General features: G+C 39.2%; 1 protein-coding gene across 2 annotated transcripts; it reads left to right on the top strand.

Moving 5' to 3' along the window:
* Positions 1–9772: 9772 nt before the first annotated feature.
* MOGAT1 (monoacylglycerol O-acyltransferase 1) lies at positions 9773–54698 on the top strand. Of its 2 annotated transcripts, XM_021002862.2 has the most exons (7): positions 9773–10143; positions 26317–26495; positions 27977–28181; positions 30648–30822; positions 32175–32374; positions 45857–45925; positions 47702–54698. In XM_021002862.2, the coding sequence occupies exons 1-7, from the start codon at positions 10050–10052 to the stop codon at positions 47854–47856; spliced, it is 1077 nt and encodes a 358-aa protein (XP_020858521.1). In that variant the 5' UTR covers positions 9773–10049; the 3' UTR covers positions 47857–54698. The 2 variants fall into 2 exon arrangements, with proteins under 2 accessions (XP_020858521.1, XP_020858522.1); XM_021002863.2 differs by lacking the exon at positions 45857–45925 and having other exon boundaries at positions 9782–10143.
* Positions 54699–69780: the final 15082 nt, after the last annotated feature.

Genomic DNA, 69780 nt, shown 5'->3' with positions numbered 1-69780 from the left:
TATTTTCAAACGGTGAAGGAGATTTGCAAATTATCTATGATTTTGATCATGGGTAGTTCTCTCCACCTACAGATTGCAGCCCATCTATGACTTAGTATGTGAGTCCTAGAAAATTGCCTAAAGGGTAAATTATTTCTCCAGTGTCAGACAAGTAGAGAAAATTTGAACTCAGGTTTTTCTGTCTCCAAAGGAAATTAAAAGAAGAAAAGTCTCTGCCCTCAAGGAGCTTAAATTCTATTGGATGTAAATGATAATAATAATAATAGTAGGATGATAATACAATTACCTATTTTGCAGAGCTGTTGTACAGAAAGTACTTTATACACTTTAAAGTATCATACAAATATGAGCTGTTATAAGTGGATCAAATGAAGAAAACAGTGAAGATTGTGCCCTTCCTGCTTTCTTGGAAGTTTTTCTGTCTATCACGGCAAGATTTCTAGACTTCCTGGCCCTTGTGCCTTCTTCTTATCAATGTCCACAATCTGTTCCCAAGCTGTCTTTCCACCCTTATCTTCCAGTACACCTTAGCATGAAACCTTGACTCCATACATCCTGAATAGCCTGTCTTCTAACCACAGCATGGGAATCCTAGTTTGGCCCCTCTGTTGATGCTATAATTTCCCCCATTTGAAATGAGTTTCCCTGCCTATTCCAAACCCAGCCATCCTTCAAATTTGAGCCTAAATCTCATTTCTTTACCAACTACTCGGAACCACTTTACTCTCCCTTTGCCTCTGAATTCCTAGAGCACTTATAGCCACCACCTTCATTTTGGACTGAATCATTGTACATTGTCATAGAATGTTAGGGTTAAAAAGGAGCTGAGAGAAAATATAATCAGATCTCATCACTTTACAGATAAGATGAGGAAACTCCTCATAAGGCCCACAAAGATGAAGTTATTTGGGGCAGCTAGGTGATGCAGTGGATAGAGCACCAGGCCTGGAGTCAAGAGGATCTGAGTTCAAATTCAACCTCACACTTGGCACTTACTAACTGTGTGACCCTGGACAAGTCACTTAACCATAATTGGCTAACCCCTTTCCCCTCCCCCAAAAAGATGAAGTTATTTGTCCAAGTCACATAGTAAATGACAGTGAAAGAATGAATAAGTTGTGAAAGGATTCACATAGTGAAAAAAGAAGAAGAAGTTAACTGAATGATTGTGCCATTTTCCTGTACCACTTCTGGGTTCAGAGATGGTTGAAAAAGAGGTAAATTACATTTCCAAATTCCTGTGCCCATTAGATTGTGAGTTGTTTGATATAAGAAACTGATTTGGTTTTGGTTTTTGCCTTTCTTTGTATCCCCAGTGACTGGCAAATAATGATAGCAACAATAATAATGACAACTTGCTTTATGTATTGCTTTAAGGCTTGTGAAGTACTTTACAAACATTATCTCATTTTAACCATGTAACTCTGAAAGGTAGATGCTATTATTATCCCCTGTTTTATAGATGAGGAATTGAGGCAGGCAAGGGTTAAGGGATTTGCCAGGGTCCCTCTGCTAGTAAGCTGAGGCCAGATTTGAACTCAGGTCTGCTTTTTGACATGACCTAACTTCTTGAACTAACTCTAAAAATACAGCACTACATCTGGCATAATTTGAGATTAGAGGCAGAATGAATTTTAAATGGTGAGCTAAGATTCCACGCTATCTTCTACGTGATAGTACCCTAAACAATCTGAAAACATAAATTCAGAAGTTATTTGGGGTAAGTTCTGATCTGCCAGTGACTTGAAGATAAGTAATTCTATGAAAACAGGATGACAGAGGGACAATTCTTGTGGGTTGCATAGTGTTTTTATTCTCTATACACCAAAAGCTAGTCTGTGTCTGGTTCAAGTTTAAAGTCTGGTAAAAAAAAAAGAAAACCCCAACCTTGGAGGTTCTCTGATCCTGTTGTACAATATCCTGAAACTCACAGAAGAAAAACAAAGAGCCCACTTCTAATGGCCAAAAATTATCTGTGACCAACTAAACTCCCAAACCTACTGAACACTTGAAGAGGCGCCACAGAGTGGCCTCAGCTGATCTAGCTACAGGATTTCCTGATAATACATAAACCAATTTAGTTACTATATTCATGACTAGAAGATGGGGACAACATATGCCCCCACCTCATTGCCCTGTTTTGACCTTGTTCAGAAAAATCATGCTATCACTTGAGATGAGGCATCTGGCTCTATCCAGGCAATAGGCTTAGTGCTGGAGAGCCTGCAGCTTTTAGGGCTCTTATGGTTTTTATATAGATGAAGGGGGCTGAAGACTTTTACTAATGCACAATTCTTGGATTAGCAACTCCAGGTAACTTTGATTCTATGTCATGAGTAGGTCAGGTAAAGCTAAACATGGGATTGGTAGAATTCCTTTGGAGTCATGAGTGGCACTCATGGATATTCATTAGCTACTCTAGCTGAGAGGGCCTGGTACAATCAGCCTGCATAAATGTTGTTCTGGGTGTGAAATCCAGAGACATAGGTTCAAATCTTGACTTCTACAGAATGAATAATAACTCACATGTATGGGCAAATCTCTCTGAGCCTCAGTTTCCTCATCTATGAAATGAGGATAGTAATACTTTTACTATGTTTTATACAATACGTTGTAAAAGATGTTATAAAATATTTTGCTAATGTACAAAAAAAAAGCAGTGTAGAATCATGGATTTAGGGCCAGCCCAGTCCTGTCTTTGATGCATACCAGGTGATAATGGGTAACATACTTCATCTCTTAGGGAGGTGAATAATACTCTAAGACTAACTATAAACAGAGGCTTTGACATTCTGTGTTGATGGAGTTTCACACCCAGAGTTTTCTGTGCTAATGAAATCACAGGTCCAGACTTCCAGACCCAGAAAAATGTACCAACATCTCTGCCTTACTTGGGATCTCTATTCCTGGGAGCAGACTCTTAAAAGTTTTATCACAATATGATAAAACTTCATGACTGACTGAGTTACTCATCTAAACTGTAATTTTATGCCCTATCTCCACATATCAGTAAGAGAGATGAGTAGAAAGCAGAAGTCTAGGCAAAACACTATGAGAATTTGGGGAGGGAGAGCTCATTTGCACTCTGTAGGGAGGGGGTGGAGAGGTCAAAGAGCTTCAGAGTAGAAGAACCATGGGGGATGGGCCTTGAACAGAGGCTTCCATGAGTAGGGAAATCTATTCCAGAAATAAAGGACAACATATGAGCAGAGGCACAGGGACAGAAGAGGGTTAGGATGGAAATGGGGGTTGCTACCATTTAAGGTGTTTACAAAAGCATTTTATTCACAACATTGTCCTTCATGCTTGGAATAGATTTTCCTACACATAGCAGTCTGGTCAAGGCCCATCTCCCATGGTTCCTGAAGCCTTCTTTGATCTCTGCACCCCACTCCCTACCAAATAACAAATGAGCTCTCCCTTCCCATATTCTCATAGTGTTTTGCCTAAACTTCTTCTTTGTACCTGTCTCTCTTATTGATATGTGGAGATGGGGCATAAAATTATAGTTTAAATGAGTGACTCAGTCAGTCATGAGTTTTTATTTATTAATTATGTTATATTTATCATATTATATCACATTATATTATTGATTATATTGTGATATGACTTCAAGAGAGTTTGCCCCAAGATTAAAGACCCCAACTAAGGCAGAAATGTTGGTACATTTTTCTGGGTCTGGGAGTCTGAATCTCTGATTTCATTAGCACAGAAAACTGTGTGAAACTCCATCAATATAGAATGTCAACTCCTCTGTAACTTAATAGTTATTCTTAGAATATTACTACCTGGGGCCCTAAGAGGTGAAATATGTTACCCATGATCACATGGAAGACAGGACTGGACTGGCCCTGAATTCATGATTCCACACTGCCTTCTGTTTGGACATTAGTAAAACATGTTGTTACATCTTTGCTTTCTTTTTTTTGTAAAAAAGTTTTGTAAAAGGTCTCACTGTATACAAAGGTTTACCCAAAGAAGATACATGTGAGTATTTGATAAGACTGTGTACAAAGTCCATGCAACACAGATCCCGTAAATGTGGAGTATGTGATAACCTTCAAGACTGATACAAACTAGGCCATTCAGAGGTGGAGGCCTGTGTGCTTTTATGGGGGAACTGAATAAACACTAATGGGGTGGAATTGGAGATGCTGGCAAAGGTAATCATGTTTCATCCAAGACAGCACTTAAAATAGGGTGTTCTTGAGAGCAGCCTGTACCATATTTCTTCTTGTGTCCTGAGCACCCAACATGAATGCCTTGCACAAAGCTGCTTCATTAATTTCTTGACCTATATTAAAGTTGTTAAATATTTTAGATCTGAACCCCAGCAGAAATTAGTTAGAATCAGACCAGTTTGTCACCATTCAAACATCTTCTCTAGTATAATGTTCTCCACTCACAACAGCTGAATGAGTTGGGGAAGGACAAGGAAGGAAGACTGGAAAAACTGTGGCAAGGCAAGGCAAATGGAATGAATGAATGAAAAAGCATTTATTAAGTGCTTACTGTATGAAAAGCATTCTGCTAAGTGCTGGGGTTACAAATAGAAAAGTGCATATCAGAGGCAACATGGGGCAGGCCCTGAATCCATGACTCCATGCTGCCTTTTATTTGTACTTTATTGAGTAGAATATATGATAACATCTTTACTTTCTTATTCTATTCCTGAACTTTTAAAAAGGCATCACTATAAAAATCACTGGAGTGGAATAGGTGACAGGCAGAGGCAGGAAGCACATCTGGAGAGAATTGGAAGGCAAAGCATGGGGTCTGGAACTAGGGAAAGAGTCTAGAGTGAGTCTACCAAGAGCAGCCAGATAACAAAAATCTAAGCAAGATCAAGTCTCAAGTTTACAGGCTTTAGAGCTGGACACAAACCTTGGAGAGCACCTAGTTTAATCCTCACACAAATCTGAGGCAAAGCATACAGGAAGGCAGTGGTCAGAAGCCATAAAATAACAACAATAACAACATTTACATGGACACGGTTTTAAAAGTCCTTATAAGGAAGACAAGTTGGGGTAATGAGAAGAGCACTTGACATGGAATCAGAGGACCTGGATTTGAATTCTAGATTTACTATTTCCACTAGTGGGATCTTCACCTTTCTGGATCTCAGTTGCTTTGTCCGTAAAACCAGGAGTTAGGCAAGAGCCCTTCTAGTATGAAATCCTCAAGTTCTTCTCTGGTATGGCTGTCTCCAGACATTTGCCATCTAGCCAGGACTCACTCATCTTATACCAGGGAAGTTAATTTTTTAATCCTTTCATATAACTTTACATTCATACCTATTAAATTTCATCATATTCAATTCAGGCTAACATTCTAACCTGACTCTGTCAGGATCTAAAGGCAGTAATCAGAATAGCAGATAAAGTTTGGCTAGACAGACAGGAACCAGGAAAAGTTTTAGGATCAAGGAAAGAAGAGAATAATAATCTTTCCTACTGGGAGGTTCCAGGCTTTTATATTGTTCCAGTGGAGGCAGGAATCAATCCCAGCATGACTATCGAAGACTGAGCAGGTAATTGAGAATGCCACATACCTGGGGAAGGTACTCAGGGACAGGCATATAATGTACTCCAGAAGACAGATATTAACATGTGCTTGTCCTCTGTTTCCATTATACCAGGCCCCTCACCACCACCACTTTCATCACTTTCTTCACATCTGTTCTTCATTCTCCATTCACATCTTTTTTTTTCATTCTAGAGTAGAATTTCTTCAGAGTCTGTGAACTTAAAATTTTATTTTGATAATTATATTCAATATAATTGATTTCCTTTGTAATCCTACGTATTTTATTTTGTGTATTTAAAAACATTCTTCTGAGGAATCTATTGACTTCACCAGACTGCCACAGGGGTCCATGACCCATGACCCATGCCATAGGTCCATGACCCACCGTTCTAGAGGTTGCCAGAATATCAGTGACTCTTTAAATGCCAAGCTCTTACTACTATTAACCTGTGTGTGTATGTAATAATCTCATTTCTATTATTAAGGCTTGCAAAGTACTTTTCTCACAACTCTACGTAGGTAACATACTTAGCTGAGTACATGCTATTTCATTCACTCAAAATGCATTGACCCATCTGGGAGGAAAGAAGCTGTTGCACCCTACTCCACCAAGAGTGTGGCCTCACTCCTTGTGGAACATTGCCTTGCCACCCAGGATGAAAGCATAACCACTTGCCAGCTGGATATAGGGGGGATCTGGTAGCTCAGATGACCTGATAAGTTTGATCAAGGGTGTTGTGAGGCTCATATGTGATAATGGATGTAAAGCATTTTATAAACCTTAAAGTGCCATATAAATGCCAGTTATTGTTATTATTATTATTATCCTATAACCTCCAGTCTGGTGATTATTTTATTTTTGGTGAGGGCAATTGGGGTTAAGTGACTTGCCCAGGGTCACATAGCTAGTAAGTGTTAAGTGTTTGGTCTGAGGCCAGATTTGAACTCAGATCTGCCTGACTCCAGGGTGGGTGCTCTATCCACTGTACCACCTAGCTGCCCCAGTATAGTGCTGATTGAGCCTTCTACTGTACTACTGAACTCAAGCAATGTTTATAGAGCAATTACAAGAGAGAGCTAGTAAATTTAATCTGCATTATCAACACTGTTTTAGGTCCAGAAAATCAACAAGATAATTAAGCCCAGATTTTAGCGATTGCCAATTTCAATGTGAATGTTCACACTGAAAATTTAACAATGGAGTCTCAAAACAATGTATCTGCAACACAGTGGAGAATAATTACTGAGCTACATAGATTATCTCCAATATGAGCATTTTGCACCTGGGTGGTCAGGAAATGATTTGTATGCTATGAAAGAAAGTCTTAACTCTAGCAAAATATAAAAAGGATCACATTCATGATTTAATCTGAGAAAGAAATTTTGTGTTAGTGATATTAGACAGCTGACATAAAATTTTGTTTTTTTAATGTTGATGATTTCTAGGTGATTTTCAGAATTGGTATTTGTCCTGCATTACTTATGTTTACTATATGGTAAGATTATATGACTAATGTTATATATAGACTTTACATGGAATATTGACATTTATGTCAATTTAACTGCCTTCCTACATACCTATCAATGGGTAGGAAGGTGTCACAATGAATAGAGTGCCAGGCCTGAAGTCAAGAATACCTGAGTTCAAGGATTTCAGACCCTAAGTCACTTAACCCTGTTTGCCTCAGTTTCCCCATCTGTAAAATGAGTTGAAGAAGGAAATGGCAAACCACTTTAGTATCTTTGCCAAAAAAACTCCAAACAGGTTCATAAAGAGTTGGACACGACTGAAAAATGAATGAATAACAACATACACTTATCACATTGTGACTTGTATTCTAGGTATCTGGAACAGGATCTTGTCTCCCAACTAGAGTATAAACTACTTAAGAACAAGGATGGTGTCATTTCATCTTTCTATTCCCAGAACCTAGCACTAGCAAAGCCAATAGGGAATTAAAAAAAAAAAATTAATTTTAAAAATTTTTAAAAATTATTCTTTTTGATGGGGATGGTATGGCTCTCACACTTGGGTATGAGAACTCCCTCTGCTAGTTAATGTCACACTCCATTCATAACTTAGTATATAAGCCTTAGAGAATGGCCAAAGGTCTAAAGAGGTTGTGACCCTGCTCATGGATACCCTGGTAGCAAATATCACAGGCAGAATTTGAACCTAGGTGTTCCTGATTCCATGTCCAGCACCCTGTCAGCCACACCACACTTGACATTCTCTCCACTTTAGTATGGTGCCTCTCCCTCGAACATACTTGCCCCTCAACTCTGCAAATTATTCAATTAATTAAATTAGTTAATGTAACAGTAAAACCAGAACAAACCCATTCATTTACCATGAATCATATTGAAACAAAAGCCAAGAGTTCAGTGGTTGTGATGTAGATAGAATGTTAGTAGTAACAATAACCCAAATTTATAAGATAACCCTTGAGGTTACAATGTTCTTTAGTCTACAGTATCTTATATGGTTCTCACAACAACCCTGTGCAACAGGTAGAGTAAATATTAACTCATTTTATAGATGAGGAAGCTGAGGCTATGGAATTGAAGTGACTGGCCCAAAAGTCACAAAGCCTAGACAGGGCAGAGGGAGGACTCAGGACAAATGACTTCAACTCTGGAAGGCTAAGTTCCTTCCTCTGTAAAAAGGGAATGATAATGATTCCAAGTCTAGAGTTCTTGAAGGAAATTAGTGTCCTGACTCTTTATGGCCCCAGTTGGGGTTTTCTTGGCAGAGATACAGGGGTGCTTTGCCATTCCTTCTCCAGTTCATTTTTTAGATGAGGAAACTGTGGCAAACAGGGTTAAGTGATTTGCCCAGGGTCACACAGCTAACCTACTAAGTGTCTAAGGCTGGATTTGAACTCAAGAAGATTTATCTTCCTGACTCCAGGCCCAGCAGTGTTTCCACTTTTCACCACAATTAGCAGATAAAATAATACCTTATATTTACATAGTGGTAGAATCCCTCCCAACTCTAAAACTATGAGCCTTTGGGCTCATAAGTAAAGGGATTTAATCAAGTCCTCAGTTAGTAGCACATATAGAACTTCAATCATATGTTTTAGTCCCAGAATAAGTGAAGTGAGGTATGGTTCCAAGGATGACATTTTCCACTACAGGACAGTCAGGTGTTTGTTTGTTTGTTTGTTTGTTTGTTTGTTTGTTTTAACAGTATCAAGTATTAGAATCTTCTTTTTATTTTGTCTGTTGGATAGAGAAAGGTGGAAATTGACCACGATTTGCCACCTTAAAAAAAAACACAACAAAACTGGGAGTTGCCCCTAAGTCGCAATGTCTCTTAGGAATAGCCCTGAGCTGTTGTTTCAACCCTGATAAATCTTAGCACACTATTTGAATTGCCCACAAGATAACAGGTGTCTTTCAGAGGCACCCAAGAACCAGTCCTGTTCTTCAGAATTTGAAAATCAATTTAATCATACACCTGAATTTTCTTCCCTACCAAGTGGAGTTGGGAGGAGGGCGGTTGTTAGTGGAGGGGTATGAGGTGGGCTTCGTTTGTTTTTCCTTTCCTTTATTACATCACTATTAATGGCGGGGGGCCTCTACTGCCTTATCTTTACTTCAGGTCTTCTTAGAGGAAGCGTCCTAGGGTCGAGCTCGTTACTTTTTTTTTTCGCAAAATGTTAGGCTCCCCAAGCTGCGTAAACCACAGAACCCACCCGAGCATAGTCCTCATAAAGTAATTCCGCTATTGATTCTTATAACCACCGCTTCCCATTTATCTCTTCCATCAGTTGGCTTGGGGTTCTATGATTGGGAGCTGAAATGACACACACACACACACACACACACACACACACACACACACACACACGTACGGTTGGGAGGAGGGAACGGTTAATGAAGTAAATGACTGCTGTTTATGTCTAGGTGATAAGCCACATTTAGCCATAATAAACGATTCCGCTCGCTTAATCAATCTGGTTCGCCCCTGCCGGTCAGATTACCTCCCCACCCCCACCCCACCCCCGCTCTCGCTACAGTCCTGGCTGTCCTCGGTCTTCTGGGGAGGGATAGCGGGCAGACTAACTGGACAATGGACCTTCCCTTAGCAGCTGTCGCCTTGGCCCCATACGGGAACCTCTGGATGACCTCCCGGGAACGACTGGGCAGCCCCCAAAGCCAGGGTAGGGTCAAGGCTGCGGCCCCTCCCATCCCCCGGGCAGTGGCCAGCTCAAGGTGCCCTCAGGCTGCAGCCTCGGTAGTGGCCGTGGGCTCCCCGAGAGGCTCCCCAAATGCGTGGAGTGGGGGCAGCGCGGGCGCACCGGGGCTGGGGGCGGAGGCGGGGGCGGAGGCGCCGGGCTTCCGACTTCCTGAAGGTATAGAGAGGAGCACCCGCAGTCAGCACCCGAGATCGGGCCAGCTCCGCTGCCCTCCTACCTGCCCAGGCGGCAGTTGCGGTTCAGTGGCATCAAGTTTGCATCTACCCGACTGACTGACTCGACGCACCGAGTGACGGCCGCACGTGTCCCGCGCAGGTCATGAAGGTCCAGTTTGCCCCCATAAACATCCCCTTGGAGAGGAGGCTGCAGACCGCTGCCGTGCTCCAGTGGGTCTTCTCGTTCCTTCTACTGGGTAAGAGACCCAACTGGCTGGTGGGCTGGGGATGCCCCCTGCCTTGCTGCTCCCGCCCCGTCCTTTGCTGTCTCCTGCCCCAGGGAGCACCCACCCAGGGTCAGCAATCCCGAGTCCAGAAATTTGGCTCCTGCCCCTATCCCCTGCGGTCCCCCCACCCCATCCTCAAGCCAGATCGTTGTTAAGAGGAAATTTGGAGAGCTATGGTTCACCCACCCACCCCGCTATGGGCAGGGCTGTTGACCATCATTTAAATGGAAATATAGGCGCCCTTCTTTATTTGGGTCAGGCATTAAAATTGAAAAATACACCAGGGCTTCACAGCAGCCTTGCGGCCCTCCGCCAAGACAAATAATTGCCCTGGTTTTTTCCTCCATTTGTGATGCAGAAAGCGGGGAACGCCGGATCCACATGCTTCAGGGAATTGGATTTCTTGAAATCGTTGGACCCAGGAGCATTTTCCAGGCGTGTTTTAAGTTCAGCTCACTGCATACACATCTAATCAGACCCAACTGCAGAGGGCAAAGACAGACTTCGTGAAGGAAGCTTGCCTGATGGGCTAAGACATCTTCCCCAAAGGCACTTTCTTCTGCAAGCTTGTTTTGCCATTGATGAAAATGGGAAAACTAAATTCTGGAGGGTTGGGGGTTCTCTGGACCAGAGCTGTCTGCGGAAACCTTATAATTACTTTTTAAATTCTGAATTTTAAAAAAAAATGTGTATTTCCACATAGAGATCAGAACACAGAAAGAGGATTATGTTTGAAACTGAGTGTCCATTTCATGCAGCTTGCTTTTGTGGAAATCATTTTGTGCTCTGTTATCTCTGGTCTTATATGCCTCCTGGGGCCTGAAGTGCAAATGCAAGCAACAGTGTTGTTTGCCTGCTGTTTACAGAGTCCTGTCCTGGAAACTGGGGAGATACAAAGTTTAGATAAAACTAGGACCTTATCCTCAAAAAGCTTAAGGTGTAAGGGACAGAGGAAACACAAACACAGCCACAAAAGCCAAGATAACTGCTTTAGAGAACTCTAAAACCAAGTTGTTTGAAGGTCTAAAGAATATAAAGAATATAAAACAGAGCTGCTTGAGAGGAGGAGAAATCCAGGAAAGATTCCTGAAAGAAGCAGGTTTTTTGAGTTGGATTTTACAGGATGGGTAGAAATTAAAAAGGGTGGGTTCCCCATCCTCAAGCCCCTCCTGCTGTATTCCATCATTAGTCATTTTCCTAAAGGACTAGTGTGATTGTGTCACTTGTGATCAGACCACTGAGGAAGCTCCAGTGGTTCTCAGTTACATATAGGAAACTGGCCACGCATCACTTCCCGTGTACTGGCTGGGCCTCCTGCTTCAAATGTGCCCCTTCCTAAAACTACCTTTGATATATTATGGATATACCTACCTGGGCACATGCTGTATCCCTAACATGAGTACATACATACGCTTATTGAGGTCAGGGTCTCTTTCACCTGTGTCTTCCTATCCCCAGGCCTTAGCAGTGCCTAGAACTTTGTAGACACATTGATAAATGCTTGTTGATTGGTTAAAGATGGGGAGGGCAGACAAATTAGGCATAGGAATGGAAAGTATGGAAACCCAAGCTTGAAATGTGCTAGGGGCAGAGAACTATTTGATTTAGCCATGTTAACAGGATTTTTTTGGAACAAGTTTCTAACCTGAGAATGCTCTGAGCCTCACAAAGCAGGCCTAGAGACAGGAACTCCAATAACCAAGTAGTTTAATTAATCAGTTTCAGAGTGAGGAATGTTGTCTCAGCTAAAGCAAAAGCACAGGTTATATACTTAAATCACAAGTGGAGAAGGTGAATTACAAACAATTATTTTGAGGCTTCCCACAAGAAACCTACAAGTCCCACACTACAACAGTTCTAGAGTCAAGTCTTTGGGGATCATGACCACTAACCCTAAAGTACAGAACCAGAGTTCTGTGATGGAAGCAGGTTCTTCAATCTTTGATTCGATTCGCTTAAAGTCTAGTGATTGAGAACATTGTCAGAGTTTTGATTAATCAGTTTAGGCTCCCTAAAGTCAGTTCTGACTCCCAAGTCAGAAAGGCAGCTCTTGAGACAACTAAATTATTAGTATATTCATGACATATATAATATCAATTAATATGAAAATTATAAATTCCCTTCTCAGCTGGAATAGAGTGTAGGGGAGGAAAGACAAAGCTTGAAAGGTAGGGAGGCACCAAGTTGCAGAAAGTTCATAGATCTGGGAAGGGATCAGAAAATTCATCTAGTCTAGCCCCTTCATTTTATTGAAGAAGAACCTGAGGCCCAGGGTGGTTGAGGTGGCACAGTGGATCGAGGTCAGGGCCTGGAGTCAGGAAGCCCTGAGTTGAAATCTGTAAGTAATTTTTTGAGTTGAATTTTACTGGATGGGTAAAAGTTAAACAGGTGTTTGATCCCACACCCTCAAACCCCTCCCTACTCCATGAGGACAAGTCTGATTATGTCACTTGTGATCAGACCACTGAGGAAACTCCATTGGTTTCAGACATTCACCAGCTGTATGACTCTGGACAAGTCACTTAACTCTCTTTGCCTCAGTTTCCTCAATTGTAAAATGGGGATAATAATACCACCTCCCTCCCAGGATTGTTGAAGCCTAAGTGAGATAATAATTGTAACTTGCTTGGCATAGTGCCTGCTACATAGCAAGCACTATATACTTGTTAGCTGTCATTAGCTATTATTATTCTTCAATGTCACACAGGTAGTAAGAGACAGAGTTGAAATTTTAACTGGCCTCCTGTCCTCTGACTAGCAATCCATCGATCTTCCATTACAATATGATGCTACATAGGAATTTGTAATTTCGATGGTAGGCAGTAGAGGAGCCCCAAAAGATTTTTGAATGGAGGAGTGACACACAATAAAGATGGCCCTGGCAGCAAGCTAAGATGATGGGGATGAATTAGAAGGGGACAGTGGAAGTACTTCCCATTTACCTACCACTTTCTACTTTCCAAAAGGCTTATTCCTAAAGAAGGACTTTATCTCAAATTTCATTTAAGTTAATCAGTCAAAAACGTTTATTAAGCACTTCAACTTGGAATCAGATCAGACTTTGAGCCATGATTCTATTTTTTAAAAAATATTTCCCCCAATTACATGTAAAAACAATTTTTAACATTTGGGTTTTTTTTTTAAGTTTTGAGTTCCAAATTCTGTTCCTCCCTCCCACCTCTCCCCTCCCCCCTCCTCCCTGCCCCAGAGAGGATATGAAATCTGATATAGATTATAGCATTTTTCATTATGAGTCTTTTGGGATTGTCTTGGATTATTGAATTGCTGAGAATAGTTAACACAATTGATCATCTTCATGATATTGCTGATACTTTATACAGTGTTCTCCTGATTCTACTAACTTCCCTCTGCATCAGTTCATGTAAGTCTTTCCAAGTTTTTTTCTGAAATCTTCTTGTCTTGAATCATGATTTTAACACTGTCTATAGGGTCATGGGCAAGTCCCAGAATCTCAGAGTGTGAAGGGACCTCAGAGGCCATCTAATTCAAACCCAAATCAGAAGAATGAACAACATCTCTTATAAGATCAAATCTTCACTTGAATGTGTTCAGAAAGGGAAATCCCACTATCTCCTTGCAGCATCCCAATTCATTTTGGACAGCTCGATCTGTAAGAAACTTTTTCTCCCTTACATGAAACCTAAATTTGCTTCTTTGAAATCTGAACTCATTGCCCCTACTTCTGTCTTCTGGGACCAAGCAGAGGAAGCCTAATAAACACTCTTCCACGTGGAATAGGGAAATAGAGACCAGATCAGTGATTTAATTGATTATAAGGATCCTGCATAAATAAGCTCCCTCTACTAAGGCAGGATAGTACCTTCTCTGCTAGAGAAAACTAGACAGCACATGGATAGTGCACTGGGCCTGGAGTCAGAAAAACTTAAGTTCAAATCTGGCCTCATACACTAACTGTGTTGCCCGTGGTGAATCACTAAACTGCTTATTTGCCTCAGTTTCCTCAACTGTAAAATTGGAAGCATAATATCACCTACCTGGTAGGGTTGTTTTGAGGATCAAATGAGATATCTGTAAAGCTGCTCAGAACAGTGGCTTGCACATAGTAGTGCTTAATAAATATTTATTTGTTCCCATTGCCCACTCCAACCCCCAACCTGTATAGTCTCAGAGAATTGCCTACTGTTGAGCAGTTAAATGATTTGCCAGGCTTACACAGACATTAATGTGTCAGAGGCAGGATTTGCATCCAGACCTTCCTGACTTCCAGACTAGCTCTATACCCACACGAGGACCCTACAAAAAACCAATGAAAGCCATCCTGTCCTCTGCTGAGTCTTCTCCTGCACGTAAACACTTCCAGTTCCTTCAACTGCTCTTTACATGAAATAGACTAAAGCCCCTTCAACATCCTAGTTACCCTTCTCTGGCTGTTCTCTAGCATATTAAATCCCCTCTAAAGTCTTCTCTGTACTAAATACCACCAGTCCCTTCAATAACCAATCCTTATAATTCACTTAACCTCTCCAGGTTCTGATTTCCTCATCCCTAAAAATGGTGATGACAAAACCTCTATTACTTACACCACAGGAGGCAAGAAGCACTAAGTGACTTGCCAGAGTCACACAACTAGTAGGTATCTGAGGCTGGATTTGAACTCAAATTCTCCTGACTCCATGGCTGGTGCTTTATTCACTGTGCCACCTAGCTGCCTCCTCAAAGAGTTGTCTTAAAGAAAATTCTAGGAAAATAATTTCTGTTGAAATTACTGTTCTGCTCTACTGACACATTAAAATGATTTCATTTGTATTCTTTTTGGCAAGTGAAAATGGAATGAATAGCAGCTACAATGTATTTTGTATTATCTGCAAAGGTCTCTAGATTATATTAAAAAGATAAATTGAAATTCTAATCTTTTCACAATGTTTCAGGAGACTGAATTCAAGCTGAGGGGTAAACATTATTAGCTCTTGCCTGGGATCTCAAAGAACTTTTATAAACCATTTGTTCAGATCCTATATTCTTGGGGTAGATAACAAATAAAACTGAGATACTGGCAGTTTATAGCTTGGCTGTGGTAACTAGAAGATGCAGAATAATTTAGTAATATGAAATAAGATCCTAGACTCTGGAGTTGGACATTAGTGTGTTTTGGATTCTAGAGTTTATCCACATCTCTTTTAATCTTGGTTTTATTATTTTCTGTTTTCAGCGTAATGTTTGGGGTCATTGAGGGTTTGTTAACTAAAGCAAAGTATTCCTCTTATGGTACCCTTAACTAAATCAGATTGTTAATACAAGAAGAAGCTTTTAATACCGTTAACATTACTAAAGTCTCACTTTGAAGATAGGGACATGCCTCTAATATTTTAGTTTTAGCCTTTCAGAATTGCTAGAAGAAAAATTTATACAGAGCCTAAAGCCCCCAGCTAATTGTGATTTCTTTGGAATATATATAGAGAATAGCATTTATTAAGCACTTACTATGTACCAGGTAGTGTTAAGTGCTGGGAATAAATATACAAGTGAGCTAGATGGTTTTTGCCCTTAGGAACCTTGCATTCTGATGGGGAGAGACCACATCTAAAAGGGGACTGGAAAGTGAGGAGGGGGAAAAACTACATTCCTTTATATGAGCAAAGGAAGGGAATCAACTTTTGGGAACTATGGCTATGGAAGCAAAGGACCCCTAGCCACTCATGGAAGGGATGCACTTCTATGTTCTATGCACTTCTCCAGGAACGGTTGGAGAGAAGTTCCTAACAGGGCATAGCCTTGGCATATACAATTGTTGGGCAGTCAAGAAGAAGGCAGAATTCAAACAGGCCTTCAAAAACACTGAGTGCTCAGAGCTCTTCTAGGCTATGAGCCCACCATTTTATCTCTTTCTTTGCTGTAAGTCTTCAACTTAGTTTACTGAGAATATCCGCCCTTCCCCAAATGAGAATGTACCTCCAATTTTATAATGGTAATTAATCTGAAAAATAGTATTTGCTTTATAGACATTGACTTTACAGCCAAATTTCCTGGAAAGTAAAGTAAAAGATATCATGGATGTAGGGAGTAGAATGTGTAAGTGATTAAAGGGAAACCATTCCTCCCAGTGAAATTATAGGGAGAAAATTTTGAATGAGGAGATTCTGATATATTGGTGATTTTGTTAAGTTTCATGTCTATGAAGTACTTGCTCTTGAGGTTTCTAGATAATTAATATATAAAAATTAATCTGAGTTTATTTCCAGAATTTTATTTTTGCCAAAAATATGGGTGGAGACAATTTCCCTCCACTACTAGAAAGGAAAGTGGAAGTCTAGGGGAGTTTGGTACACTGGAAGGAGTAGAAATGCAAGAGAATTGGCATTTTGACCCAGGATGTTATCTTAGGCAAACACAGCAAACATGTTTTCTGACCTTTGTTTGCAAAGGGCCAAATATAATCCTTTGAGTGGAGACCATGAAGGTTAGTTTTGAAAAATGTGCTGATGCTGCAGTGGATTTTTATATCCCTTCACCTTTGGTCCACAATTTAGAAGAATCAAATTACTAGAGAATGCTGGATGAGATAAACGTAGGAAATAAATATAAATTGGCCCCCTAGCTTTGGGAATATTTTGTTTCATGCCAATTTAGGCCCAAGGAATTAAATAACAAATTTTGGTATGTCTAATTTGGAAACTGGGGATTTGTCTAATTTGGAAATTGAAGATAAAGTAGGTAACATGTCCTGAGAATGATATCTATTGAGTAGTAAATTGAAATCTAGTGAATGGTGGAATTCTGTAGTGGAAGACAAAGCTTTCAGAGTGGATCAGTCTTCAATTTCCCCATCTGTAAAGTGAAGATGATAGCTGGTCTTTATGTGCCTCACAAAGTGCTTTTAATCAATGAACTAACAGTTATTAAGCACCTGCTATAAGCCAAGTACTGTGCTAAGTTCTGGAAATACAAATAAAAAAAAGGAAAGAGGGAATAGAATAAGCATTTATTAAGCACCTACTGTGTGCCAGGAACTATGCTAAGCACTTTGCAAATATTTCACTTGATTTGATCCTCATGACAACCCTGTGAGGTAGGTGCCATTTTACAGTTGAGGAAATTGAGGCACAGGGAGGCTAAATGACTCATCTGGGGTCACACAGCTAGGAAATATCTGAGGCTGGGTTTGAAATCAAGTCTTCTTGACTTCAGGGCCAGCAGTTTATCCACTGTCATCTAGGTAAAGCAATCATTGCCTTCAAAGAATTTACATTCTACTAGAAGAATCTAGTCCATTCATGGATAAGTGAATTCAGGATCATGTAGAATAAAAGCAAAATCTATGTCTTCTCCCCTTCCCCCATGTACTAGCCTACTGAAAATGAAGAAAGAGATGCCACTTAAGCTGAGTATCCTTGTCATCAGTAGAAGTTCATTGAAAAGAACAGAAAAGAATGACGGGATTCCCCCTCCTTGAATGACTTATATTTGGGAGGTAGGTAGGGGATCAGAATATAATCTGTAAACATACAAATGTATATATGATTATTTGAGGCAAGAGTGAACACTACCAAATGGCAAGATTAGGAAAGGCTTCCTGTAGGAGGTGGCATATGAGCAGAGCCTTGAAGGAGGCCAGGGATTCTAAGAAGCAGAGATCAGGAGGGACCAAGGCATTCCAGGCCTGGGAGGGTAAGGTGGGAAAGGCTATACAAAAGCATAGGAAAAAAATAAATTTACATGATAACTTCATGATATATTTAGAAGGAATAACAAATTGTATATAATAGATTTACAGTTTCATGTGCAATAGTTTTTATTAAACTATGTTATTGAAATGTTTGTTTTATTCTATAAATTTAAAATTAAAGAAAAATAAAACATGGGAAGATGGAATACTGATATTAGGGAACATTAAGTTGGCTAATTGACTCATTAAATTTTTAACAATTCCAAAGCAAACAAAATAAGCAATTTCATATACATTGTAAAACAGTAGGAAGGGCTTGCATATGACACAGAATCTCTACCCTAAAGCATAGTTAAGTGAACTAGTTTAGCTGTAACATACAGACTTACTTTATGTTTCCTTACAAGCATATATGTTGTTTCCTCTCATAGAATATAAGCTCAGTGCGGGCAGGGATTTTTTTTGTCTTTTGTTTTTATCCCCAGCACCTAGCATAGTACCTGCCACACAATATATCCTTAACAAATGCTTGATTACTGAATGATTGGACATAGTGTAGATAAAGGTGGTGAGGGGGGAGCCTGGAAACTTAATCTGGAGCTAAATTGAGAAGGGATTTTAATGCCAAAATTTAGGAGGCATCGCAGGCTCTTAAGTCAAAAGGTTATTTCTGGTTCTGGAAAGAATGATTTCAAATATCTGGGAGAGGCCATCCATGCCAAAAATTTCAGGCTAGATGTGAGTGGCTTGAGGTGGTTAGTGATCTGAAGTGCTCAAGATGCTTGGAACCAAATAGCTGCAGAAGCTTGAGCCTTCTCCAAATGCATCTATCTAGAGTAAGCAGACCTTAGGCACCTGGAATTATACCAAGCAGAAGTAAACCAGATAAGGACAAAAGGAGGAGCTAGTAAAATTCCTTTGGCTTCAGGTCAATTGCTCATTGACAATCTATGCTGCCTGTTTCTTTTTATGCTACCCTTCCTCTGGGGCATAAGGGTCTCCTCTAATCTAATTACATCAGGAAGCTTTATGGTATTACAAGGATGGGTGTAGTAAGAACAATGTCATCTAGAATTGGGAGCTTCTGGAGAACCTTTCTCGAGCCAGGGAATCCTTCTATTCAGACGCTATGCAAAACACCCTCTCTGAAAACAATCAACATTTATTCAATATAGTTTTCAGGAGGAGAACACTAGCATCTGGGACTAGGGATTGGGAAAGGTATCTTGAACTTAGTTTTGGAGGAAATGAGGAATTCTATAAGGCAGAAGAAAGAAGGGAGTGCATTCCAGTTATTTGCTTTAGCTGGTGTAAAGGCACCAAGAAGGGAGATGGAAATGATGTTTAGCAGGATCACAGTGTGGCAGGGGCACACAATGAGGCTGGAACGATGGTTTGGAGTCAAGTTGTGAGGGCTTTAAAAAACTAAACAGAGGAGTTTATGCTAGAGGCAAGATGGAGCCACCTAAGTTTCAGTTAGGGAGTGACATAGTCAAATTTGTATTTTTTAAAATTGGATTTTGTTTTTTTACATGAGCTAAAAATCAACCTTCTCTCCCTCTTACCCTCACCCCCTCAACAGAGAAAAAAAAATCAAAACCTCTGTTACAAATATATAGAGCCAAGCCACCACCCCCCCAACTCTTACTGCTCAAATGTTTTTACCTGTTTATCAGGCAGGGTATACCATGTTTCATCAGGAGTCCTCTGGAATTGCTGTTGCTCATTCCACTTGTAAAAGTTCCTCAGTCTTTCAAAGTTATTTGTGTTTATGATATTGTTGTCATTGTATACATTGTTCTCCTGGCTTTTCTCACTTCACCTTTTCTCTTCATCTGTTCATGCAAGTCTTCCCAAGTTTCTCTGAAATCACCCCCTTCATTAATCATTTCATATAGTGTAATAGTATTCCATCACACACACACACACACACACACACACACACACACACACACACACACACATCCCATATCTTGTTCTGTCCTTCCAATTCTTTGCCATCACAAAAAGTGTAACAAACATTTTTATATATCTTGTTAGAATTTATTCTGTACAAGACTAATCCCTCTTTTTTCTTTCTTCCCTTCACCTGTTTTCCTATTGAGTGAAATGTATTTCTTTATCTAACTGTTTATATATGTATATGCCTGTGGGTATATATGTATATGTATGTGTGTCTATATATCCATGTATATATATGCATGTGTGTTCTTCCTCTTTTGGTCAGTTAAATGAGAATAAGGTTCAGGTGTCAGCCACTTCACCACCTCTTCATTCTGGTATATATAGACTTGAATATCCCAATTATGTGAGACCTAACATTACCTAACATTCCAATTCCCCAACCCTCACGTATTGCTCTTCCCCTGTCTTTCCATGATTCTTTTAAGATTGTCAAGACATCATCACTTCCTGGCCTTCTGTCTAGTGATACACCCTCAATAACCCCTGATGATGATGGATTTCAGAGGGAGCATATATATCATCTCCCATATTAGAATGTAGACTGTTTGTCCTTGTCCAGTTCCTTATTATTGCTTGTTCATATTTACTTTTTATGTTTCTCTTGACGCCCATGTTTGTGCTTCTGAGTTTCTACATCTCTGGACTTTTCATCAGGAAAGTTTTGAGGTCCTTTATTTTTATTATGGGTCCATTTTCCCCTGGTAAGACTATACTCCATTTTTCTGGATGATTTTTTCATGGTTGTAAGTCTATATCCTTTGTCTTCTAGAATATCATATTCCAAAGTCAACATTCCTTTATAGGAGTGACTTCTAAATCATGTGTGATTCTGACTATAGTTCCTTAATCCTTGAATTCTTTCTTTCTGGCTACTTGCATTATTTTTTATTTGGCCTAAACAATCTGGATTTTGGCTATAATATTTCTGGGATTTTTCCTTTTATCGATCCTTTCAGCAAATTTCTGGTTCTATGAGATCTGAGCTATTTTCTTTTATTTCAGGCTTCAGTGGGTTATTTTAGGCTCTCCCTCTGTCTCTTTGTCTCGAGCTCTCTTTGGTGATGGCTTTCAGGTAGTACAATGATTTTTAAATTATCTCTCCTTGATCTGCTTTTCATATCAGTTGGGGGTTTTTTTCTTATTTTTTTATATCATTTGTTTTTTGCTATATCTTACATTTTGTACTGTTTCCCCCCATTCTTTTGACTTCATTTTACTATTTCATTAGCCTCTAGTTGGTCCATTCTAATTTTCAGGGAGTTTGTTGTTTGGGAAATTTTTGTACCACGTAGGCCAAACTGTTAATTCTCTTTCCAATCCTTCCTTCCATAACCCTAATTTCTTTTCCAATTTGTTCTTCTAGTGCTCTCATTTAATTAACAAAAACATTTTAAAACTCTTTTTTCCCAAACTCATGCTGTGTCTCTTCTAGGAATTCTAGTTGAATTTGTTCCTAAGTTATACATTTCTGAGGCATTGCTTGTAGATGTTTTGGGGTCATTGTCTTCTGGGTTTGTGTCACCATGTCCCTGTCACCATAATGGCTTTATGGTGAGTTTTTGTTTCTTTGTTTGTTTTATTTGTTTGCTTATTCTTCTAGTCTATTTCCTGACTTTGGACTATATATTAAGGCTGAGCTTTCTGCATTTCTGGGGAGAATCTCTGGGCCGCCTCTGCTGCTGCTTTTTGAGGATATTGATTATTGTGTTATTTTAGAGACTCAGGGACTGCTCATCCTGGGGACCTACAAGTTTTCAGTGTTCCCAAAGCTGTCTGATCCAGAGCAAAGTTTGATCACTACCCAACTGAGCTCTGAAAGTTCCAGACCCAATTTTGGATCTGAGCAAAAAGGCTGTGGAGTTGCTTTTTTAAGGAATTCAGTAGATTGCCACAGATATCCAACTGGAAAGCTCCCTGGTTCAATGACAGAACTGTAGCTTTCCTTTGGTTTAGGATTCATGCCTTGGTTATACCTTTTCAGGCTTCTACTAGACTACTCGATGCAACTGAGACCTCATTCTCCTCCTAGGGTTTGAGTCACACAGCTGTTACTTGCTTCTTGCTTTGTACACAGCTAAGACCCACCACAGCTTCTCACCCTGGCAAGAATGCCTTCTTCAGTCCCCCTCTCATCTATGACCCAGAACTAGGTAGTGAGCAACAGAGCTGCCAGTTGGTACTTATTCCTTCACCCTTTATAAGTTTAATCCTCTCTTTGCTAGATGCAGAACCTCTTCTTGTCCTGGGATGCTCTGCGGCACATGGTCCTAGTCAGACCACATCCCCAGTGTTCACAGACCTCTCTGTCTTCCTATACTTCTCTGGACTAGAAAAATAACCCACTGTGATTTGTTAACATTGGATTTCTAGAGCAAGACTCTGTCCAGTGAGTTTCCTAGATCTTTGTGGGGGGTGGGTGGAGGGTGGCTATTCTAGTCTTCCTATTACTCTACTGTCATGCTCACTTGTCCCTTTCCTTGATTTATGAAAAAAAAAACTTAGTCATATGTCTTTTCCCCATTTGGCAATTGGGCACATTTTAGAGAAAGCTTGTCAAAATGACTAAAGCGGGGGGGGGGGAGAGAGAGAGAGAGAGAGAGAGAGAGAGAGAGAGAGAGAGAGAATACATAGATTGTAGAGTCATCTACAGAGAGATATAGTTATACCTAGGGGAACTGGTGAGGTTATCAAGACAGAGGGTGTAGAGGTAGTAGAGGGCCAATCTTGGAACCTTGGAGAACACTAGTAGTTAGGGACATGATCTGAGTGAGGAACCAATACAGGGGACTAAGAAGGGACAGTTAGGCAGAAGTGGGGCACAGGAAATAATCATGTCATGAAAGTTCAAAGGGAAGAGAGTATCCAGGAGGACAGAGTGATCAATAGCAGTAAGATTGAGAAGGATGAGGACTGAGTAAATATCATTAGATTTGGCATTTAAGAGATTTGAAGGAGATTCAGTAGAGTGGTTGAGTTAGAAGCCAGATTGCAAAGGGTTGAGGACTGAGCAGCAGGAGAGAAAGTAAAGATGAATATATACAGTTTTGTTAAGGAGATGGCTGAGAAATGGAGAAGAGATCTTGGACAATAGTGGTCAAATGCAAGGTGGCTTTAGAGAGAGGGCACTCACAGTTGATGGGATTCAGAAATGAATGTAGATCCCTGTAGAAACACCAACAAATATTTTCCATTCCGTGCTTATTTTATTGTACCCTTCCAGCTTCATCTACAAACTCTCTTAGTATGATCTTAGTTCATCTGGATCTTGGATCATACTTCCTGCAAGCTCATTTTCCTCTCAATTGCTTTTCGTGGTTTTCTAAGAAAATATTATCTATAGTTTTCCATATTCCTCTGTAAAATTTTGCATGTGAGTTTGTTCTTTAAACTGGTGCTACCTTTGGCCACTTTATCTCCCCACTTGCCGAGAAGACTGAGTGCTAATGGTGGTTTATGGGCTCTTTCAGACTCTTTGTTCTGGTGACTGTTTCTCAATGGTTAATCTTCCCTAAGAAATGGTGATTTTTCAAAGTCTTTACTTTTTTTTGTTTCCCATTGTTTTTCAGAGCCATCAGGTTTATTGAGAGCTGCTGTAATCACATGTCATATTGTCTCATACTTATCCTTTCTTTTCACTTGGCATTTTAATATTTTACTCTAGCTAGTTGATGGTCTGACTGCAAAGAGGCAGCTGATTGTGCAATGACTCTGTCACCAGGAGCCAATCATTTTCTCCCTAGAATTGTAACTCCTGTGTCAGAGGCTGTGGCAATAGGAAGGGTCCAGGTGTATTTGGGGGTATTCTCAGTTCTCTGGTTTGCAGTAACTCATACCTGACAGCTCCCTGTACCTTGGCACAGGTTTCTCTCAAAAGCATTATGGCACTAAGAAACATCATGGTGTGGTACAGTAGTGTCCAAATAGAAATGGAGCCCTCCAGTGGAATATTGACTTAGAAAACCACAAATTAATATTATCTGTGTCACATTGTATTTTTATTTATTTTGTTAAGCATTTCTGTATTACCCTTTAATCTGGTTCAGCCTGCACAGGTCCAGGGGTTTTGTGGCCCTGCCAGCAGGCAGGTGTAGTGGACAGAGCACTAGACTTGGAATCAGAAGCAGAGTTCTAATCTCACCATAGTCACTTAATAGCCATATCACTTTGGGCAAACCAACTAACCTCTCTATGCCTCAGTTCCCTCTACTATAAAATGAGGAAATTGGACTGGAAGGCCTGTAAGGTTGCTTTTGTTTCCACTTCTATGATCCTTCTTGTTATTTGTCCTATCATAAAGTCAAGGAAGGAGAAAATTGAAATAATGAAGCAAACAAAATAGAACCTAAAAGAGCATTTAGAAAACAGAATGACACCCATTCCCAAAGCTCTCCATTGGGATTCTTATCCTTTTCTGTGTCATGGACCCCTTTAGCTATCTGGTGAGACCTATGGACCTCTTCTCAGAAAGAAAATAATTTTTAAATGCATAAAATAAAATACAAAGGAAACCAATTATATTGAAATGAAGATATGATTTTTTTCCCATTCAGGTTCACAGACTCCCTGAACCTCAGTTTAAGAACACCTGATCTGAATAGATTCTAAGTCCCTTATAAGAAAGGATCCTCTCCTTTGTGTATGGATCTTCCAGTGTTTACAGTGGCCTTCATTGGAAAACACCAGACACTGCTCTCTATCAAGGCCAAAACTTTCCCCATTATTAGTCAGGCACAGTCTTTGCCGCCCCCAAACAAGGCCTCAAGAGTTAGGTCACAGAGGCAGCTCTACCAGGGTTTTAACTTGAATCCACCATTTGTGCTACTCCGACCAACCTCTTCCTCACCAAAGCTTGCTCAGAAAGCAGGACTCTGTTGGCCTCCAACTTCAGCTCCAAATTTAAATATGGTGACTACACATCTTGATGTCCTATTGTTCTCTGATGCTAGAAAGGAAGTTGAGTTGTTTGTCCTTCGTTTTTGAAGAGGACCAAGAACTTCAAGGGTGATGTCTAGATTTCCTACTGAATTGGATTTAAGTGAGGCAAAGTCGCACAAAGTCATCAGTCTAGTGGCAAGACAAAAGTCAGGATGGCTGGTAATGGCCCAGGAGGCAGTAGATGACCTTGGTGTTTTTAATGTCTGACCAAGCTTTAAGTACTACACATTGCCCCCTTCACCTGCACTCATGGCTTTTGGAGCAAATTGTTCTTATCTGCCCATTGTGTTAGGGAAAGTCTTCATATGCTTGGGGTAGACATCCCCCTAACTCACCAACAGGTTGAGGACTCTTGGCTGCCCTCAGCCTGGTTTAACCCATCTGCCAAGACAGTTTCCTAGCGTGTGGCCACTGAGCATGCTGCAGCTTCTTGGAGCCTCAGGTGAGAGTTGGGTGACTAATTGGGCACCAAAAGTGGATGAGTAGCCCTAAAAATGGCTCCGCAAGCCCTTACACCAGAAGCACTAGTCCTCCTGAACATTCTATACACCTCGACCAGAGAAGAATATCCCCTACTAGAGGAAATACTCATTCCTAACTTATTTCTCCCTAATTATCTCTTACAATATTAAAGAGTCCCTTACATACCTGGGTAGGATAAGTCAAGGTATCTAGGGGAGAAGCTGGAAAGTCTGAGCCATCTTTCCATTTATCTGCAAGTCCCTTTGGTCTGGGGCAGCTGGGTAGTACAGTAGATGAAGTACTGGATCTAGAATCAGAAAGATCTAAGTTCAAATATGGCTTCAGAGGTTTACTAGCTGTGTAACCCTGGACAAATCACTTACCCCTTGTTTACCTCTGTTCCTCATCTGTAAAATGAAGATAGAGAAGGAAATGGCAAACTGCTCTAGTATCTTTGCCAAGAAAACCTCATGCTGGGGTCATGAAGATTCAGACATGATTGAGCAACTGAATAACAACCACCTTCTGTCTTGCATCATTCGTAGTGAGAATGTCAAAAGGATATGGTTTGATTTCAGCAGTGGTGTGTCAGCTCATTGGTTATAGAATAAAGATCACTGTGTAAGTGGAAGGGGATTGAGCACTGTTGGTATTATCTATTTCATGACTCCATGGGATCAGCTTTCTCCTTGAGCACAGCCGGTAGATTCTCAGTCTACACTTGAAGCCATTCCATCTTGGTAATACTTGCTAGAGCTTCTACTGCCATAGCTTTAGAGAAGTTAGGTTCACCTCCACACCGAAATGATAGGGTAGGAATTGTGTGCAAGAATAGATTGCACTTTACTTATATGCACTTGGTCAAAATAGTCAGGAAAACATTTGAAGGGAGGAGGTGGTTTAGATCATTGAAGCAAATTATGCTTTCTCCCCTTCACTCCTCCCTGAAACAAAACCTAAAAAAAAAATCGGCCTATTTTCCCTTCAACTTCCATGCAACCCTTCAATGGAATAGGAAGGATCATGGCTAATTGAATTCAGTGGATCAAATCTCTAGTTCCTAATATGCATCATGGTAGGTGCCATCATAACTAGTACTGACTAATCCTAATTCCTGGTTCTCTTTTGCCTTGCAGGGCAGCTGTGTTGTGGACTTTTTGTGATACTGCTTTATAAAAACTACTGGTTCCTCTATGTCCCCTATTTGGCGTGGCTCTACTTTGACTGGAAAACCCCAGACTCAGGAGGCAGGAGGTTTGACTGGGTCAGAAATTGGACTGTTTGGAAGTACTTTAGGGAATATTTTCCAATGCAGGTGAGTAATGTATTTTATTTGTTAGAGGATTTGAGATGGGCAAAGAGTAGGAGAGCAGTTTTTCTACCTGTCTTTAGAACTTTTCCATTTTAAGACAAGGCAGTTTCTAATCTTTTCACCTGAATATTCCCAGGCAAGTCACTTAATCTCTATGGGCCTTTATTTCCTTATCTACAAAATAAGAAAGTTGAATTTGACCTTTTAAAGTCCCTGTCAGATAAAAGTTCCTATATTCTTACATTCCTGAAGCACATAATTTGGCAAACCTGTTACTAAATTGAATCTGCTGCTGCCAAAATTTAGAGGCCAAATATGAATAATGAAGAGGCAATGTAGTCAGTAGGGAGTCATGTCAAACTCAAATAGAGATAGAGACCACTAATCTGTACATAAGGATCCCCGAAGGCCTCATATTGGCTTAGATTTTACATGCAATATTACCTATGTTTTATTGTGTTTTTCCTTATTTTGCTAAATATTGGTGTTGTGGAGCACAACAAGGGGCATTGTGGTTGATACTTCTGCTGTAGAAGATAAAGGGCTGGGCATGTTACAGTGAAAAAACCACTGGATTGGGAGTCAGGAAGACCTGCTTCCCTCACTGCCCATGGGACCTTGAACAAGGCACTTACCCTCTCTAAATTTCAATTTCCTCATCTGTAAAATTAAGGGTTGGTTTTGGTCACCTCTGAGGTCCCTGCCTCATAGCTCCAAATCTGGGATCCCAAGCCTTGGGTTCAAGCTTCTGACACATACTTAATTCTCAGTGCCCCAGATCAGCTACAGATCTTTTAGAAAGTAGTTTCCATGCCTGTGAGTCCCTGAGCAGATAAAAATCGCAGGATTCCCCTTACCTCCAGAATAAGTATGTATTATGTATACATATTTATAAGGCAGCTAGATGGTGCAGTGGAGTCAAGAAGACTCATCTTCCTGAGTTCAAATCCAGCCTCAGACACTCATTAGCTGTGTGACTCTAAGTCATTTAACCCTGTTTGCCTCAGTTTCCTCATCTGTAAAATGACCTGGAGAAGGAAATGGCAAACCACTCCAGTATCTCTGCCAAGAAAACCCCAAATGGGGTCATGAAGAGTTAGACAGGATTGTAAAAACAACTCAACTAATACATATTTATATAAAGCTCTCTAATTTTTTACTTTTGAAGTCAATTTTATTTCATAGCAATTTAGAGCTGAAACGGACATCAGAGATCATCTAATCCAATCCCTCCATTTTACCGATGAAGAAAGTAAGGTCCAGAGAAAGGGAAATTACTGGCCAAAGCTCATACAGGCAGTTGAATAGCAGAGCCAAGATTCATTCTCAGATCCTCTGATTCCCAAGTCCCTTTTCCTTTTTCTCGTGTTAGCCTTCGTTCCTTTAAGAATTAAACACTTCTTCCTATTTGTGACTGGCAACTAATAAGGTGGTGGGGGCTCTGGGGGCTACAGTATCTTTGCTTCCATTTGAATGCTCTATAGCTCATCAAAACAGTGGATTTGGATCCAAGTCACAACTATATATTTGGATTTCATCCCCATGGAGTGCTTGTTGCTGGGGCATTTGGAAACTTTTGTACAAACCATTCGAATTTCAAGGAACTGTTTCCAGGCTTTACTGCATATCTTCACACCCTTCCCTATTGGTTTCGATGTCCTTTCTTCAGAGAGTACCTCATGAGCAGTGGTAAGTGAAGGCTGTAACACTTCTCCCTATATTGGTGACGGGCAACAGGTCCATCAATCAGCAAACATTTATTAAGTGTCTACTGTGGGCTAAGCACTGGGGGTTCACATACAGTAGTGAAACAGCCCCTGCCTTCAAACACCTTATGTGCTATACAGGGAAACCACAACTATAATTAAGTACATTTTTCAGTCTGTCCAGTTTATATTTTCTTGGGAGGCAACCTCTTCCAAAAACTTCCTTCAGTGATTGATAAAGTCTTTAATGATGTCCCTCATATGGGGATGCTTGAACCTAGAGCTCTGAATCACTGCAGATCCTACTCTAGCCAGGAACCATTTCTCCTTGTTCTGAAGCATTCCACTGGGTAATAGCTAAGGCTGATTCTATCCTTCAGTGAAGCCTGATTGTCTTAACTATCATTCTAATTTAACATCATATGCTTCATAAGAGGCTATGTTTCCTTAGTGGAGGATCCTGACTTCCCCTAGAGCCTGTCAGCATCATATCTGTTTCCTCTGATAGCTAGAAACAGCTTCCTTATTTCTTCTTATTTCAAAGACTTTCTGGGGCTACCCAAGTAGTCCCTTGAACAGAAGACCAATTTTTAAGTTATTTGCAGATTAGAGATGACTGATGGGTAACTGAGTAATCAAACCTTACCCAGCTTAGGTTATCCATTGCACTGAAATCATACAGGCATAAGCTCAGGAATAGTCTACCAGAATATTATCTTTATACTTTAACAATATTAAAATGCCTTCGACATATAATAATCACAACAGATTTAATTTATACCAAGAGAAGAAGGTCATTTCCTTCATAGTAACACATTCTACAAATCTTGCAATCCCCAAAAAAGAGGCCTGCTTAATAACAGAACCTAAATTTCCATCAACCTATACACTAAATTCAGAATAGATGTTTTTGTGCCATTTAAAATATGCTTTAGTTTACTTAAATCTTGTGTAAAATTGAATTAATTTTTCTTTAAAAATGCAAGCCATTGGGCAGATATAAAAGCACATGTGAAAGAGTACCATGACCTTTGCCAGGATTCCAACTTAGGTATGTCTAGGAGAAGAAATAAGGGCTCAGAAGGTAGTATCAGGGGTCAAGCTGTCACTGACATTGTGACTCAATCATTAAACCCAGTCCTTTGGCATGCAGTATAACTAGACCTCAGCAGCTTGTGGTGCAGCCCAATGCACACAATTTTTCACAGGGAAATAATACGTAAGGGAACAGTCATGCAGACAACCAGAAACATCTTACCCAAAGGATCTATGTCCATTGCTATCTACCTGAATGATTTTTGACACATTTCAAAGGTGGGGAACTGGTGGCCCTTTGATGGACTCCAAGTTTGGATTGAAAAGGCTGCACTTGAAGACCTAGAGGGCCACATGTAGCCTCAAGACCACATGTTCCCCACCCCTGTGGCTCAACCTGTGGTTAGCACTTACTGTGTGTACAAAGTGCAGTGCTAGATTATGGAGAAGTTTAGAAAACGATAAACAAGATACCTTAAGTTGCTTAAGTGATATTAAGTCTATATGACATTAAATAGTTGACAAGACCCCTGCTTCTGACTTGGGCGTGCCTTGGAGGAATGGGAATATTGTGCTACATTTGGTGTTTGAGGCTTGAGTTCATATCCTTTGTCAGGTTCTGTACGCCTTAGTTCTCTCATCTGTTAAATGATGGGGTCAGACTATATGACCTATAAGATCTCTTCCAATTCTAAGTCTACGGTCCTCTACAGCTAAGTTGAGCCTTGAGAGTTAGGTCACCAGCAGCCACTGAAGTACTGATGTCCTACAGACTAAGACCTTGAGACTCTTAGCACCAAGACCCACATGATGGAGAAGCCACTTGTGGACCTAGATCACTGTAACCATGTATTCCCCCCATGTCAGAGCTTCTGCCTTGCACTGGCCACAGAATCATGGGAAAGGTTATAAAGAGTAAACAGTAGCAATGTCCCCACTTTTTTATACTTCTTGATTTGCTGAAATCCATGTACCAGAGAATTCCTCATACCTTTGTCCATGTTTCTGTTACAGTCTGTTTCTTGTGGTAACAGCAGTATGTTGTATGGTCAGTGTTGTTACAGTGCATCACCAGTGGACTCACTACTCCATTTTTATTTGAGACAATACTTTATATATCTAAGTGAGGAACCATCAAAGTTCTGTAAATGCCTGCATTTATATCCTAAAAATGGTATTTACTGACCTTAGGATTTAGCTAATCTTCCAAAATTTGTTTTAATATTTTTATGTAATTAGTTACAGCAAGTTGTAGTCTATCAAAAAAATTTTTTTACAAATATTTTAAATGAAAAACAAAAAACAAAATAAGGCATTCCTGAAAAGGGGCAATGGAGGAAATTGGGTTTAAGGCATACTAGTACCACAACAGTACCTTAAAGTAAAATTATTTTATTTTATTTTATTTACCAAGGAGCAGTCTCGGTTTCCAAACAATGTGTATCTCATGTGCTAAGCAAGGAGGAAGGTGGAAACATTTCAGTCATTGTGCTTGGGGGAGCAGAAGAGTCACTGGTTGCACATCCTGGAAGTTTTACTCTGTTTATCAGCCAAAGAAAGGGGTTTATTAAAATGGCTTTGACACATGGGTAGGTAGCTTGTCCATTCTGTTGCCTCTGATGGGAGTGTTCTGCCACATGTCAATCTGACTAGAGAAGTCTTTATGAGAGGGGGTCCTTAAATCTCACTGATCCAGTCCAGTCTGTTTGTAATGGACAAGTACATGTTTGGTGAGTGGGAGCTTTGCACCTTTCTGTTGGGACACCATTTCCAAATATACTATGTTATTTGAAATCACACTTGTATAGGATGTCTGTATAGGTAGGTATACTAATGATCATAAAAGTTCTAAGAACAGAGGCAATATTGGTGTAGTGGACAGAACCCTAGTTTTGGGCAGCAAGACCTGGGTCTGAATCTTATGTCTGCTACATAATAGCTGTCTCTGAGGATTTTCCTCTGATTGATTCTTTTGTGGAGGCAAACTAGGCTATCTTTTGCTTCAGTTCTTTTTTTTTTCTTTTGCAAGGCAATTGGGGTGAAGTGACTTGCCCAGGGTCACACAGCTAGTAAGGGTTATGTGTCTGAAGCCAGATTTGAACTCAGGTCCTCCTGACTCCAGGGCCAGTGCTCCATCCACTGTACCACCTAGCTGCCCCCTTTTGCCTCAGTTCTTACCTAGCCTTTAATCATTGAATGGTTGTGGGCTCAGATAAACTAAGACTTGGGAAAGACCTCAGCTTTAAAAGATCAAGGTTTCCCACTGCATCCAGGGCCATCATCAGTCATCTTGACCTATGTCTTGCCACTGGACTTTGATGACTCTAGAGGAGAGAGCAAGGCTGATTACTTCGCCCAGCCCTGCCTCACATAAATCAAATTCATTTGCAAGTCAAGACATCACCCTCCTGATGTCATTGGTCCTCTTAGAGAACAAAGGACAAACAACAAAATAGCTACGTGATCATAGACATAGGATTTCACTTTTCTGAGGCTCAGTTTCCCTAGCTATACAATGAAGATAGTGATACTTCTAGAACCTATTTCACAGGATTTGTTTTGTTTTGTTTTGTTTTTAGAATCAGATTGGATAATATCAGTGAAGGGCTCTACAAATGTTAGCTATCCTCATTCTTCCATGAAAAATACATTAGAACTTTAATATCATCTAGCTCCCCCTAGAGTGGCATTTAAATATAAAGCTGGCCTGATTTCAAGGTAATCTAGTGAACAAAATCCCAAAAGAACTTTGGGAAATTTTACCTATAAGATAATACCATGCTAAGGACCAAAAAGACATCATTATCATGAGATTTAGGTATATTGATTTTTATTTCAAGGTAACTGGACGGGTTAACATTTTTATATTCCTTTCCTTTTTAAAAAGTTGTTTTTTAATTTTATTTCACCTCTCCTCTGAATTCTTGTGCTTGTTTTACAGGGCTTATTTGGTTCCTGTGTTTTCTTTTGGTGAGAATGAATTGTTTAAACAAGTCAACAATCCTGAAGGGTCATGGCTCAGAACTGTCCAGGAGAAACTGTATCAGAAAGTGGGCTTTACTTTGCCATTATTTCATGCCAGAGGAGTTTTTCAGTACAGTTTTGGCCTGATGCCCTACAGAAAACCTATTTTCACTGTTGGTAGGTATCTTGAAGATGATTATGGGGGTGTTAAAAATCAATAAAAGCATTGCATGGTTAATAGTGTTGATCATTTTTGATAAAAAGATACAAATATAAGAGAAGTCATTTTAAGATAATAGGGCAAATAAGGGATATTGGTAACAGAATTGGAGCAGGAATTTTAAACAGTTTCAATTTGTGATATGCATTATATTTCAGAAGTGACCCTACTTTCCATCTCAGTAGTATTTAATGACTTTTTGAATCTGAGAGCTTTCAGCCTCTTCTGTATTTATGGACTCCTTCCCTAATGCCTATAGACATAACAAGATCTCTCCCATTTATTAAAAAATAATAATAATTTAACTCTTCTTTTCTCTTAAGCTTCTGTCTAATGTCTGTTTTCCATTTCACCATCAGACTCCTTAGAGCAGCTCCATGTTATAGTGAGTAGATACTGGCCTTGGAGTCGGGAAGATCTAGGTTTGAATCCTTCCCTAGACACTTACTAGCTGTGTGACCTTCAACAAGTCAATTAATTTCTATGTGTCTTTGTGATCCTAGAAGAAGACAGCTGCACAGTTACGCTTGTTGCTTCCATGTCCTCACCTCTAGTCCTTTTCTCAGACCCGTACATTTTGATTTGTGAGCCCACCATTCAACTGTAATTGCTTTCCCCAAGGTTAGCAAGGATATCTTAATTGCTAAATCAATCACTATTCATCAGCCCTCATTACTCTTGAATCTTTACAGTGTTGGACATCATTGACCATCACCTCTTTCTGGATGCTTTCTCTTGTCTGGGCTTTTGTGACATTATTCTCTCTTGGTTTTCTTCCTTCCTGTCTTGACTATTCCTTCTCATTCTCTTTTGCTGGATCATCATCCATTTTGTTCTTCCAGGAGTGGGTATATGCCAGGACTCTCCCTGGGACCTGTCCTCTTTGCTATTGACATTTTGGATATTCTCATTTGTTGTTGTTGTTGTTGAGTTGTTTCAGTCATGCTTGACTCTTCATGACCGGATTTGGGGTTTTCTTGGCAAAGATCCTGGAGTAGTTTTGCCATTTCCTTCTCTAGCTCATTTTACAGATGAGGAAACTGAGGCAAACAGGGTTTTTTATTTACTTTTTTTATTTTTTCCATATGCTTTTGAGCTGAAAATTTTTCTCCCTTTTCCTCCCCCCCACCCTCCCCAAGACAGCACACAATCTGACATAGGCTTTACATTTACGTACCCATTAAACATATTTTCACATTAGTGAAGTTGTAAGTAAAAATTAAAACCAATACGAGGAACCATCAGAAAGATGAAACAAAACTCAACAGAAGGTAAAATAAGTGAGAGCGATTCGACTTCCATAGTTCTTTCTTTGGATGTGGACAGCATTATCCATCCCGAGGCCTCTGGAAATATCTTAGATCCTCACAATGCTGAGAAATGTTCAGTTTAACAATCTTAGTCATTGCATAGTGTGACTGTTATTGTGTACAAAGTCCTCTTGGTTCTGCTCACTTCACTCAGCATCAGACTATATAAGTCTTTCCAGGTTTTTCTGAAGTCAGCCTGTTCATCATTTCTTACAGCACAATAGTATTCCATTACATTCATATACCACAACTTGCTCAGCCATTCCCCAATTGATGGGCATCCTCTCAATTTCCAATTCTTTGCCACCACAAAAAGAGCTGCTATGAATATTTTTGTACATGTGGGTCCTTTTCCCATTTGTTTGATCTCTTTGGGATATAGCCCTAGAAGTGCTATTGCTGGATCAAAGGGTATGCACATTTTTGTATCCCTTTGGGCATAGTTCCAAATTGTTCTCCAAAATGGTTGGATCATTTCACAACTCCACCAACAATGTATTAGTGTTCCAATTTTCCAACATCTTCTCCAACATTTATCATTTTCCTGTTTTGTCATGTTGGCCAATCTGATAGGTGTGATGTGGTACCTCAGAGTTGTTTTGATTTGCATTTCTCTAATCAATAATGATTTAGAGCATTTTTTCATATGACTATAGATGGCTTTAATTTCTTCATCTGAGAACTGTCTGTTCATATCCTTTGACCATTTATCAATTGGGAATGGCTTGTGTTCTTATAAATTTGTCTTAATTCTCTATATATTTTAGAAATGAGGCCTTTATCAGAAAGACTGGTTGTAAAAATTCTTTCCCAATTTTCTACCTTCCTTCTAATCTTAGTTGCATTGGCTTTGTTTGTGCAAAAACTTTTCAATTTAATGTAATCAAAATTATCCATTTTGCTTTTCATAATGTTCTCTATCTCCTGTTTGGTCATGAATTCTTCTGTTCTCCATAGATCTGATAGGTAAACTATTCCTTGTTCTCCCAGTTTACTTATGGTATCAGCCTTTATATCTAAGTCCTGAACCCATTTTGACTTTATTTTGGTATATGGTGTGAGATTTGGGTCTATGCCTAGTTTCTGCCATACTCTTTTCCAGTTTTCCCAGCAGTTTTTTTCAAAGAGTGGGTTCTTATCCCAGAAGCTGGGGTCTTTGGGTTTATCAAATAATAGATTACTATAGTCATTGACTACTGTGTCTTGCATATTTAACCTATTCCACTGATCTACCTCCCTATTTCTTAGCCAGTACCAAGCAGTTTTGATGATTGCTGCTTTATAATACAATTTAAGATCTGGAATTGCTAGGCCACCTTCCCCTGCATTTCTTTTCATTAGTTCCTTTGATATTCTGGACCTTTTGTTTTTCCAAATGAATCTTGTTATTATTTTTTCTAACTCTATAAAATAATTTTTTGGTAGTTTGATTGGTATGGAACTGAATAAGTAAATTAGCTTAGGTAGGATTGTCATTTTTATTATATTAGCTCGGTGAGGCAAACAGGATTAAGTGACTTACCCAGGATCACACAGTTAGTAGATGTCTCAGGCGAGATTTGAACTTAGGAAGATGAGTCTTCTTAACTTCAGGCCCACACTTTATCTACTGCAGCGCCACCTAGCTACAGCCCCAGTATATTCAGTTACCTTTATGTGTATGGCCCCCATCTCTTTCCAATCCTGCATTACCAGCTGCCTGGTGGAAATCTTCACCTTGACATCCAATAGGCATGTCAAATACAATATGTCCAAATTGGAGTACACCCTTCCCCCCCCTCTTCTGAAGTCTGTCTATTATTCGGCTTGAATTCACTATGTCTTTTGAGAGCATCACCTTCCTCCTTATCACTGTGAGGTGATCTGATCAGTTGCTAAGTCTTATTAAGTCTACCTCCACAAAATCCCCTGCATTCCTGTTTCCACTCCTATAACCACCAACTAGTTCAAGCCCTTATCCTCTCTGGTCTAAACTACTGAATTAGCATCCTAATCTGTCTCTCTGCTTTGATTTTCTCTCCTCCAATGCATCTTTCATAGAGCCACCAAACTGATATTCCTAAAAGACAAGTCTGACCTGTGATTGTCAATGTCCTACTCTAAAATCATCAGTGATTCCCTATTACCTTTGGGAGAAAATAGATACTTTGGGCTTGACAGCTAGAGTTCTTCCCAGTTGGGCTCTAATCTATCTTTCTCAGCTGATTTCATATTACTGCTCTTCATGAATTCTTCTGTTCTCCATAGATCTGATAGGTAAACATTCCATCTTTCATCTCTGCCTTTTGCCTGAAATGCTTCCCCTCCTCACTTTCACCTTGTGGAATTCTTAGCTCCTTCCCAAGATTAGTTCAAGTGCTATCTTCTATGCAAAACAAGGTGATCCAGTGGATAGAGCCCTGAGCCTGGAGTCAGGAACACCTGAGTTCAAATCCAGCCTCAGATATTTACTAGCTGTGTGACTCTGAGTAAGTCACTTAACTGCTATCTGCCTCAGTTTCATCAACTGCAAAATGGTGATAATAATAGCATTCAACTCCCAAGGTGGTTGTGAGGGTCAAATGAGATAATAATTGTAAAGCACTTAGCACAGTGCCTGGCATATAGTAAATACTATGTAAATGTTAGCTATAAGGTATAGTGCTTCTCAGGTGCTAGCTCCCTTCTACTCCCCCAAAACATTACTTTGTATTTATTTATCTAATACTTGTTGTCATCCTCCCCACTCCCAATGAAATACTAGCTTCTTGAGGGTAGAGATGGTTTCATTTTTGTCTTTGAATCTCTGACATCTAGCATGATGCCTAGCACACGGAAAGCACTTAGTAGATGTTCATTGAATTAAATTCTAGTGTTCTCAATTAGGAATTATTTAATGAATACCCATAAGTTCTGGTCCTAATGTGAAAAAGATATGATATTTCACTAATATAAGGTGCTTGTTTATGCATAAGGCATAAACTTCTTCCATGTAGCAGACTACTTTACTGTGACTTAATAGATAAGTTTCAGATGTTAAGTGACTTGCCCAGGGTCATGCAGCTAGTGTTAGAAGCAGAATTTAAACCTAGGTATTCTGGACTCCAAGCCCAGCATTTTATCCTTTGCACCATGTTGTCTTTAACTTATATCTCTTCCTGTACAAGGAGGCTTTTTCCATGTTCTTGTGGATTCCTAGGTTCTTGCTAATCTAGTCATAGTAAAATATATTAAATGAAAAGTTTGATGTGACAAATGCCTACATCAGCATATGCTCATGTAGGCATTTGTCATGTACAGTAAAGATTGCATCTGGGTATCAGTTCTTTGTAATGTTCAAAAGCTGAGGAAGTATGGCTAGATAGTAAAAGATCTGAGGTTTAATGAAATGCAAGTCACTATGCATCAGCAGCATGATGCAACAGCTAAAAAAAAACAAGAAAGAAACAAGTAAATTTGAGTTCAGGCTTCACTGAGAGAGGCATAGTATTCCCAATGAGGGCATTGATCATGCTTCTGCAGTTTGCCCTGGTCAGACCTGGGAAGTACTTTTTAGGCAGGACATTGATCGCTTGAATCATATCAAGAGGAAGGAGAACAGGATGTTGACGTGATTGGAGACTGTGACATATAAAGATCAAAGGAACTGGGGATGTTTAGCCTGGAGAAGAAAAGTCTTGGAATTCAGAGTATTGAGGGTTGAGGGGAAATTGATAGCCACTCAGAAGGACTGTTATCTGGAAGAAAGAACAAAATTTGTTGTCAGCCCCAGAAGAGAAACCTAGGAGCAAGGATGGAAACTGCAGAAGGGTAGATGTTGGCTTGGTATGTCAGTCAGCCAACAAACATTTATTAGGTGTTTATGACAGGCCAGGTGGAGCAGCTAGGTGGCAGAGTGGCTGGAGCACTGGTCTTGGAGACAATTTTATGAGTTCAAATCCAGGCTCAAATGCTTACCCATGTGACTTAGCAAGTCACTTAACCACGTGAAATGTAAAATGAGCTGGAGAAGGAAATGGCAAACCACTCTAGTACTTTTCCAAGAAACCCCCAAATGGGGTCAAGGAAGAGCTGGATGTGGCTGAAAGATGACTTAACAACAAAAAATGTGCCAGGGATTGTGCTACAAACAAAAGGAAAGTGCCTGCCCTCAATGAGGTTGCATTCTAATGGGGAAAGGCAACATGTAAAACACAGTTGACAAATGGAGGGGGAAGAAATTTTGGAGGAGAAGGGGAAGGGAGAAACAACAGTTAAAGGATGAATCCCTAGCAGTATGAACCAACACCATGCAGGTGATATACCAAGAAAAACAAATCACAAAATAATATTGAAACCATTATTGAGAAATTAGTAGCTGTGTGACCCTGGGCAAGTCACTTAACCCCAATTGCCTAAAAAAAAAAGAGAGAGAGAGAGAAATTAGATTCCTTTCTTTGTCCATGGCTTAAGGATGTGTTTCTTTCACAATGCGAGTCCTGTCAGTCTGTGCCATTCTATCCCGGAATCCTTATCAAGAAAGCTTTTTGTCATATTTCTGATTGTTTCTGGACTGGTGTGTTGGTTCACTGTGACTGACTTGCTTTCTCCTGAGTCACGTATAGATATCTGACAAAAACCATGACAAAGGTACTGGGGGCCTTTTACATAAACAGGCGCCCAAATATTTAGTGAATATTCTTTTAAGTGGCTATCAGTCTGTAGCCCAGAGGTTTTCCACACTATTAAATATTGACTCACTTTCCCTCATAAACCTCCTTCTGAATGCAAACTCAGGATGGCTCCTTTGACGGGAGATACATTTACTAATGCTAAAAAGGCCTCTTCAGGGGCAGCTAGGTGGCAGACAAGTAACACTTACTAGCTGTGTGACCCTGAGCAAGTCACTTAACCCCTTTGCCTAGCCAAAAAATAAATAAACAAGCAAATAAATAAATAGATAGATAGATAAATGAATGAATGAATGAATGAATGAATAAATAAATAAATGAATAAATGAAAGTAAAAAGGCCTCTTTGTTTCAAATCCCATTAATAGAATTTCTTTAATCCTATTAAATTTAAAAGAGGTGCATTCAGGTCAGTATCTCTTCCCTTTTTCTTGCTTTACTGACCTCTCTCACGTAAGTCCAGTCATTTCCTCTCTGGCATCTTGATTAGAATCTCCCTTTTATATTATATTCTCCATTTTACTTGATCCCCAATAAGACAGGTCATCAATTCAAGTTGGAAGCAATCGCGGAGGCCACCTTGTTTAACCCCCTAAATTTGCATCTGTGAAAATTGTGAAGTGTCCGGCCCAAGGTCACGCAGGAAGGAGCCGAGCAAGGGACTGAACCCAGGCCCTTTCACTCCAAATCCAACACCGTTTCTACTGCTCTGGGCTGGGAGTTGTGCTTTTAGCTGACACGTCCCTGAAGGGTCTTCTGCATTTTTTCTTGCGTGTTTCATAGCACTAAATAATATGTTACTGCCACATATCACTTTAGCCAAATATTCAAAAATTGGGGATTTTGTAAGTTTCTTTTTATTGTTATTATTTTTATCTTTTGGAGGTAATTGGAGTTAAATGCCCAGGGTCACACAGCTAGTATCTGAGCTGAATCGGAACTCAGGTTCTCCTAACTCCAGTGCTGGTGCTCTATCTCCTAACTGCACCCAGTTTAAAAAAACAAACACACAAAACCTAACTCTTCCTAAAATGTCACAAAGCTCTCATTACAGTAAGAAGCAAAGAGAAGAATTGGAATTAATAATTCACAGCTGCATGGTACTTTAAGGTTTACAAAGTGTTTTTTCACAACCACCACCCAAGCATTATTATTACATTGGTACAGATCAGGAAACTGAGTTGTAGAGAAGGAAAGTGACTCATTCGAGGTTCCATAGAGCCAGAATTTCACTCCTTTCACTTCCAGGAGGCAGCGTGCCTTCCTGTTATAGCACATATTGGAGGGGTGCTGTTCTGTTTTTTCATGTGGTTTTTTCATGCCCCATTTGTTATCTACTGTCTCATTTGCCAGCAAGTCTCAAGGACATAAACATACATATCTCAACCTTTTAAACCTTAGAAATGGATTAATGTTTGGCATAAGCAGGAAGTCTGATGTTTGTGGGAGAGCAATGTCATGTTTTGAAAGAAGAGAAAAGAAACTTTTTATTTATCTTTGAAGTACAGGAAGAAATCACTTGGAATGCAGTGGTTTTAATTTTTATTATTTTTATTTATTTTAAAAGAACTTTGTATCCTTCATTTTTATATCCCGGCTATTTCTGGTTATTTCTGCTGCCTCTTGGATTTGAGCTCTCACATGCAACAAAAAATTTCTGAGCTAAAATAACCCATGCAGTGATTTATCTGACAATGCAGACAACATTCTGGTCCTATAAGCTTCCTAGCTCTGCATCCTGGGCCATTGCCCAGGATGTTTTGACTTTTGTCTTGCCCTGGGATTTTGATAAATTTGGAAGAGAAAATGAGGCTGACAACTTTGTGCAACTTTGCCTCCTTAAAACCAATTCATGAGCAAGGCAAGACATCACCCTTTAATATCATTGGTTCTTTTCCAAAATGAACAAAGGGAAGGGAACAAGCATTTATTAAGCACCTTGTACATTCTAAGCACTGGACTAAATGCTTTACAATTATTATCTCATTTCGTCCTCACAACAACCCTGGTGCTATTATGATATCCATTTTACCATCAAGGAAATTGAGGAAAGCAGAGGTTAAGTGACTTGTCAAGGGTCAACAGTTACAACCAGTGAGTATATGAAAACAAATTTGAATTTTGTTCTTCTCAACCCCAGACCCGGTAACGTTCAGCTCTTCGTTGGGCCAGGTACTTGGAGCAGCCTATTCTTCTCCTAAAATAAAATTTAAGAGTATTTACTTACTATGTCATTATTTTAGGCTTTAAGCTACCATGAAGTCAATTTTTTTTTGTCCCAACGTATTAAAGGAGTTTGGAATCTAACCTGGTAAAACTAATAAACTCAGGTACAAAGTGCCTTATTACCAAGCAAGACCTATTTGTTCTGGACTCCATTGGAATCCTTTCTAGCCAATGAAATAACTTTTACTGTCCCCATAGCTTTTAAAAAGAGCCAAACCAACCTTTCTGCTGCCTCTGTTTATCTCCTCAGAAAATGCCAGGCCATGATATGCAATATTTCACATTTTTAATATCTTTTGTTTTCCATTATCTCCATTTACCAATGCAACCTTCCTACCCCCTCTCCTACCTAGCAAAGAACACAAAAGAAAGAATGATAATGGGGGTGGGGTGGGGAGAGAAGAAAGCAATTCAGCAAAACCAACATGTTGAGTCTGGAATCATATACAATGTTCAATACATGGTTTTCCCTTCCTTCAATCCGTCCACTCTTTTCAAAGAAGGAAGAAGCGAAAAAAGTTTGTCCAGGTCACCCTTGATCACATAATAACAGAGCATTTGCTTTTGAGTTTGGGTTGTGGAGTTTCTTTCTATTTGTACCATTTTCATTGTGTTTATTGTTTTTCAAGTTTTGTATACTTTGTATCAATTCATAGATGTCTTCCCATGCTTCTCAGTATTCCATGTATTCATCTTTTTATTCTGTAGGAATATTGCCTTATATTAATGTTACCACAATTTTTTTTTGCCATTCCCCCTTGATAGGGGAATCTTTATTGCTACAAAACACGGGGTTTTACTTTTAAATAAATACTGAGTAAATTTCAGAGAGGCAATAAGGGGATAATTCAGTTGGCTCGTGGAGTAAATATAATTTTCAAACTTTAAAAGTAAATTTTAAAATGTGTTAATATTAGGTTTAAACAAAATAATGAGTTATAGGTGCTCAGGACCATCAATTTATGACTTGACAATAGTCCAGGTCATCCACAGGTAATATACACATATTCACTGTGAAGTCAAGAAAGCATTTATTATTCACCTTCCAATTTTTTTTTTTAAAGAAGGAACTGAAGCACACCCTTACAACTCCCAGCATTTTTAAAGGCTTCTGAATAGGGTTATACTTACATAAAAAATTGGAAAGAACTCAAGGAGAAAAGTAGTAGAGAATGCCAGATAGCTGTTTCATTGCCTTCATAAGATAAACAGACTAAGGTCTTTCAACAAGATACAACTTTGGCAGATTTTCCCACTTCGTAGCACCTTACTTGTGTATTTCTTGGTTGAAACAGGGTAGCATTTTTTTTAATTTAAAAAAATTTTACAACTGTAGCAAACTCAAGAATAACTGAGAAATTGCTTATCTCTTTCTCAATCCTTAACCACACCACTGCTTGAATAATTTTCTTAATACATTACTCTTATTTCTTCAAACCTTATGGTTTGGTTTTTTTTTTTTTGCTAAGTGAGAATATAATCTCATGATCCCAGCATTCAAGGAACTCTTCGATCTGACCCTAATCTACCTTCTCACTCTTATTTCTTGTTACTCCCTTTCATATACTCTGATTTCCAGCCAAACTAGAAATTATTATCATTTGTCTTGATTCTCTTATTTCTCACTCTCATATCTACTTTTTTCTGTCCCATTATTTCCATGTATAGAAATGAATTTACCCCATGGGCCCAAGGGTTTTCTTTAGGAGCCCCTCCTTTCATAGCCCATCTCAGGTGCCCCATTCTCCATGAGGGCTTTCCTTCCCATCTTCTGGCTAAAAAAGGATGTCTCCCTCAAGTTCTTAATAGCATTTTGCTTGGACTTCTTCCCTGTGTTTAACACTTCTCCCTTGTCTCATAGTTATTAGTGTTTCTGTTTCTTTTCATTGCACCCTTTCTCGATTATAAACTGTTTGAAAGCAGCCAGATCTGTTATATCTATCTATGTACACCCAGCACTTGGCCACAATTCCTTGTACATGTTAAATGTTAATGAATCTTCATTTAGGTCTTATCACTACTCATCTATATATACAATATATACACGTGTATCATACAACTATATTGTAATATCTTCCTAATTGACCTTCCTCAAGTCTATCCCACTAATCACTCTTGTTCTCTATCTAACTCACTGTATTTTTTTAAATTTAAAAATAATCTTCTATTTTGTGTGGAACAGTTACACTGGCTGCCTCATCTTGATATTTTTTGGGCACAGAGACCAATCCAAATGTATCTGACCTTCCTGTTTGGCCTGTGACTATTGCTTCCAAATATAGCATTGCATTTTTGAAAATGCAATTTGGGTTTTTCATCAGCCTTTGCAGTAATGATGACCTTTATAGTAGATGTGTCTCTTCTGGGTCTAAACCGAGGACTAGAGATGGTAGCCTAAAAGTAAGAACCCATTTGGGAAAATGATGATGAGCTTAAAACCCATAATGTCATGTTAAGTTGAGTTCCACGAGTTATTTCTCAGCATCTAAAAGTATGATCTTGTCAGATTTTTACCTTGAATTTCCAGTTTGCCCCTCAACATCATACCAGGATTTCTGGGATATTCAATGAACATCTCAGTTTCAAAAATACAGTGGAATCAGGAGACTTGGGTTCAAATCCCAGTTCCTATGCTGACTATATGATATTGGACCCTTATCTTTACTTCTCCATGTGTAAAATGGGATAGGTTACATGTTGTCAAAAGTGCATTGGACTAATTAGAGAGATGTGGATTCAGATTCTATCCTTGGAGCTCATTCCGTGAGACTGTGGACAAGTCATGTGACCCCTCTAAGTCTGTTTCCCTCTCTATAAAATGGAGGCAGTGCCTACCTCCACAGGGGTGTTGTGAGAATGAAATGAAATCAGTCTTTCAGAGTGTAGTTCTGGATTACTAATCCAGTATTCTTTCTTTCTCAGAAGTACCATATTTGATTTTGGTCCTATGCTTCTCTTTTTCTCTTATTCATTGTACCGGCTTCACTAATAATAACTTGTACAGCCCATTTATCTACTTAAAGGCAGAAATTGGGAGGACAGGTCAAGAAAAATTGAGTGCAGGCACTGGGAAATAGTGTGAGCAAAAATAGATATGGGAAAAGGAAATTAAAAAAGGAAGGGCAGTTAATAATAGACCAGTTTGGCTAGAAGGTGGAGAACATGAAAGAGAATAACATCAAATAAGGATGGAAAGGTAGGTTAGAGTCAGTTGGATAGCCTGAAAATGTATGTCAAGCACATTACATACTTAAAAATGGCACATAACTCAAATTCTCAAAATATACCAATAGATCAATGTGGGAATTCCCTGAATAGGGAAGAAGACAGCATCCGTACCTGTCCATTTTGCATGACTCCCATAAATTCAACATAGGGGATCCATCATCTAAGTCAGAGGTTCCCAAACTTTTTTGACCTACCACCCCCTTTTCAAAAAAAGATTACCCAGTGTACCCCTAGAAATCTACTTTCTTCAACCCTTTAACTTATACAACAATTTGCATCATTTCAAAAAAAAAAAAGAAATATATTTTTTTCAAAAGTGAGGCATCTTAAATTTAATAATTTATTGTAAATGTGTGGTTTTTTCCTGCATCAAAATTTTGATGATGCAATATTGCATCATATAACCATATAATATCATATTGAAAACAAGTCATTACACACACATATTCCTCCTGATGCATGCTAGACTTCCTGACAATGTGTGATACACTCGCCTACCAACACTTGCTTGTTAGCACCTCTCAGCGGACTTGACCACTGATCAATTATGACTTGCATTTTGTGTGCTTATTTGGAAAATAATGTAATCACTGTGACTTTAAGTCTGTTACACAACAGATGAAACATGTACAAAAGGTTTTTCAAATTTTTCTTATCTTCTCTTCTTTCCTTATGTTTCCACCACCCCCTTATTTTTATTCACCCCCCTCATTTGCACCTGAGGCTCCTACTGCCCCCCTGAATTGCTCCAGCACCCCCAGGGGGTGGTATCACCCACTTTGGGAATCTCTGTGGATGGGAGCCTTCCTTGCTTTCTTTTGACATCTTATGGATACATATAGAGCATGAGACCTGCCCATTGGTTAGCCCATTTTTTCCCCCAGTCATACATTCTTTTGATAGCATCCTTTGGATCCTTTCTGCCCACTTCCTTCTTTGTATTCGTAGCAACCTTCCCGCATGTTCCCATAATGGGCCTCTCCATTAGCATCCATGTCGTTTTCCATTTCAGTTCTGTATAGACTAAAGAGTTCTGTGAATCACAAAAAATGTCAGCTATTAATGGAAAGAGAAGCAAAGAAAACCGTATGAAGATAAAATTAGTGTATAGGTAGGAGCAGCTTAAGCTCTTGTGAAAAAACAGTCTACATAAATTATCATTAATAAAATCAGCAAAAGAAAATACAAGGATAAAAAAAGAATCATAGGGAAAAATTAACTGAAATGTCTAATGAAAAAAACACATTAGATTAGCAATCCAGAACTGAATTCTTAAAGTCCAATTTTAATTGGTTTGGGCCAAAGCATTTGCCTTAATGAATTTGTGATCTTGTTGATGAGGTCATCCCCTCTAAAGGTGTAGATCTCCTCCATGTCTTTCATCTTCTGACTAGCATTGTTGTCCTTCCATAAATCCTCTAATGTTCTAGGCATCTTAAGATTTTAAAAAAAAATGTTTCTTGGTACCAATGAAGCACATAAGTTGTTTATTTGTTCTTACTACATGATTGACTTGCCATCTTTACTGATCATACATTTCTTGGATAACTGTGTTCAACAAATATGTTGTAACATAAAAAGACAAAAATAATGCTAACTCACTGACTCTTTTGCAAGGATGTTAAATTGTGCAATAAAGGAAGAGGCAGCATTATATGGTGGGTAGGAGAGAGCTGGTCTTAGAATCAGGAAGTCCTACTTCTGGTACCTAGTACTGAGTTATTGACCTTAGACAAGTCACTTAATCTCTAAGTGCTCTAGGCAGCTTTCTGTGATTTTAAGTTATGGAATAGTTGCAGTTATCTGCCTTGGTGGTAGGATTTTCCTCACTAGGAATTCCTTATACCAGTGAAATCACAGATCTGGCGCTTAAAAAGGCAGGGAGTGGGATGGTCATTTCCATAAAGATTCCAATAGTTGAAGCTGGTCCATCATCCCAGAGATTTCTCCTTACTCACTAAGAAAAAAAAATGCAGTGAAATTCAAAGAATTAGAGAAGAAAGCCACCTTGCATTACTGCTCTACAGATGGAGAAGCTGAGGCCCAAGGAGGTGATGATTTGTCTCACCAGTTAATGGAAGAGTTTCGACTAGAATGCAAGTATTCTGATGCCCAGGCCAGCCTCCTCTCTGCTATCCCACACTATCTTTCTTTCGCTATATTTGATTCTCATCAGTAATAGAGAATGAAAACCTTAGCTATGATTGGTTTTTAATGGGATCTCTTTTGCCCCCTTGCTGCTTGTGTGTAGTTAGCATGGTTGAGCGTTATTTTTGCCTCTGAGCTATCAAAGAAAATGGAATTTAAGCAGCTGAAGTTCTATCTGTTCAAAATGCAAAATAAATTGAGAAGAATCAATTGTGCAATTAGAGCATGTAATCTCTGTCACATCCCCTAAATTGATGTCATTTTTAACTTCTTGTCCTATCTCCCTAGCTCAGATTATGCTGTAATAACAATTATGCTTTACTGATAATTATACTTAATAATAATCATTATTATCCTCATCCCCCCTCAGTTCATTTCTGTTGGGTTTTCCTATGGATTGCAAGCTCCTTGAGGGTAGGGATTATCTTTTGCCTCTTTTTACATTCCCAATGCTTAACACAGTGCTTGGCACATAATAAGTACTTAATAAATGTTTACTGATTGATTGATCTAGGCTATATATAGCATTAGGAATACTCAGAGACCTGGAGGAGGAGACCACTTCTTAGACACAGAATCCTACTCCATTATCTGTAGGCCAGCTTAGTTTTTTCTCGTGTTGTAGACCCCCTAGGCTATCAAGTGCAATCTATGGACCCCTTTTCAGATTGTTTTAAAATACCTGAAATAAAGTATGTAGGATTACATAGGAAACCAATTTTACTGAAATAAAATTATAAAAATACTTTAAGATCACAGAACCCAGGTTAAAAGCCCTTGCTTGAGACCTAACTTGATTTTATGTCCAGGCCGCTTAGAGTTGTGATTTTTATTCTGTGGAGCTGAGAAACAGGGTTGAATCAAGCCAGCAGGGGGCATCATGAGTAGTGGAGTAGCCTCACCATAAGCAGGATTTTGAAATGGTCTATTTCTTCTTAAGAGGGGAAAAACAAACAAATAAACAAAACGTCTCTGGTTTCTCCAAAGTAGGTAAAATCCAAGTAATTTGCTAGGTCCTTGAGGCAAGTGGAAAAACTATGATATTTTAAACACTTCTAGAAGTTGTGTTGATTTCTAACAGATGCTAAAAAATGATGTATATCCTTCATTGTAATATGCTGCTTGTGATCTTTGGTCCTGCCTTAGTGTCTATAATTCTGCCGTTAGAAAATACTTCTTCATTTCCCAGCAAAGTCCCTTTTAAGTCCTCAGTGGGCCTGGCTCTGTGCAGCTCTTAGTTGGAACTGAACTATATTTCAAAATATAAAACCACTGAGAATCAGTCTAGGGGGACAATAAGGAGTGAGGGGAATGAGGGAGTGGGTACCCCATAGTCTTCAGTGAGCTCATGCTCATTAATCAATAGTAAGGCCCTGTGGTCTGGCTGCCAGCTGTGCCAGACAGAGAATGTTGGTGACCTTGGGGGAAGACAGTGTTCACATAAACCCACAGCTGCATTTCAGACAGTAGCTCATTTGACAAAGAGTCAAAACCACCAGGATACTGATAGTACAATGTTGGCCAAGGAGGCAAGTGTTTCTGTTTCATATCTAACGGGACAGTACGCATTCAGGCAAGACGAGAGAAAAACTGAACTTGGAGCTAACAGACTGCAGGCAGAGAAATTGGCTGTCTGTATTCAGGTCTCCTTTTATGGATGATAAAATGTATATAGAGATATGGATATGTAACCTATGGCATTCTTGCATTCTATATTCTTGCAGTGGGCCACCCTATCCCTGTCCGACAGAATCCGCACCCGACATCAGAACAGATTGATGAATTGCATCAGACCTACCTGGAGGAACTAAGAAAATTATTTGAGAAGCACAAAAGAAAGTATGGGATCTCAGAACAGGAAACTCTCATTTTTAAATAAACATGACTGTATAATGTATCAAGGATGCCACAAGAACTTTCTGGCGTTGAAAGAACCATCTCTGAATCCATAACAACTAGTATCTGTTGAAGACCGTGTTGTGCATTTAATGAATGTTTAAGAGTTAGAAGAGGGCCTGAATTTTTTTCTTTCGAATACTGTGTCAAATTATCACACATTGCCTTCAGCCATAGTAATATTAATACACAATAATCCAGATAGAGTAGAGAGTTATTGGAAGCACCAAGGAAAAGATGGTCTATGCAAAAAAGTTACAAATTATCCAAAGATAATTTCCAAACTCCATTTTTTGAAGGCTGCGAGTTATAAGGGTGATGGGAAGAGGTTAGGTTTATTTTTGTCAATCAATATTTATTAAGTAACGGGCTCTGTGCCAAGCTCTGAGGAAACAAAGAAAGGTAAAACGTAGACAATCCCTGCCCTTCACTATATGCCAGGCTCTGTGCTAAGCTTTGGGGATATAAAGTAAGGTAAAAGGCAGATAATCCCTGCCCTCAAGGAGCTTACAATCTAATGGAGGAGACAACATGTAAACAATTATGTACAAACTATAGAGACATATGTATACATATACACATATGTAACATGCTATATGTATATATTACATGTATACATGTGTGTATACAGGATAAATTGGAAATAATCAACAAGGGGAAGGTGCTAGAATTAAGAGGAATCAGGAAAAGCTTCCTGTAGAAGGGGTACTGGAAAGCAGCCAGGAGGCAGAGATGATGAGGGAGAGCATTCCATGCTTCCATAATCCCCCAAATATTAAAATTGAAATAAATTTTAGACCTTTAGGGAAAACATAGGCCATTCACCTTAGGCAAGTTCCTTATGCTCACTGAGCCTCAGTTTCCCCATCTATAAAATGAAAGCATTAGGTAAGATGTCCTTTTGAAGTTGCTTCCCACTCCAAATCTATGTTCCTGTGGTCCTTCATTTCCAAAAAGCTTGAGAATGTCTTTACTGTAAGGCGCTGCCATTGTTAAGTAGTACAGCTGTGGTCCTGCACAGATAGACTGTGAAGTTGTTAATGTATAGCATCACTTGCCAAAAGGAATCCGAGGTACGGTGATACTCCTGAACAAATGGGCCATTAGCTGATGCTGTTACTTAATATGTAGATATTCTGATTCTCTAGGGCATAGTATCCGACTTATTTGTGGACTCTAGCATTTTTGTGCAGTTGCTGAATCTGTCATACGAAGGCCAAAGCTGACAATAGCAATCCTCAACCTCCCCACTCCTCCTTATTTGAATTCATGTTTGGGCATAGAGAAATACACTCATCTGTCATTGAGTCTGGCTAGAGAAGGCTCACACATTTTGGATGGATCAAAGTTCTGAGAGGTTTTCATGTGAGGTTAATACGTATTGAGAGTGATCCAAGTGATTCTTGCCTTGCAAAAGAACCCCTGCTTGGGGCAGCTAGGTGGTTCAAATAAGACCCCAACCCTTACTAGCTGTGTGACCCTAGGCAAGTCACTTAACCTTAATTACCTCCTCTTCCCCCCACAAAAAGAACTCCTACACGTAGGTGACCCTGTTCTAAAGGATTTGTTCAGTCATTTCAGTCATATCTAACTCTTCGTGACCCCATTTGGGGGTTTCTTGGCAAAGATACTGAAGTAGCTTACCATTTCCTTTTCAATTTCCAGAGGATGGCAGCACATTTTTCACGATGGACACAGGAATAAGCTACCCCAAGATCTAGATTCAGAATCTGAGGTTTGGAAGGGCCTTCAGCAGCCATTTAGTCCAACCCAAATACAAAAGGAATCTCCACTCTAAGTTAGCTAACAAGTGATCATCCAGCCCTTCTTTGAGAGCTTACATGTATAGGGTAAGGTGGTACACTTTTGCAATGGGACAATCATGACAAAGAAAGAACAAAGAAAGGGAATTGACCAAAGAAATAAAGCAATCTATTCTCTTATTTCTCAGCACAGCACTTTTCTGAGTGCCTGGCACTATCCTAGGTGCTGAGGATAAATACAAGTCAGCTAATTCTATACTCAAGGATATTTTAGTCTACTTGGGGCAATATGGAATACAACAGTCACAGATATATACAAAATATAAACCATGGGATGGCATGGGGTGGAGGGACAAATAACTGGGGGAATCTACAGAAGTTTCTTGAAAGAAGAGGCCCCACTTGATCCTTGAAGTGAGCTAGCAATTCCAAGAGGCAGAGGTGAGGAGGGAGAGCATTCCAGGTATACAGGACACCTGTACAAAGGCTCAACCGTAGGAAGTGGACTGTCTTGGGTGGAGGATGGCAACTAAGTCAGTTTGGCTGGAGTATGAAGTGGATGAAGAGGAATAGTAATATGTAACTATCCTGGGAAGGTAGACTAGACCTAGCTTTTAATGGACATTTGGTGTCAGGTAGGAGTTTGTATCTTTCCCACCTGAAAGTATTAGGAAGCTAGTGAAGTTTCTTAAACAGGGCAATTACAGAGAGACCTGTGCTTAAAGACTATCATTTTGGCCATGTGTGGAGGATGGACTAGAGAGAGAAAAGACTGGATGCTGGAAGAATAATTAGGAAGCCATTGACCAGAGGAGAGATGAGGGCCCGAACTATATCAAAGTTTAAGATCACACATCCTTACCCACTTCATTAGATCCTCAGAGCATCACTCAGTTGCAACAAAGTAGCGTATTTGATATTTATGATGACTTGCAAGGTTATAACTTAATTTTGGGGGGGTCTGTACCTATGATTTCACTGAGCAGGAAGGGCCCAAATTGGAATCTTTCTCTTCTGTTGCAGATCAACAGCTTGTCTACAACTGCATAGTTTGCACTGGGTGGTGATGGTGAGAAAGGAATGGGAGAGTAGGGCATGGAGTTTGGGCTGAGAAGTAAGTGTTATGTCTTGGTATGTGTCAGAGGTAGTTTCTGAACTCAGGTCTTTCTGATTCCAAGGCTGGCTGTCTATCCACTGCACCATAACAATATGGGACTCTTTCAAGGCTCTGTAATCAGAATGAGTACACTTTAAATCCATTGGTAGGCAAGTCAAATGCCAGCAGCTGTGGTAATGCCAGATTTTCTTTTCAAAAAAGGGATATATTAAAATTACAGAAGCTAAAAAGTTTGTTGGACCTTGGGATTGAGTTGGCTATCTGTCATGGAGAAAGTTTACTCTTGCACCATTTTCCCATGCCATGCCACCTGTACCCCAGCCTTTATCTTCATTTTCCCTTCCCCTCATTCCTCTAGAATTTTGGCCTCTAGAACCACCCTAGGCTCTGATAGGAGAGCCTTTGCCTTATTCTTTGCCTGGAATTTAGGCCACCATTTCCAAACCATGCTAACCTTTTCCAAGCTTCCTTTTATGTGCTGTCATCTCATTATTAGAATGTAAACTCTTGAGGGCAGGGACTGCTCTGTTTGTATTTGTATACCTGACCCTTAGCTTGGTGCTGGCACATAGTAAGCACTTAATAAATGCCATATCTGTTCACTGATCCATTTTTCTAACCTATTTTATCTAATTTATCTAAACCCTTCCCTCTAGGCATCACTTCAATGTTCATAGTCATCAAGAAAAGGTTAAATAATGATCTGTACTCTGTTTAAGAAAGCATGGAAGTTTATAATGCATTTTTGGAAAATACCATAAAAAAATTTAGATGCTTAAAGGGACAGGCTTTAGAAAAGTCATTTATGTAGATATCAGCATTTGATAATATCAAACAAATGAAGTGCTACTGTACTTTTACCCTATTGGGTTGTATCTCCTAGCAATCACAGCAAAAAAATAATGGATCAAACCTTCATCCTTTTTGGCAATATCCATATATAATTCCCCTTTGTGACTCAGTTTAGTTTGAATTCAGATTTTAGCCTAATGCTTTAATTATCTACAATTCACCCCCATCCTCAAGGAGCTTGAGGAAGTCCTCTCTATATTTCCCAAAGTACATTTCCTGTTTCCTCATTCCTTTCCATGCCAAAGCTCCGCTTAAAATTGCTCCCTTTCCACTGGATTTGACTTTACTTTCTAGATTTCCTTAAAAAAAAATCTGTGTTTTATTTAAATTAAAATTTAGGTTTTTTGAATGAACAAATTGATTTTCTCTCCCTTAAAACCCCCAAGCCCACCACCATGGGAGGGGTAACCTTTGTAATAAATATGTATACTCAAGCAAATCAAATTCCTTCCAAAAAAATGTGTTTCATTCTGCCAAAAAAAAAATCTGTATTTTTAAAGATCCACTTCTAAATGATTTGGAAACAATTAGATTTTTTTTAAAAAATCTTATCCTATTTCCTCCACTTGTTCCCCTGGGACACTTTTATAAGTATGGTAAGTAGATAACCAAGCTATCAATATTTTGCTGCTTAGATTTTCTAGAATCTCAATAATCCAATGTTTATTGAAAATTTAATGTGACTAATAATTGGAATCAACCTTATTTGTAGGGAAATAGTCCCAAGAAGTTTGCATGAATTTTATTCTTATGTTGGCTTGTGTCGTGTGATTTTAAAACTTATTTTTATATCTCAGTGTTTGCCATAATACATAACTTCAATTGACATAGCCTCTTCTGGGATTAGGGGATAATAGGCTATGTTACATGCTTTTATTTAAATTATACAAAATCACTATTTTTCCCTAGGTTGGAGATACATATCCATAAATACCTTATAATGCTGAAGAGTTTTCAAAGTACTTTCACGTACAATATTTTATATGATCCTCATAACAAGCTTATGAGGATAGACAGGATAGATGATCATAAACTCATTTTATAGATGAAGAAATGGAGGCATGGGAAAGATCAAATGACTTGGCTAAAGTTATATATCTAATAAATCTTCTGAATCCAGCCTTCTTTTTAGGATCCTTCTTGTTCTCATTTTTCCCTTTATAAACTTTTCATTTTCTGTCATAATCCACAGGGCCAGGAGAGGATCTGAAGGTCATATAATAGAAATACATATCAATAAATGACACTAGAATAAATTTCTTCTTTATATTTCCTGTCGAGTACATTTACTTTTTGGAGTCTTGTACCATTTTGAGAAATGTTGGGTTTTTTCCCCTCTCTTTTCCTAGGTCATGGTAAAGTTCCTGAATCCAGCACCTAGGTTCATTCTACATATCTCTTTTAATCACTCCATTGAGATAAAAGGAAGGACGATATGCAGATAATATCCAGGGAATGAAGCATGAACAAGCCTTTGGTTGATTGTTGATTGTGTTTCCTTCTTCCACTCCCTAATTGATCCTTTAATTTGAGATACGGAATGAGAAGCAGAAGGAAAAAACAAGGTTAATTCTATTGGCCTTGCCGAATGTCCCATTAACCCTTGTGTTCAGCATGGACCCAACTTAACACAGAACTGTCTCTGTTCTAGGGCATGACTTGGGATCTGATTCATTCCAGAAAACTCTGGAAGCATTGTTTGTGTTCCTGGGCACAAGTCCAAGTACTGTTTTGTTATTGTTCAGTTGTGTCCAACTTTTCATAGCCTCATGGACTTGTCCATGGGGCTTTCTTGGCAAAGACACTGGCGTGGTTTGCCATTCTGCAAGATGTCCCCATTTTACAGATGAGACACTGAGGGAAATAGGGGGTAAGTGGCTTGCCCCAGAGTCACACAGCTAGTAAGCGTCTGAGGCTAGATTTGAACTCAGATCTTTCTGACTCCAGGCTAGCACTCTACTGTGTCACCTAGCTGTCTCATCATGTACCACTGAATGGATTTAGAAGTTGCTTGTGCTCCCTGGGGCCAATGTAAAAACTTACCTACTCCTGTTGCATTCTAGTACAAAGCTCCTAGCTTCTCAATAGTCTGTTTCTATGTTCATGGCATGTTGTTTGGACTGTAACCAGAGCAGAGAAGATACAGGAGCCTCTTTGCCTTGCTCATGCCTTTGTTTTTTAGGTTTCTGTTTTTGAATAGGCCTTTCCCCTTTATCCATAATGGTCACATAACCAGAGTAAAGAAGCCATATTTATTTGATAATGTCTTTTCCCTATCCCATCCTTGCTTATTTTCTTTCTCCAGTATATGTTGTTGTTGTTCAGTCATTTCAGTCATGTCTGACTCTTTGTGACTCCATTTGGGGTTTTCTTGGCAAAGATACTGGAGTGGTTTGCCATTTCCTTCTCCAGATCATTTTACAGATGAGGAAACTGAGGCAAACAGGGATAAGTGTCTTGTACAGGGTTACACAGCTAGTAAGTATCTGAGGCTGCCCATATTTGAACTCAGGTGTTACTGACTCCAGGCCGTGCTCTATTCACTGTGCCACCCAGCTGCCCAATTTCTCCAGTAACCAAAATCTAAAGGGATCATTGTCTTGCCAACTCTGCATGAAAGAAGACTTACTACGAACTTTTTTTCCAGGCTTACTGTGGCCTAGGGCAGTGTGCTAATTGGTTCTAAGGAAATCATAGAAGAAATAGTCTTCTTCCTTAAGTAAAAGAAAGAGAAACACACCTGAGAGGTTTCATCTTGTTTTGAAGAGCACTGGATTTGGAATTGGAGGAGCTGGGTTCAAATCCTACCACTGCTATTTATTACCATGGGAAAGTCATTTCCCCTCTCTGGGCCTCATTTCTAAAATAAGGAATTGAACTAAGATTCCTTTCAGAGTCATGATCCAATTTCCTTTTTCTTTAAATTGTGGAATGGTGTACTTATTTGTCTTTGTTAAAAATAATTTGGGGATGGGAAATAGCAAATTTTTGTGTTATATGATCATATGTGATGTTTTTGTTCTATTTTCTAGTTCTGTGGCCCAGATTGGAAAGCTTTGAATAGTAAACATGTTTTTATGCCTAAATTATAAACATGTGTCATTTTTATCTTGATTAAATTGAAAAGAAAGGCTAAATTCATTGACATACTTTGTGGGTTTAATTACAATCAGTGAAATGGTTCCTAAGTGCCATGATGAGTAGCTTACCCAATAAGACAACATGATGGCTGGCCAGCCTTGGAGTTAGGAAGATCTTGGTTCATGTCCTGCTTTTGACAAATATTAACTGTGTGGCCATGACCTTCTTAGTGCCCCAAACAGTTGTCTAAGACTGGAAGGTACAGGCAAGTTGATGATATGCATTGGGAAGGAGAAAGGAAGCATTTATATTATGCTTACTATGTGCCAGGCACTGTATTATTAATGAAAAAATTGTCCTCACAAAGGATTTCCTCCATTAATTAAATTATGGGCCTGGACTTTCTCATGCCAAAGGTTAGAAATATTGAGTATTTCCAGTTCTATTTAGGGAATGTAATATAATGTGTAAAGCAAATGTGGGACTAATGAATAACTACAATAATGAACTCTGTTTAAAAAAAGATTAATTAGGGATTTTAAGGAGAACCAGAAAAATGCAGGGAAGCAAACAAGAAGAGAGTATCATTAAGGAGAGGCCGGTCAACAAGATGTAGGACAAATTGAGGCTGGAGAAGGCCTTTGCCTAGCATCACACAGCTAGCGAGTTTATGACATGGACCTTGAACCATAATCTTCTTGATATCAGAGCAATCTATTGACAAGATAAATTAATGAAGTTCTAGTTATCAAAGATTAGAAGTGCAGTCACATATGATTTAAATAATCTGGCTCTGTAACATTTGTTGACTATATGCAAACATTGGTGGTAGCTCGCAAAAGAAATATATGTCAATCAGCTACACCTAATTTCTCAGACCGCTTAGTTTTTCATATTTTATTCTGGCCTCTGAAAAACAAAGCAGAGCCCATCAGATAGGTTAAGGAAAAACCAAGCCCTGTTTTATATGTTAGAGCTGGGAACTTTTTTCAAATGTACCAATGGACTCCAAATATCTTTAGAATGCACTACTCACTGTTGTTGGGTCTGTCCTTTGTTCTCAAAGACAATGACATCACAAGGGTAGTCCTGACTTGCCTGTGAATTGGATATAACTGAGGCAGAGCTGCACAAAGTCATCAGCCTCACTCTCTGCTCCAGAGTCATTGAAATCTGGTGGCAAGATAAAAATCAAGATGGTACAGTGCACCATTCACTAAGCTAGATAAAAATGCACAAAAGGGTTGGCTAGAGTTCTCTTGGTGTCAAGAAGGGGATGCACTCATGGATCTAGAAATCTCTTTAGCTGTTTTTATCTACTTATCCTCTCTTTCCCGTGGGGTAGGGGAAATAGTGTGGCCAGGCTATATATTGCCACTAAAGGAGCCAAAATATGCTGTGCACTGTTTGTCTTGGTATCTAACTGGTGTCCCCTATTACACTCTCAGGATGGTTAAACACCAAGTCAAAACCTCCATCTGACTTGGCCAGAGCAGCACTTTCAAAATTACCCATTTCCCTCCTCTGACTATTCCAACCCACAATGATGGATGCTAGAGTTTGATGTCTTCTGCTCAGAATGAAAATAGTCTAGTGTTACCCTCTTCAACTGCCGAATAGTTTGCCATGACCCTGGATTGATGTGACTGTAATTTGATTGACAAGTTAACTTTCCCATCCCTAGTACTGGGGGGTGGACATGCAGATACCTGGGCAGCCAGCAACTTCACCAGGAAACCAAGAGTGGCATTTTGGAGAACTCTTGAGAGAGAGTACCAGCCAAGAGAGGGAGGAGAGGGGGAGGGGAATAAACATTTATATAACACCTACTATGTGACTAGCCCTTGTTAAATGCTTTTTACAAATATTATCTCATTTGATCCTCACAAAAACCCTGTGAAGTAGGTGCTATTATTATCTCTATTTTACAGTTGAAGACTGAGGCAATCAGAGGTTAGGGGAGTGTCCCTGAGTCACACAGCTAGTTTCTGAGGCCATATTTGAACTCAAATCTTCCTGACTCCAGGCTCAGTGCTCTAACTATCCACTACACTACCAATTTGCTACCGGGTACTGGAACTGTTTCAACTGTTGAGTGCAGAGTTGGTGAAGCCTCATTAGCCTCCTCCCTTTCCCCCTCCCTCTCCCTTCCCAGGAGAGGTATGACTGTTCCCTGAATCTCCATTTCTTGAGTTAGTTTCCCTGTTTGTTTTGTCTTTAAAAATGATAGATGTAGTTAACCACTACAATATAAGCCTACATGTAAGTCTACATGTGTCATTGTGTAAATGCAGCAGAAAGAAACAATAGAGGAGAATGCTAGGAATTGGGGGAGAGAGAGGTTTTCCAACTAGGGTACATGCTTTGTCAGATAAATTCTTGCCTCAGGGCTAGAGCTATCAAAAGAGAATTATTGATTGGTAGGTTTTTCTATAACTTCCCAGAAGAAAAATAGAAATTTAGATTCAGATCTTTCTGGTCAAACAAGTCAACATCCTTGGCTGGGGGAGGCTGTGATGAGATAGGCTTGGGATGGGAGGTGGAGTCTTGACTACTTCCTCTTCCCATTGTTTTTCAGTGGACATTTTAAAAGGAAAATCATTCCTTTCTGTCTTGGGGTCGGGGGGAGGGGAGATATGAGGAGAAAATTTGGAGCTCAAAATTTTATGGAAATGAATGTTTTAAAAAATTAACAATAAATAAATAAATATTTAAATAATCATTCCTTTCAGTGGAAGTAGTTGGGGAAATGATTGTAGAGAAAGTCATGCTTGAAAGGTGAAGCCAAGGGAATGGCTGGGAAAGAGTAACTCAAAGGACACAAGGCTTGGGGGCAAGTGAGAAGGACTGATAACTCCCTAGTGACCTTGCTCACCAGCTCAACATGGTACTGTACCACCACCACCACCACCATTGATAATATAACCACAAAAGAAATTGTAACTATTAAGCACTGCATATGTGTTATTATTACAACTTAATATACTTAATAAATACTTGGTTTCATTTGCTAGCCCTATATCTTCCATGTCACCCTTCTTTGCAGAATCCTAGAGGTCTTCTCCAACTCCTGGGGCATCTAAGTGGAGCCTCTACTTTATCAAAGCCCTGTTTGTCCCAGGCTGTTTACAGCTCTGGTGATGGGAGCATATATAATGAAAGCAGTCAGCGTTTTCCAAGATAATAGTCGTATTGGATATTATATAGAGAAATAGATTACGTAAACTTCTGTTGTTGTTGAGTCATTTTCAGTTCTGTCCAACTCTTGGTACCCCATTTGGGGTTTTCTTAGCAAAGATACTGGAGTAGTTTGCCATTTCCTTCTCCAGCTCATTTTACAGATGAGGAAACTGAGGCAAACAGGGTTATATGACTTGCCCAGAGTCACACAGCTACTAAGTGTCTGAGACCAGATCTGAACTCAGGGCCTCCTGATTCTAGAGCCACTGAGCTATCCACTGAACTACCTAGCTGCCCTTTTATGTTGACTATCCCTACTTTTAAATACCATAGGTTTCTGGAAATCCATTCCTAAAGTTGATCACTATATGGGGTACTTCATGAGCTAGCTCCTGACTACATATCTGTTGTCACCTTCGCTTGTTTAGACATTGGAGAAAGCTGACAAATGAGTAGGTAAAAATGACAGAGAAGAGTGTGTGGGTCCTTACTAGGCCATGCAGCATTTGGTCCTGTTGACTATCTCTGGCTCCTGGATATTCTTGCCTCATTGGGTTTCATGACCCTGTTCTCTCCTGGCTCTCCTATTAAATGATTGAACACTTTTTTTCTGTCTTCGTTGCTAAGTTGTCATCCATACCCTACCTCTTCGCCATGGCAATGATTTAGAATTTTGGCAAGAATTGAAATCAAGATCTCTTTTTTGGGCATTTTGAAAATTGGGGTATTTCCTTTTTCACAGTCTTATAGTCCTTTGTCCATCCTCTATGATCATTCTGAGAGCTCTGACATAGGGTCAGGATTCACTTCTGTTAGTTCAAGTACTCCAGGAAAGAGCCATTCAATTCAATTCAATAAGCATTTATTAGGTCACTTGAGCCTGTTGATATGACTCTTCAAGGGTAGCTAGGTGTTCTCTTACCATCTCCCTATTTGTGTTGGGCATTAACATCCTATTAGTCATTTTTCCTTCTACCCTTTCCAGTCCAAAGATCACTTTGCTTTACTGAGAAAACAATCAAATAAGAGTAAATAAGGGTAGAGCAGCTTTATGTACTCACTGTCATCTGCTCTCACCAGCTGCTTTTTGAACAGGTTTGTTTGGAGCTGCGGTAATCCCCCAGTGTTTTCTCATCTTCATCCTTTCTTCTAATTTACCATTAATTTTGACCTTTGCATTAACCATTGATCATCTGACTACATATGGACACCTCGTTCTGAAATAATTGTCCTGTCCATGACCAGTCAGTCAGTTTGTCAGTATTTATTAAGCACTTACTATGGGCCAGACACTGTACTAAGTGCTGGGGATACAAAGAAAGGCACCAAGCAGCCCTTGCCCTTATGGAGCTCGCAATCTAATGGAGGAAGAGAACACAGAAAATAGAAGCTGGAAAGAAGGGGAGGTGTAGGGGAGTGAGGGGCTGGTTTCCCTTCTTAAATGGAGAATTTGGAAGGAGCTCTCCACTGTCTACCCTCTACATTTAGAGGAAGGGAGGGGTCCCAGGGGCAAAGGTTGTGAATTTCAAGGTTGATGTGATCTTAAAGGATGATGAGATTCCATAGACCATGAAGAAATCTAGGATTTTGGCCTGTGGGAAGTGACAAGATGGTGGCACTGGGTGCCCTCCTTAAATGGAGGATCTGGGAAAAGCTCTCCAATCATTTCCTGTCTAGCAAAATATTGTTGTAACTTATGTCAGAAGCTGGCACAAAAGCAGTTTTGCAGGCATTAGGTTTAGGCCAGTAATTTACAGCAGACTAATTACAATGAACAATCTTGGTTCCAAAGAACAGAGAATGAAACACAATCTCTTCCCTCATTAGAGAAGGGTAGTGTAGTAAGGGAACGGAATATTGCAGACACTATTAACTTTGTTGCTTTTTTTTTCATTGTTTTGTTTTTTTCTGACCATTTTATCTCTGTTACAAGGGAGGATTCAGGTGGTGGGTAGTATGTCAGGAACTGACTGTGATGCAAAACGAAACAGAAACAGAAGATGTCAATTTTAAAAATCACTGTTTTACCACTACCACTACCACCACTACCTTCCACATATATACACATGCACACATATATGAAAGGGAAATTTTTCAGGGATATCATTTGGCAACAAAAGCAACTCTAAAATGACATGCTTGAGAGACAGAGAATAGACATACTTTTAACAAAAATGGACAAGCTGAACAGGAGCTATAATAACAGTCTATAATGACAAAATGAGCCGACGATCTGTTCCCAATTATAAGAAATTATTTTTTAAAATATTTAATTTTCAAATAAAAAATTTAAATTTGTATCAACTTCAAAAAATATATGATCTAGAAACATTTATTAAATACCTACTCTATGCTGAAAACTGTGTTAGATATTGGGAGTATAAAGACAAAAATTAAATAGTCCCTGGTCTCAGGGAACTTAATTTCTTCGGTGAAATATAAAACTATGACATGGTTCTGTGAGAGAGTATCAGGAATACTTAAAATTCAGATGAGCTGAGGCTAATGAGGAATGCTAAAGATAACAAACAGGCTTTGTTTTTTAAAAAAAGCTATATCAGAGGAGAAGTACCGAAGAAGGGATATATACATCTGCTTCTCAGAGTAGATGGGATGCTGGTAACTAAAATAGAAATCATCTTCATGATTCAGATGAGGAAATCAAGGCTCATTATAGATTTGAAAAAGGAAGTAGTCTGGTGATTTGACAAGATGAGAAAACAACTAGACAGCTTAACTGCTATCCTGGCAATGAAGAAATGTTAAAAGAATGAGACAAAGGGCTTGGGGACCTTGGATAGATCCTCAATGGACAAGAATTACAAGGGGATGAGCAAAAGTTGGCATTATGGTTTTACCAAAAGATGGAAATATGAAGAACAGAGGCACAATGATTTCTCTCTGATTCCCAATTTACTTCTTTGAGAAAACAGGAAGAGCAGCTTAAAGACATTTGCAGCTTTCATCAATCAGCCTAGTACATCAGCTTGTCAATTCAATGGACAGAAATTGCTGATGGGCCAAATTCTACAACCTCCATATACATATCCTAGGCGTCTTTGGACCCTATATTGAAGTACTCCTGAAAATCAGAGCAAGTAAGAATCTTCTCAAGAGAGATGCAATCCTAATCTTAAATGGGGCTAAATGGGATGGTGTCCTCATATCTTTTCTTTTTAATTTTTATCTAAACCATGTGTAGCTATTGTAAACATGTCCTCCTGCTGAAACAAATAGAAAGACAAGCCATTCTGCCCCATCCAGATAACAGGGTCTTATGATTTCTGACTAGATTCCTTTTTTTCCCTTTATTTCTTTTTGTTGTTTTATTGGTACTCCTTTGGTTTATTACCACCTTGGTATTCAGGAAACATTTATAAGGCGAAACTAGTAGTTACTGTGAATAGATGCCGTCAAATAAAACTGGTGAGTAAAGCCTGACCAAAGGCTTATCAGTTAGTCCATAAACATATACCAAGTACCTACTATTGCCAGGCTCTGTGCTATGCATTGGGAATACAAAGGTATCCCTGGCCTCAAGGTGCTCACAATTTAATGGAGGAGACAATATGTACAGGGTAAATTGGTGATAATCAATAGAGGGAAGGTACTAGTATTAACAGGTAAGGCTTTTTGTAGAAGGTGGGATTTTACCAGGACTTAAACGAAACCAGGAGTCAGAGATGATGAGCGAGAGTATTCCATGTATCATAGATTCAGAGTTAGAAGGCACATTAGAAACCATTGAGTCTAACTCAGTTATTTTACAGATGGGGAAACTGAGGCTGAGAGGCTAAATGACTGGCTCAGGATCACACAGCCAGTAAGTGTCTCAGGCAAGATTTGAATTCCTCAGTTCCTTCCTGATTTCAAGCTTACCACCCTAGCCATTGAACTACCTTACCTAACCACCCTTAGTAACTTCAAATGGGAGCTGGACAAGTTCTTGGTTAGGCAAGCTGAAATGGTTAATTCTAATAAATCTGAATCTCAAGTGGAGAAATACTAACAATAGCTAGTAGCATTGATATGGATAGCATCTTAAGGTTTAAAAAATGTTTTGCACATGTTATTTTACTTGAGCCTCAAAACTCCCCTGGGAAAGAGGTGCTATATTACAGGTAGGGAAACTGAGGCAAAGAGATGCTCAGGGTTATACAGCTAGTAAGCATCTTAAGCAGGATTTGAACTTAGGTTTTCCTCACTCCACACTCAGCATTCTAGCCACTGTACCACTTAGCTACCTCTAGGGTCACATCACTTGGTCAGAGCAGGATATAAGTGGGAATAGAGGCAAGAAGTCATTACTAGAGAAGGCAAACTGGGCTAAGTGGGAGGAGTTTGTATGTAGGAACTGACGCCAGAGGAATGGTGAAAAAGACAAGTGTCTTGTTGACAAGCTTGGTTTGGACCAGTCAATTATGGACAAGAACAAAGTAAGAGTCTAGCCAAGGTCAGAGGCAGTAGCTGGGATCCTTCCCCCAAGGGGTGAGTTGCATGGTCAGAGGATTTGCTCTCAAGTGCTACTTTTAGCACGGAAAACCATGAGTAGTTGCACCTTACTTTTTCAGCCCCCTACCAAAATAGCCCCTCTGGTTTGCTAAAGGTTCAGTAAAGGAGGTTTTTTTCACTGTATATCTGTATACTTCCTAAAACTCTGATTGAAAATATTATCCACTGTTACTCACTGTCCCTTATTGACAAATCCACATGGTTAACTTTAGTTCCAAGAAAAATGTTTGTTTCTCCAGACAAAGGTATGCTCTTCTTTTGTTAGAAAAAGAAAACTTTAGAACACAACAGGTTTTCTTTTCTCCTTAACTACAAGAAATTGTCGTTGTTGTTGTTGTTCAGTCATGTCCAACTCTTTGTGACCCCATTTGGGGTTTTCTTGGCAGAGATACTGGAGCAGTTTGTCATTTCCTTCTCCAGCTCATTTTACAGATGAGGAAACTGAGGCAAGGCCAGATTTGAACTCAGGAAGATGAGTCTTCCTGACTCCAGGCCCTGCGCTCTGAGCACTATGTCACATAGTGCCCAACTACAAGGAAACAGCTCCAATTTAAGCACCCAATTGTAATCATCAGCTTATCGCAGATGTCTGGTACAAATTCACTCACTGTTTCCATTAGATAGCCTCCGTTTAGATCCCCAGAGGAAAACTCCTAGGAATATTGTAGCCAAATTCCAGAGTTCCCAGGTCAAGGAGAAAATATTACAAGCAGCCAGAAAGAAACAATTCAAGTATTGTGGAAGCACAATCAGGATAACACAAGATTTAGCAACTTCTACTTTAAGGGACTGCAGGGCATGGAATATAATATTCTGGAGGGCAAAGGAGATAGGATTACAACCAAGAATCACCTACCCAGCAAAACTGAGTATAATCCTTCAGGGGAAAAAATGGTCATTCAATGAAATTGGGGACTTTCAAGCATTCCTGAGGAAAAGACCAGAGCTGAATAGAAAATCTGATTTTCAAATACAGGACTCAAGTGAAACATGGAAGAGGTAAACAGGAAAGAGAAATCATAAGAGACTTATCAAGATTGAACTCTTTACATTCCTGCATGGAAAGATGATATCTGTAACTCATGAGTCCTTTGTCAGTATTAGGGTAGTGGGAGGGAAAAAAGTTACATGTATGTATACATAGATAGAGGGCACAGGGTGAGTTGAAGATGAAGGGGTGATATCTGGAAAATAAAATTAAGGGGTGAGAGAGGATTATACCCGGGAGAAGGAGAAAGGGAGAAGTAGAATGGGGTAAATTATCTCACATGAAACAGACAAGAAAAGGCTTTTGCAGTGGAGAGGAAATGGGGGAAGGTGAGAGGGAATGAGTGAATCTTATTCTCACAGGATTTGGCCTAAGGAGGGAATAACATACACAATGGGGTATGGAAATCTATCTTACCCTACAGGAAAATAAGGGGAGAAGGTGACAAGAGAGCAGGGGGTTGATAGAGGGGAGGGCAGATTGGGGGAGGGGATAATCAAAAATAAAAACTTCCGAAGAAGGACAGGGTCAAAAGAGAGAATAGAATAAATGGGGAATAGGATAGGATGAAGGGAAATATGCTTAGTTTTTCACAACAGGACTACTATGGAAGTGTTTTGCATGACTATACATCTATAACCTATATCAAGATGCTTGCCTTTTCAATGAGGGTGGGTGGGGAGGGAGGAAGGGAGAAAATCTGTAACCTAAAGTTTTAAAAACATATGTTAAAAATAAAAAAATTTAAAATTAAAAAAGGATAGCATCTGTTTATACTATATTTGACTTAAAAGCTGCCTCAGACCTTTTTGGAAAAGTTAATAGGATCATAAATCTAGAACACGGGACCTCAGAGCACACGTAGTCCTACCTTCTTAATTTACAGTTGAAAAAACTGAGGAGCATGGAGGTTAAGTAATTTGCCCAAGAAGGCAGGAGTATAAATATGAAATAGGCAAATAAAGAACAGGTTTCCAAACACTATGATTATGCAGCAGAGACTGATGGCAAGCAGAAGTGGGATCAAAACTTCGTCTTATCTATTGGTAAGTTGCTTAGTCTTTCTTGGGCATCACTTTCCTTTCTTATAAGATATGTTCCCTACCTACTTCACGTGGTGGTTCTGGGCTAAGTGGTTTATAAAGCTTAAAATGTTATAGAAATGTGAATTATTTCAGAATATACAATACCAGAACATAGGATCCCGAATAACAAAGTTGATCCCTTGGTTCTTGTGTTGTTTCCTAAATATTTCATCACAACAAGTGGTTTAGTTTCTACCTGTGATTTCCTCTATGCACCGAAGGTGTAGGGTGTTGATTCATTCTGCAATTGTAGTCTTGGAATTTCCTCATTATACTTTAAAAAATGACTTTAAGTTTAAAACTAAGATCTTAATGAGATTTTAAATGACTTGCCCATGGATGCTTAACAGTATTTGTCAAAGGTATTATTCCAACCCAAGTCCTTCTGATTCCAAGTCTGGCTACTCAGACACAAAACCCTGCTGGGTTTCACATTCTGTCTTTTTAAAGATTCTTGGTCACAATTTTTATCCCTTTCGATTCCATGGTTCAATGGAAAGCACCCTGGGTTTGGATTCAGAGCACCTGGGTTCAAATCACTTCCATGACCTTGGCCAAGTCTCTTAATCTCCTTGGCTCTCCTTACTTTCTCTGTAAAATGAGGGCTTTAGATTAGATTTCTAAGGTCCCTTGCAGCCAACAGAGTGCTGCAGACAGCTTGAACTCTGCTCCAGAAAACAGATTGTTAAATTTTCAGTGTGAGCATTTACATCATGGAAATTGGTAAATGCTACAAATTCAAGCTTGATTTATTCTTTTGCTGATTTTCTAGACTTTAAAACGTGATGGAGAAAATGTTATTCATGCAGATAACAATTTAAAATCGCGTCATGACTTTTCAGAGTCAGTATGAAACATTTACCAGCAGCCTCTGCTTCCGGCACTAAATCTATGATCCTGTGACCCTCATGGCCCTCTGCTGCAGCTTCTCAAACTGCAAGGGGAAATCAGAAACTTCAGAGGAAAGATTTGTCCTCACAGCACAGGGTTGCACCATGATTTGTCGAAATTAAATGGAAAGAACTGAGCCTGTATTCCATGGAGAGGCCAAATATGACCTCAGCTGATCTCATCGCCTGTGGAGAGGAAATTTTAATTCAGTTGGAATAAAAGGAGATATACTTCATTCATGTGGACTTGAACTAGAATTCCCTGAGATGTAATTTGATGTGTACTTTGAACAACATGAGGGCTAACATATTGAATACAATTATTATAATAGCCTTCACCAAGGTAAAAATTATTTTTAAAAATATAAAGAGATTAAATATAAATAACAGAAGACAGTTTGAATGCATGGTTTCCAAGCAAGTCTTTCTTAGATGCCTCTTTGGGGAATAGCGATAAGCCTGGATTCTCAAAGTATATTCTGCTAAAGCCAGGCTTTGGTGGGTCCTAATAATTTGGGAAGGCTTTGAGTAAGAGCCAAGTGATGAACTTTTCTGGCCCCCAAACCATTTCTGTGGGTACTCATAACCAAAAGATTTGTTACTAAGCTGTGCACTTTTTTTAAACACAGCAACTCACAAAGACAGTATAGGGGCTGTCATCTGTGTGAATGGATGAACGATCTACACTGAGAAACAGATACTTGAATTGTTTTGACTCCTCATTGATCTTTCTGCTTCTTTTCTCTCCTATCTCCACTCCATCATTCACATAGCTTCTTAACTAATAATTAAAACACAGATCACTCCTCTGTTCTAAAAGCTTCAGTGGGTATGGTGCCATTAACAAACAGGGTCAGCTGGAGGACCTTACCATCTATAAGGAATCCCAATTTCATCTGAGCTTTGTTCTAGACATCTTCAGTGGCAGAAAAAAGAACATCTGGGGAGAGCATGCCTCCCTGTTTTATGCTTCACTTGATATATAGTTAGATGCTTATTGAATAAAGTCATCTTTGTTGTTATATCTTTCAAGCAATCTCATATGATTTTGACATATGTGTGGGAGATAACCTTGTTGAAGAAAACTTGATGGCAGTTCTTGGCTCTTCTAAGTCAAATGCTTTTTTAAAAATAAAAAAATAATATGCGCAATGGGATCTCTTATCAGACATCCCTGTCAGTCAATTGTGTGCCAGTGAAGATGTTTGCTATAGAGTCTCATTTGTGAAAGATTGCCAGCTCCCTTCTCTTAATTTCAGCAAGGATTCCCTCAATGCACGTAGAGATTATTCTCATGAAAAATTTTTAGAGATGGTGAGTAAGTACAAAAAAGATGAAAAGGAAAATATTAACAACTACTATAAGGTCTAATATTTTCCCCCAATTTTTTTTTGTTTCGTTTGGTATCCTTTTTTAGGCTCTTGAATATCAATTCCCTTAAACATTATGTCAAAAAAATTCATTGTGTGATAAGAATAGATATTGGACCTATTCTATGATTTTATTAGTTTAAGGAATTCCTGGACAATGAAGCTCCATCTATGGATGCAGGTTGGCACCTTATGTACAACTTATGGTCTTAAAGAGTTGCCTAGAGCTGAGAGGTTTAGTGACTTGCTCAGAGTAACACGGTCAGTATGTGTCAGTTGGGATTTGAATTGAGGTCTTCTTGACTTTGAGACCAGCTCTCTATCCAATAGGACACCATGTTTTATCAATTGTCAGTTTCTACATCTTACCTGACCAAGTTTAGGTAAAAACTCTTGATAAGGTTAACAATAACCATTGTTAATAAAGTTAAAAAATAATCCTTGTTAATGAAGTTAACAACAATAACAACTGCTAGATTACATTTTTACACCTCCGCAGAGATACTTTGGGTGTGTACAACCAACTGCCTGGTCCTCTAAAGCCATCAGATATGTGTAGGCTATCATCCACTCACTGGCTGCAACCTTTGCATTGTGTCTCCAAACAATTTACATCATCTCAGTTTATTTATGTTCATCAATCCATCACTTCTATCTCCCTATCTGGCCACCCCTTCCTTCCCTTTGAATAGTTTGTTGTTTCCAATTACTCAACCCTCATACGTATGGTTAGAATAAACATTTAATAAGATTAATAAGGCAAAAATAAATAATGATATCATTGTATATGATGTAATAATAAAAATAAATAATAGAACAAAATTATTAGTGGGTTAGAATTAATTCTTAACCTTTTTACATAACCAGAAACTTTAATCTTCTAAAGTAGCATCCTCATTCAGTAGGATCAAGAAGAACTGAGTATTGCCAGGACTTTGGGAGCTCTAATTGTCCTATTGGGCAGCTAGATGGCACAGTGGATAGAGTTCCAGGCCTGAAGTGAGGAAGATTCATCTTCCTGAGTTCAAATCAGCCTCAGACACTTGCTAGTTGTGTGACTTTGGGCAAGTCACTTAACCCTGTTTGCCTCAGTTTCCTCATCTGTAAAATGAACTACAGAAGGAAATTGCAAAGCACTCCAGTATCTTTCCCAAGAAAACCCCAGATGGGGTCAAGAAAAGTTGGACACGACTGAAAAAAACAACTGAACGATTGCTCTGTCACTGAAAGAAACATTGTCATTTGCTTGATCTAGGAGTTAATTTGGATTGTCACAGAAGCTCTATAGCTCCAATGCTGTCATGGGCCTCAATTGCTACACTCTTGTGACTTCTGAGCTGGTTTCTCCTTGCTGCATTCACAATTCACAACTGGTTTTTGCTTCCACCCTAAAAGGGCACTTGCTTATCTATTAAAATATTAGCTTAGGTAAAGGGCTGGAGGGACAAGGCAGGTTAGTTCTGTCTCACCATCTATGCTTCTTTCTCCTCACCTTCAAAAGTGTTCTAATATGCCATTTCCCCTTCCTCCATTCACTGCCCACCTCTAAATATAAACCACATAAGTGAAATTTACATCAGCTCTTTAGGGGTATCAATAGGGAGGTTACAATAATCATCATCTACATTTATGTGAAGCTTTAAGGTTTGCAAAGGACTTCTCTCCTAACAAACCTTTGAAGTAAGTAGTGCAAGAATTGTAACTTCCATCTTATAGATGAGAAAATTGATACTCTGAGAGGTTAGGTGATTTGTCCAAGTGTGTAATGTTCCTTTCCTTATCCCTGATCCCTGCACTGACAAATTATACTGCTATATTTTGTTCAGACACAAAGTAATCAAGAGAATAAGGCAACGTTAAATAGCATTTGTACACAGCTACATAGAGAAAATAAACCTTTGCACCATTTATTAAAGGGTTGTTGATGTTAGATAGGGAACAGGATACGAGAAAAAACCTTTCCCCGGCCCTAAGCCATTGATGTGCTCCTGTGTGCTTCTAAGATCACCCTGTCCTCTTTCTGCCAAAGGTTTCATATTGTTTACTGATGCCCCCTCATTCCTTTTGCCTGGAGAAAGGGTTTGCAAAGAGAACTGTTATGGTATTTGGCTTTGAAATTGCTCTGAAGGTACTTCCTTACCACATCCTATGACTATTCTTCATTGCTCACACATTTTACTTTCCACATCTTGATAAACTTAGATGCTATCCTGGGGCTATGATTTCAAAGGAGAACTTTCTCTTCCATGCTGCCTGTAATTTTCTCTTTGCTTTGGGCTCTAGCTTTTGTAAACCATAGGGAATAAAGTAGCTTGAGTCTGATCTCCCTATCTGGGGTATGTAATAAGTTTTCTGCTAATTCACCAAGTTCCATCAGGAGTATTTGACTGCCAGAATTCCCTGGCAAGGCCTCATCAGAGAATTACTTTCAGCTTTCTTTGTGGTTACTTGATTCAATTGGAATTTCCTGCATATCCCTGGTAAAAATACGAAGAATGAAAGTCAACCTAAGAGCCACAGTGGTTTTAGGGAGGGGCCGAGGCCAGCTGTGCATTATGTATTTCTGCTGATAGATACAAGGAAGGAATTGGAAAAGGAGAATCTCTTGACCTAATTTCCCTGAGCTTTTTTCTGGTTCCAGTTTTTCTAGTGGTGACTCAACAGCAATTGTGTCCTTTCTTTGTTGAGAGATGTATTAGCACTTTTCAAAAGCCTCTCTTGTCTTTCTGGGAAATGGTTTTTTTTTAATTATTTTCCTGAAATTTAATAATCAGGGATACCAAACTGGTTATGCAAACATGTATAAAATCCTGAAATTTCCAATCCACTATTGGCAAATGTGAATTGAATTAAGTGCTCAAAATAAATTTAAATCTTAGTTCCTAAAGGGCTGTGAAATATTCCTGTAAATGTCAATGTATTGTTTCATTTGAGGGACTGTGTTGTCTATTCTAGAATATAAAATTTTGCCTTGAGTTCAAGGTCCTATTAATAATTCACCATGTTACTTGAGACATCTTTTCTGGGTTTCAGTATCAATTCATTTGAACAAAGTCTTATTAAATGCCT

This window comes from Phascolarctos cinereus, unplaced genomic scaffold (assembly GCF_003287225.1).
Source record: "Phascolarctos cinereus isolate Bilbo 61053 unplaced genomic scaffold, phaCin_HiC Scaffold_7;HRSCAF=346, whole genome shotgun sequence".
Classification (NCBI taxonomy): domain Eukaryota; kingdom Metazoa; phylum Chordata; class Mammalia; order Diprotodontia; family Phascolarctidae; genus Phascolarctos; species Phascolarctos cinereus.
Note: the sequence above shows the minus strand (reverse complement) of the source record. Positions and strands in the feature narration are given on the sequence as shown.

Bases quoted from the DNA above. Each gene is read 5' to 3' on its own strand.
- MOGAT1 (XM_021002862.2), top strand. From the start codon at position 10,050: ATGAAGGTCCAGTTTGCCCCCATAAACATCCCCTTGGAGAGGAGGCTG. The intron at 28,182-30,647 runs GTAAGTGAAGGC...TTATTTACCAAG, and splicing joins AGAGTACCTCATGAGCAGTG to GAGCAGTCTCGGTTTCCAAA. The intron at 30,823-32,174 runs GTAGGTAGCTTG...CTTGTTTTACAG, and splicing joins AAAATGGCTTTGACACATGG to GGCTTATTTGGTTCCTGTGT.